Source organism: Phalangium opilio, unplaced genomic scaffold (genome assembly GCF_054372755.1).
Source record: "Phalangium opilio isolate 3A_F unplaced genomic scaffold, DU_Popi_V2 ptg000022l_1, whole genome shotgun sequence".
Lineage (NCBI taxonomy): Eukaryota > Metazoa > Arthropoda > Arachnida > Opiliones > Phalangiidae > Phalangium > Phalangium opilio.
In genome coordinates this window covers 3678686-3750774 of record NW_028324154.1, presented here as the reverse complement: position 1 = coordinate 3750774, position 72089 = coordinate 3678686, and the positions used below count along the sequence as shown (strand labels likewise).

At 36.0% G+C, this 72089-nt stretch overlaps 2 protein-coding genes and 1 long non-coding RNA gene across 4 annotated transcripts; 2 read left to right on the top strand and 1 right to left on the bottom strand.

Moving 5' to 3' along the window:
• The first annotated feature begins 32817 nt into the window (after positions 1-32817).
• On the top strand, positions 32818-36056 carry LOC149695163 (uncharacterized). Its single transcript, XM_089867486.1, has 6 exons — positions 32818-33430; positions 33517-33735; positions 33798-34623; positions 34705-35459; positions 35522-35746; positions 35805-36056. Exons 1-6 carry the CDS (start codon positions 33104-33106, stop codon positions 36054-36056), a joined length of 2604 nt encoding a protein of 867 aa, XP_089723612.1. The 5' UTR covers positions 32818-33103.
• Positions 36057-36574: 518 nt separating this feature from the next.
• Positions 36575-38861, bottom strand: LOC149695162 (uncharacterized). The gene is made up of 3 exons (XM_089867485.1): positions 38254-38861; positions 37839-38180; positions 36575-37774 (listed from the first exon to the last, which is right to left on the bottom strand). The coding sequence occupies exons 1-3, from the start codon at positions 38692-38694 to the stop codon at positions 36575-36577; spliced, it is 1983 nt and encodes a 660-aa protein (XP_089723611.1). The 5' UTR covers positions 38695-38861.
• A 6094-nt stretch (positions 38862-44955) lies between these two features.
• Positions 44956-46101, top strand: LOC149695161 (uncharacterized). 2 transcript variants are annotated; one of them, XR_016382527.1, is made up of 3 exons: positions 44956-45169; positions 45303-45388; positions 45627-46101. It is a non-coding gene; the product is annotated as an uncharacterized LOC149695161 (long non-coding RNA). The 2 variants fall into 2 exon arrangements; XR_016382526.1 differs by lacking the exon at positions 44956-45169 and having other exon boundaries at positions 45268-45388.
• Positions 46102-72089: the final 25988 nt, after the last annotated feature.

Genomic DNA, 72089 nt, shown 5'->3' with positions numbered 1-72089 from the left:
CTTTTATAACGTGACCATACCGACTAGCGGGAAGGAGTTGGTAATCAATTGGCAAAAGTGGGTTACATGTTTAGGACGGTAGGCAAGCCTACTTCAAACCACCACAGTTCCAACAGCCGGATAAATGTCGGTTACTAAACGGCCTAAGAATAGCTTTGCTTTTAATTTTACTCGTCTTAAACGTCACAATAACGACTAGCGCGATGGAGTTGGTAATCAATTGGCAAAAAATGTGTTGGAATTCTTTAGAGGGTAGGCAAGCCTACTTTAAACCATCTCAGTTCCAACTGTCGGATAAATGTCGGTTACTAAACGGCCTAAGCATAACTTTGCTTTTAATTTTACTCTTCTTAAACGTCACAATACCGACTAGCGCGAGAGAGTCGGTAATCAATTGGCAAAAAATAAGTTGAAATTTTCTAGACGGTAGGCAAGCCTACTTTAAACCATCTCTGTTCCAACTGTCAGATAGATGTCGGCATTGCCAACTAAAAGAAGTAGTCGGCTTCATGAGTCGGAAAAGTATCGAAATAAGTATAGTACAGCTGACTGGACCGTAAACCGACTATTCGACCCTTAACCGACTGTTATGTGGAAGGCTTGTGCTACTGGGGAAGTAAAACTAAAAAAAAATACCAAAACTAATTGTCTAAAACAATAAAACGCGCCTCACCCTTCTTTATGAAAGGGATAGTTTAATATTAGTTCGAAACTTCGAAAACTGGGGAGAATTGGTTTTTCCCAGGACCCTTTTAACCGGTTTTAATCGTGGTTAAAACCGGCCCTAGGGAAAATCTGCCAACCCTGGCTGCAAGTGGATGTAAAAGTCAATATAACAGAACTTGGCATTTTACCCAAAAACAGGCAGAAGCTAACCTTTTTAAAATTTTAACTGATGTATTGACTTTTTCAGGTATGGATTTTTATCAATATGTTTCTTATTTTGTTCAATTTAAAACTTTTGTTCGCGATTTGCAAACGATTGGTGCCCCGATTGGTTTCTTTAAGTGACTGTGATTTATTTGTTAACAAATACGATAGTGCCCAAAAAATTCTGTGGGTCACCTACCTCTTCGGTTGTTTCCTTTTGGTTGAAGCCGTCAAGGTCAGCATGTCGACCAAATTGACGGTGTAGGTGGATCGAAACATAAATCACATGAACGATATCTTCAAATACCCTAAAACGCGCATGGTTTTTTAACACAACAATGCATTAGTTGACTTTCTTAAGGTAAATAGTTGTTTCAAGTTTAGTGAGTTTCAATTCCTCGGTTTGAAAAAAAAATAACTTATCATAACCCTAAAACTGGAAAGTCCGTAACCTAGGTAGAATGTAGTGACTTTTGTCTTCGTTAATTACTCACACCGTCGTACAGATCTGGCGATGCGGGTTAAGACACATTTGCTCTTGTCCGAACATAGCAAAGACCGATCCGAATAAAAACCCTAACTTAAAGTTCATTTTGTCATTGTTGTCTATTAAGCTCAAACTAAATTCCCTCTTCTACAGGCCAACCGTCAAGATATTTTTCAAGAGTTCCAGAGAAGATTGAAGACTTTCCCGAGGAAGACGGGAGAAGACGAGGATTTCGTCTTCAACAACGGAAACGCAGTCTTTGGTAGTCTTAGTCATTTGGAGTTTTTCGGTCATTATGGTTACACCCAGAAAAAGTCATTACATTACGGAAAAGATCCTTTCTTATCGACTTATACGATTTATGAAATGTCAAATAAGGCATCGACTATTATCCAAAACGTCATAAACATGAGGTAACTTATTCCAGAAATTGTGCACTTTAGTCTCTTTGAGCACAAATTTCCCCAAAAATGTTTCAACTTCTCAAGCCGAGATAAAAATTTACAAACCTTGCGAACAATTTGCATGGTCTTGAAGATAATTCCCAGCTGCCTCACGTTTTAAAGCAGCCATCCTAGTCACCCTTGGATTGCTATTTCAGCTTAATGCCTAGTCCCCGAGGCAGGCGATTGAGACGAAAGGGGGAAGATGTTGCCATCAGTGCTTGGGACGGTGTAGGGTAGCTATACTATAGACAAATCATGAAAATAGACTGTTACGACTGTATACATACGCTATAGATGATATAAATATGAAATGGTGTTTCTATGTGTATTTCACTTTCGTATAGTAAAAACTTCAATTCACCCCAACTGAATAATTAGGAGAGGCTTTAGGTAAATATAAGGGAGCGCTTTTAAGAAATTTTAGGAGGGGCTTCAGAGAATTTTCAGGGGGCTCAAGCGAATCCAAAAAACCCCTGGCGACGCCACTGCGAGGCATTCTGGATCTAAATTAATCAAAGGTCTGTCTTTCTTGAAGTTCAATTTTGTTTTATATTTATAGAATTCAACACTTCTGGGAAACTGGATATCGTATCCGAGCGAACAAGATATCCTGCACGAAATATCTAATGGGACAGAAAAGTACGGAATTTTCGAAGATGACCTTTCAAGACATTAGCGTCGTATTTATAGTATTCGCGGCGTCAAAAATACTGTTCATCTTCTCTTTAATCAGCAATATCTGGTATGTTAAGAAGAACACAAGGGTTTGGCCACCTGTCAGAAGAATTAGACTTGATAATTTTTTCGAATAAATGAAGGTAAATTACCGATTAAAATTTTTGAAATTTAGATTACAGTTTTTTCCGGAAAATAATGGTAATTTATTTATTCACCTGTTTGCAGTCAATTAAACCACGTACAGTTTTGTGCAACTAATAATAATTGTCTTTCTAATAATAATTATTGTCTTTCTAATAATAACTATTGTCTTTCTAATAATAATTATTGTCTTTCTAATATTAATTATTGTCTTTCTAATAATAATTATTGTCTTTCTAATAATAATTATTGTCTTTCTAATAATAATTATTGTCTTTCTAATAATAATTATTGTCTTTCTAATAATAATTATTGTCTTTCTAATAATAATTATTGTCTTTCTAATAATAATTATTGCATTACCAATAATATTTGTCTTTCTAATAATAATTTTGGTCTTTGTAATAATAATTTTGGTCTTTGTTATAATAATTTTTGTCTTTGTAAAAATAATTTTTGTCTTTTTATTAATAATTTTTGTCTTTCAAATAATTTTTCCTTTCAATTTTAATTAAAGTATATTGTCTCTAATAATCTTTGAAGTATATTGTCTCTCTAATAATCATTGAAGTATATTGTCTCTCTAATAATCATTAAAGTATATTGTCTCTCTAATAATCATTAAAGTTATTTTCTCTCTAATAATAATTAAGTTTTATAACTATCCCATTGTCTACTAACCGTGATATAGAACACCTATCTGAAACAAAAAGTACGATAAATTTCGAAAAATTAGGCGCTGATGTGCAACTAGAAAAATGGACTGACGTACTACTTGAAAATAACTGTAATCGTGCATCTGAAAATTTCCTTACAACCTTACAAAAGTATCTTAAAGCTGCCACAACAGAATATCGAGTACGCCATTCTCACAAAAACCAAAAATTAAAGCCTTGGATTACAACATCGCTAATAGTTTCAATAAGGAAAAGAGACGCTTTGGCCAAACGAGTAAAGAGTGAGCCATTTAATGGGAATCTCAAGAATTTTGCTAAATTATACAGAAATAAGCTACATTCAATAATTAGAACGGCGAAATATAGTTATTTCAAAAATAAGGTGTCTGAAGCTGCTAGCGATCCAAAGTCTATTTGGCGAATAATAAATGAAACAACTAAAAAGACAAAAAAACTAGACCTGATCAAGGAAATAATACACGACGATGAAATTTTAACTCTAAAAAATAACTCTAAAGAAATGGTGAATGTGTTTAATAAGTTTTTTGCTTCGGTAGGCCCAAATCTGGCCAGAAATATACTGACTAATTCTGACAGAACACTTAGCGACAATACACCAAACAATGATAAAAGCCTGTTTTTTTCCCCAATCTCACCGAATGACGTCGAAGTTGTAATTAGCGAATTAAAAAACTTGAGCTCGAGTGGACACGATAAAATCAGCGTAAAAACTTTAAAGATACTTCGAAAAGACATTTCCTTGCCATTAGCACATATAATTAACCAATCACTATCCACAGGAACTTTTCCCACTATCTTTAAAAGATCTATAATCATACCTATCTATAAATCCGGAGATAAAAAAAACCCAGGAAATTATAGACCTATATCACTTTTAAGTAATATTTCCAAAATAATTGAGAAAATAGTAAAAACTCAATTGGTAGGGTTTTTAGAGAAATGTAATTTCTTTTCACCAAATCAGTACGGCTTTAGAATGGCAATGAGTACAAATGATGCCATATTGGAATTAACGAAAGAATTATATACTACTCTTAATAAAAACAAAAGGGCTTTGGCGGTCTTCTTAGATCTTAAAAAGGCATTTGACACAGTATCACATGAAAAATTAACTATTAAACTAGAAAGAGCGGGAGTTAGAGGAACACCACTTAATTGGTTCAAAAGCTATTTAATGGATCGATACACCCTCGTTAAAATCAATAATATATATAGTGACCCAGAGATGATAACGTTTGGTATCCCCCAAGGTACTGTACTCGGACCAGTGTTGTTCCTAATTTACATCAATGAATTATGTGAATTGGATATAAATGGTAAAGTGGTGTCGTTTGCTGATGACACTACTTTACTTTTTTGTGGAAACACTTGGGAAGAAACTTACAGGACAGCGCAGGATAGTCTGACGAGGGTGTGTGAAACATTGAATAGTAATCTTCTGACGCTAAACGTATCAAAAACAAAATATTTGTGCTTCTCGGATAGAGATACGCCTGAGATTAATTTTAACTTAATAATCCATAAAAACTGGAGATTGTCGGAATTGTAATACAAAATGTATAGCACTTGAAAGAGTACATGAAATTAAGTATTTAGGGATTATTGTGGATGATAAACTTAAATGGAATAACCATCTACAGAGCTTAGTAAAAAAATTAAGAATATGTCTCCCTTGATTTTATGAACTAAGAAATATTTTAATAACACGGTGGTTGAGGAATGTATATTTTGCCATTGTGCAATCTGTGATTACTTACGGCATAATAGGATGGGGTGGAACCTATAATACGTACATTAATAAATTGGAAATAATGCTAAGAAACATTTTAAGAATTTGCCTTAAAAGAGACCGTATGAAGTCACGGATTGTACCAAATAAGGATTTTAAAGTATTTTCAGTAACGCAAATATATGCAAAAGCAATTCTATTATATACATATTCAATAAAAAGTTCTATCCTACCCCCAAATACAATTTATAATACCAGACACGTTGAAAAACTCGAATGCATTAGGAGACAGAGCACTGAAAACCATAGGCCAAAAGCATGCCACATACTTAGGACCAAAACTATTAAATAAAATAGACATTAATATTAAAAAATCCACAACATATAAAATGTTCAAGCAAATAATAACTAAGTGGTTAATTAATACTGAACTAGAAACTTTGCGAAATTTAATGTAAAAAAAACACTAATTATAATTATAACTTAACACATAAACAGCATTTATAAAAAATATATCTATATACTTGTATGTATATTGATTAATAAAAGCAAATTGAAAAACTCCCAGCCACGCACGAGCAGCATTGCTCATGTGGCTTTTATGGGAGGGTGATTAATTTTGTGTAAAAATTGTTGTAAAAGTTTTTAAAAGCAATTTTCATCCGACAGGAAATTTAAAGGGAGTATTAAACCTCCAATTTAAATTAAGGCAATACCATAATCCTCTCTCTCTCGCTTTAAATATAAGGAGCAAACGTAAACCACAATTCACAAAGCTTAACCTTACCTGTACAATTAAAAGCAATGCTTAAATTTACTATTATAATCCCCATCCTTTTAAAATACACGAACGAAAAATATCACCTCACCACAATTCTCTCACGTTCACTCTCCCTCCCTTCAATGACGAACGAAAGATTTTATACTGCCAAAGGCGTAAAATGACCATTTCTTCGGTTAGCTCTGACCATATTCCAAATCACGAAAAACCACCACAACCATCACACCCACTCCCACCACAGGCTCGCGGGACAAACTAATAGCCTCCTCGTATATATACGATGTGGCTAAAAAATGGAGCTTTCAGATAATTTCTAAGGTAAACGACTGGCATAGTCAAAGGCATGGCTTATAGCAGGGGTAAATAACGAAAGGAGTTAGAGACGCTAGCTTTCGTAGTGTAGAATACAGTGGGACCTTGAAACGTCATAGAATTTGTAACTAACGTAGTGCCATCTTTGGAACTGTATTGTAAATAAGACCAGAACCTTAAAAGTTTTGCCTTAAAATCTCGCGCCGCAAGGTATTCTGGGTAAAGTAAAATGGCGGGTGTCGATGTTGTGAAGTCGTCTCATAAATCAACCCAATATATTTATTATATTCAATCGGGAGTAATCAGCGATTTAAAGAAGAAAGATAAGTCAACAATTTACAATTTGAAGCCGGGGAAATCCACAAAATGTGTTCAACCTTGTTTTGCCGTAAGTGCGCGGTTACAGAGTCGGCCCAGTGAGCCAAGGCTTAGTGATTTTTCCGAGTCAGTGCCAGTGGGATCATTGACTGTATCTGTGACTAAAGAAATTAAAACAAGTTAAACTGTATTGAAGGATGCAAAAACGACATTTAATTCCATTTCATTATCGAATAAGGAATTTACCAACTTTAAAGCTGCATGTTTCAAATTCAAGTGCACAATAATGAAAAACTTTACTCTAAGCCTAATTGTCACTCAGTCGTAAGCAGACGAACACTAGCAGGCGAACACTGGCAGGCGAACACTAGCAGACAGGAGAAAACCGATATCCCAGCATGCCTTTCGAAACTTTGCTGCCACGCTATTGGTTGGAAAATATCATACTTATTTTGAATTATAGACGGCGCGACCGAGGCGTTTTCTCTTTTCTGTGTCTACGTTTGAAAGTCCCACTGTGTTCTACACTACGGAAGCTAGCGTCTCTAACTCCTTTCGTTATTTACCCCTGCTTATAGCAACTCCTGGTTGAAATAACAGTGCATAAATGCGTGCAATTAAACAGGACCAGACAATTTTTCTCTCATGTTCTCAGAAAAAAGGACTATAGCTTTGACCATCTTGTTTTAATTAAGCCACCCTCTGAAATGTTACGGTTAATAACTTTTTCGCTCGGGCCCATATCTTCTACTTCCATTGAAAGGACCGTGAGAAAAGCGACGCGCAAAACTTATTAATATTTTCAGCCTCGTGTTATAATATTTTTACATCACTTTTGGGAAATTAAAATATCGACCGATTAATAATTAAACCCTAAATAATAAGGCTATACTATTAAAAGAAGAGCTATTTAGAGTTATTTTTCCGCGTAAATGTCTAAGCAGAGGGGCCTTTACTTCGTCCCTTACGATATATTTCCATAAGGAAGTAGATAAATAATCGGTGCATCATGTCAGAAATGGTTCACAATTTGACTGCATTAACTCTCAAGGTATGAACTTTGCTCCTTTTTAGAAAATTAATGAAAAAAATTTATATATCAAAATGAAAACATAAAAATCAATGGTAAAATTATGTTTAAACAGGTAGCTTAATCCTGGTAATTTAACGATGTATTACAACTGTTAACTGCCAATCAGTTTCGTCGTTTATCTTACTATTTTTGGCATTCAGAATACTATTTAATGCAGCTGTTACTGTATTTAATTACTAATTATTATTGAGAAAAAACCGATTTTTTTCTTTTGCAATAATTGAAATGGTAAGAATAAGGGCAACGGCCCATAGGATTTTGGGCGAGCTAATGTTAAAAAACTTTTGTTCGCTGCTGCTGTGTTTCTACATGCGTATTCTACGTGGCTTGGATCTCCATCGTTTTGTTGAAAAAAGAGGCAATAAATCTCAAGAATCTACGAGTTGAGGTCATTTTATGTTTCGCTCCATAATGCTAAAGATAGGCAAAATAGGCCGATTAAACCTCGGAGTAGACTGTCTTCCCCCACCTGAAATGACTTGAAAGTCGGAACATATCTAAACTCTAAATCAATAATAATTCTGGGAAAGTTTCGTATTGTTACTGCAAAGGGACAACGAGAAAAACGTCCCAGAAATCTGGCCTAATTCCAGCTCTTTTAGACCAAACGTCTGTAGAAATGTTTAACACGCACGGCACCAATGTATTGCGGATGAAGCGAAACCAAGGGGCTGCCCAAAGAACATATATATAGCTATATAGGCTGGGTTGTATAGTCTTTGTTTTCCCCCAATTAATAGTAGGTAAAAAATAACTAAGAGTAATAATACTAACGATGTTCCCAGAAGTGATATTTAACACGTAGGCAATATTATCATTAGACTTTTTATCATGACAATACTAAATATTGTGTCCACTATAAGCATTGAATTTATATTATTTACAAGTTTAGGAATGAGTAAAATCCTTTTATTTATATATATTAAACCATATTAGGTAAGAGTTCCAAGTCAGTGGCGTTTATCTCAGATTAAGCGTGGCATTTCCACCATGACTTGGTTTTGTCAGCAACTAAGAGAAGAGCACTTGGATGTTTGTTGGAAAGCGGTACTATAAATTAACTACTACACGGGTATATACATAACATCTTGATGAATTATATATTTTAACATCACAACAAGTTGGGAAAACCAAAATATTACCTCTCCGTGTCAAGAGGTCTACTACTACAAACGTATTTACCTAGATATGGAATTATTTCACTTTTTTGAAGTAAAAATTTACGAAATATTGAAGCAGTATTCCAAACATAGCGAATGTACAGTAAAGCAGACGACATTTTACATCCAATAAGGATAAATCTTGGACACATGGAAATCAGTCAATGGGGAAAAGAACAGGAAATGAAGTCTACGCTTCAGCTGTTTACCCGATATCCTGAAAGCTACATTCACAACAGGTTTGCAGTGTAAACACTATCGTCTCGTCTCACCTCAACAATATTCTTAGTTTGCCAACATGAATGTTAACCTTAAATAACACCAAAGCTAAATTGCAGCTAGACGCACTAATAGTCAATGCGCACCATAAAGAGAATAATAAGTCTGTAGTTACTACCCGTTTACCATTAGCCCTTTTATTAACCTTATTATTATTATTTAAGAGTGTATTTAACTTTCGGCTCACTCTGAACCGTTGATGTCTGTTCATTTCAAACACGAAAATCAAAGCCAAAAGTTTACTTCACCTCAGGCCTCAATTATTTACTCTTTGTTTCACTAAGCCTATTGCGGATAATACTTATTATACGCGCCGGAGTCTAGGTCTTAGTTTTCTTCATGAAATCACTAAACCTAGGATTATTCTATATACAGATGTAGTATAGCTTAAGCAATATATAAACAGCCATTTCAAATAACAATATTTAAAAAAATCTTTGGGTCCCGTGATATTTTGCTCCCGTGACTTTTTGGTCCCGTGATTTTTGGTCTCGTGAAGTTACGGTCTCCGTACTATTATGTCTCCCGATTTTATGGTCTCGGTACTATTAGACGTCTCGTGATTTTACGATCTCGGTACTATTTGGGATCGTGATAATTTGGTCTCGGAACCGTTTGGTCTCGTGATTATTTGGTTACCTAATTAGTTGCCACCTTTTTCAAAACAAGGGTCTCAATAATTCGTTGCCACCTTTTTCAAAACAAGGGTCTCAATAATTCGTTGCCACCTTTTTCAAAACAAGGGTCTCAATAATTCGTTGCCACCTTTTCCAAACCAATAGTCCAAATAATTCGTTGCCACCTTTTTCAAACCAATGGTCCCAATAATTCGTTGCCATTATTTTAAAAATATCCTCCTATTAATTAGCTGCCATCTTTTCCAAAATATTCTCCTATTAATTAGCTGCCATCTTTTCCAAAATATTTTCCTATTAATTAGCTGCCATCTTTTCCAAAATATTCTCCTATTATTTAGCTGCCACCTTTTCCAAAATATTCTCCTATTAATTAGCTGCCATCTTTTCCAAAAATTTCTCCTATTAATTAGCTGCCATCTTTTCCAAAAATTTCTCCTATTAATTGGCTGCCACCTTTTCCAAAATATTCTCCTTGTAAATAGCTGCCATCTTTTTCAAAATATTCTCCTATTAATTAGCTGCCATCTTTTCCAAAAAATTCTCCTATTAATTGGCTGCCACCTTTTCCAAAATATTCTCCCATTAATTAGCTGCCACCTTTTCCAAAATATTCTCCTATTAATTAGCTGCCACCTTTTCCAAAATATTCTCCAAATAATTAGCTGCCACCTTTTCCAAAATATTCTCCTATTAATTAGCTGCCACCTTTTCCAAAATATCCTCCTATTAATTAGCTGCCACCTTTTCCAAAATATTCTCCTATTAATTAGCTGCCACCTTTTCCAAAATATTCTCCTATTAATTAGCTTCCATCTTTTCCAAAAAATTCTCCTATTAATTGGCTGCCACCTTTTCCAAAATATTCTCCCAGTAAATAGCTGCCATCTTTTCCAAAATATTCTCCTATTAATTAGCTGCCATCTTTTCCAAAATATTCTCCTATTAATTAGCTGCCATCTTTTCCAAAAAATTCTCCTATTAATTGGCTGCCACCTTTTCCAAAATATTCTCCCATTAATTAGCTGCCACCTTTTCCAAAATATTCTCCTATTAATTACCTGCCACCTTTTCCAAAAAAATTTCCTATTAGTTAGCTGCCACCATTTCCAAAATATTCTCCTATTAATTAGCTGCCACCTTTTTCAAAATATTTCATTAATTAGCAGCCAACTTTTCAAAAATATTTTCCTATTAATTATCTGCCACCTTTTCGAAAATATATCTATTATTGCTAATAAATTGTTCGTGCTAAGAGGCGGGCTTTTAATAGTCATATAAATGACCTTCTTACCTCCAAACAAGGTTTGGTTTGGTTCGGTTAAATTTGGCTGAAGGGGTGATATTTTTTTTAAAATGAGACTTTCGTGTCCAGAGACCAATTTGTCCCGAGCCCCAATTGTTTCGGTACGAATTTGTCCCGAGACCCAATTGTACCGGGACCAATTTGTCTCGAGACCAAAGTGTCCCGAGAACCATTTGCTCCAAGACCCAATTTTCCCGAGAACCAATTGTTCTGAGACCCATTTGTCCCAAGACCAAATCGGCGAGACCAAATTAACGCGTACTGCGGGATGTAGCAATCGTCGAGGGAATGTCCTTCTTTCCCGCGATTTTTACAGTACGAGGCATATGAGTTGCAAAAGTTGTTCGATCGCTCAAGATTAGATGACGAATTACTTGTATTAAATATAATTTTTGCTTCTTTCGGCGCTTCGAATTAGGATGGTCTTCGTCCTTCGGCCATCTAAGCAGTGAAGAATTAGTAAACTTATACATGTCTTTTAAGGGCTAGAGAGATAAATTCCCAAGGGCCTATTGAGATTGGCTCTCGGGTAAAAGAGAAATGCTCCCTGGTTAAATTGGTTATTTTGTGTTTCTGGAGGTAAACCTGAATCTTTTATTATCTGCTGGTCGATAATAAATGTCTAAGTCAGGGCCGTCTGGTCTAGCCGTTGCCCGTTCGCATACTTCTCTTCGCCATCCCAATCGGTATGGTTCTAAATAATCAACGGGATTGGATAGCCCCATTTAATCGTGGAGTTCTCATGGACTCCGATAACGTGGTCGATGAACTCTCGGGCGCACGAATCGATTGAGAATCAGGCGCAGGTTGAATCACTTCTTCTGAGGAACTAGAATTTGACAAATTTGGCTTGTTTTCCGCGACGGTTGTTCAGGATGAGACGGGGAAGCCTCCCCTGCCGCAGAAGGCAGACTGCCACTAGAAGAACTAGTGAGCTGGAAAGCTCGCACATCGTAATTGGTATGGAGGAGGATAGGAGGCTCTTCGAGTAGGGCCATGTCCGGTTCACTATCCGAGTCAATAGGTTGCTGGAAGCTGCAGGAATGATCGGTTTATCGTTGGCCTGGTTGTCCAACGTTGTTGAAGTTGAGGTATCAGACAATGAGGTTGAGTAAGTCTCCGCAGATTGGTGTTTTCGACCATCTTCCGTTGAAGGCCTTGGCTCAGGATCGTCTGCAATTTCTGACAGGGAAATGGGTGTATTGTCGAAGACAGCTACATTTGTCTAGTAAAGTTTTAGATGTTCCAAGTTGACTTTTCTCACATTCTTGCTTTGAGTTAGCATTCTCTAACTCAGACTACCGGAGAATGTTTTTCAACAATTCGAAAAGAACCTTCCAATTTAGGGCTGAGTTTTCTCATGATTTGTCATGACGTACTAGACAGAGGATCGCTTTCTATCCATACTAATGTTCCTATTTCAAATTCTTGAGGGTCATGGCGGAGGTCACAGTATTTCTTTTGATGAGCCCTAGCTAATTTAGCTAATTCATTACTGAATTCTAATTGCTCCTTAAGAACTTTTAAAGCTTTAGTACGACCGGGGTCATCAGGGTCCTGAATGGGTTCTTCAATTTCTAAATCTCAAGGGAGACGTGGCTCCCATCCTAAATTCAAAAAGAAAGGGGATCTGCCCTTAGTTTCATGGAGTGCAGAATTTATAGCAAACTGAAGAAGGTCTAGGGATTCATCCCATCTGTCATGGTGATTCCCTACATAGAATGATATATGCTCGCCTATTACTCTTTACTCGTTCGGTGAGATTTCCCTTAGGTGTGTAGGGGGTAGTAAACTTCGGTTTAATTTTTAAAGCTCTGTACGTCTGCAGCCAAAGTTTTGAGGTAAATTGAGCCCCTCTATCACTGAGGATGGCTATAGGAGCTCCCCACCTAGTAACAATGGACTTAAAAGCTTATACACAATTTTTTGTGGTAATAGTCTTTAGTGGAATCATCTCCACGAATTTTGTCATATAATCGACAAAGACTGCTATATATTTATAGTGGCGTCTACTTTGAGGAAAAGGTCCCATTATGTCGACACAGTACTACTGGTAGTGTAAGAACTTGAAGTACTACTGGTAGTGTAAGGACTTGAAGTACTACTAGTTGGATCCGGAATACTAGTAGACTGAGAAAGGGAGGAGCTAAGGTTTATACTCAAGACGTTTATCGGGGCCAACAATAAAGCGTCAGCTACCATTTTCTCCACTCCTTTCTAGCACTTCATTTTGAAATCAAAAGTTTGTAGGTACATTGCCCATTTTACGAAACGAAAATTTGGTTCCCTGGTATTAAATAGCAACTGTAAAGCTTGATAGTCGGTAAGGACAGTAAATTTTTGACCTTCTAGAAAAAGCCTAAAATTCTTAATTGCCCAAACATATGGCTAAACATTCCTTCTCGATAGTGGAGTACCTAGTTTCGGCATCTTTGAGTCCTGGGCTAGCATAAGCTATAGCGACTTCCATGTTGTCTTGAATTTGGGATAAAAGGGCAACTAACCCTGCATCACTAGCATCAGTAGTTAAAATGCACGAGCAATCCCTTCTAAAGGAAACTAAAGGCGGAGCCTTGGAGATTTCTTCCTTAATTTTTTCGAACGCCATCTGTTGTTCGTTACCCCATAAAAATTTTTAATTCTTTCGTTTTAGTTTATTAATAGGAGCTACAATTTGGGAGTAGTGAATTATAAACCTATTATGCCATCCCTAAAAATCTCTGTACTTCCTTATTATTTTTGGATGGAGTTAATTTCTTTAACAATGTGACCAAAAATGGCAGCTTTTCTCCGAGGGAAACGACATTTCATCAACTAAAGTGCGAGACCCGATTCTTTTAATCTATTTAGGACATTTTTCAAACACGTTAAGTCTTGATCCCAATCCTCACTAAGAGAGTTTTAATCGTCTCTCTTGTTTAAATAATTTTAAGAAATCACCCTTATTTGTTTCGGGAAGATCTCTTTTAAACGGTATCGGTTTGAGAAGTTCTCTTTATAGACGTTCTAGAATCAGCAGTTCCTAAATGGCAGTACTCGAAACAGCAGTTTACTGTTTTGCAGTTTTTTGTTCTTCATCTTACTGCTTTGCAGTTTTCTGTTTACTGTTTTTCAGCTCCTTTGCTAAACGGGTTAAGATTGATCATGATATGATCAAGGTAGACGGTTATGCTATGATAATTTCAGTTATGACTAGGTTAGGTTCGATTGGTTATGATGAAGAGGCTTCGCTATAACCTCCATTCCCAAGGTTGGTTTCGGAACGAAAGCTCCGTATTGGAAATAATTCGGGATGAAACACATGATAATTTTGTTTGGACGTATGGTCTATAGAGTACTGTCAATCTGAATTGTTGTAATTCATTTCGGCGGCAGTATTTATCATCTTGTTTTTAAGTCATACTTTAGCGCCATCTTCCGTTCAAATATTTTAAAAACAACCTCTAAACAAAAATAACCCCGTCGTCATTATAGTTACCCCTCTTTGGTCGCATTCTATTTTATCATTCCAAATATGATGAGTAGTCGGTGCAGAAAAACTTACGTATTGTCCGAAAAAAGACGTGCGGAATGACTTAAGATGCTTAGGCTTAGCTTCTGTTAAATATCCATGCCTGTGTTCAAATCAGTAACTAACATGGTCACCGTGGCGAAAATTGCGGGCGATATTCTCAGTTTTCTTGTAGAGATGGCGCTGCAACCGTGGCAAAATATACGTCGCCGTAATGTGACGTATTAGCAATTCAAAACCAAGGCTATTCAAAGCACTCTCTCTCTCTCTCGCTCTATTGAAAATTAGCACTGGGATTTTTTTATTCAACAAACAGTTTTACACAAAACCTTATGCTTTAACCCAATTTAATGTTATTTCACACATTTTTTTAAGAATAGGCCTAACAAGAAAGATTTTTGTATATTGTTATTTCATGGTTTTTTCAAATCTTACGCGTGAATCCTTCCCGAATTAGTTAACATTGACTAAATGTGGAATCTGGGACAAACTTGAACCGCTCTAAAAAACCTGCACTTTTTAATTGCTATGATTGCTTCTTACAGGGTAGGCCTAAACCCTATTGGTACAAAATGTCCTTAGATTGTCCTTTTTTCAACTTTTAGGTTCAGCTCAATTTTTGTTTTTAAATTTATCAGGCATTCATTTAAATTTATTATAAAGAATAATTTACTTATTTATCAATTAACACTAATACGGAGATAGCATGACTAAGTTTAAAAATGATTGATAGCTGAAATATAGAACACTTTCGCAGGAAAAACCCTGGCTGGAACCGTACGATTCAACTGACCGAATGAACTTCTACGTATTTGAAAACAATAAACAACTGAAGTAAGAAAAATGAAGAATATGTTTAAAGGCTTACTGCACTAAATTCTACTAATTATTAATACGAAGATATTGGAGAAAATAACTTAATTTTTTTAGCAACTTTCATATTATTACGTCAGGAACCCAAAAAACCTCGAACTTCTGGGTGTTTTTTTTGACTAATGTTAGTAAAAAAATCAATTGAGAAGTTTTTTTCTTCTCAAAAAGTGATGGCAATAAATCTGTCTCGCGTATGCGAGCGCTCTTGAAATTTATGATGTAGTCAGTGGGTTAATTTTATTGGATGAGACACCAGCGTAACGCCGAACACGACCAAAAAATAGAATACAACTTACGCCCGGCCGAACGGTAATTCCGTCGTGCTTGGCGTAAAGATTTTTCGGTCGAACCCCTTTCTGCCGGATTTCCATCGTGTTTTCCGTCGAGTAGGAATCTAGCTTAACGAGAAATTGCAGAAAAAATTCTACTATTGTTCCTATTCATGATTCAAGGCTATGCTTTCTTTCCCGTTTGGCTATTGCGGCCGATTTCCTAAGGTTAGCCGGGCACTACAAGTCGGAGCGTAGAATTGCAGCGTCGTTCTAAATATGAGAACGTTTAGCTACATGAACCTTGGACGGAATTGGTTTGACAACCTTGTGCCCCATCGCACCCAGCTTGCAGGTCTCTTCTAACCCATCGCAGCCCTACACTGTATAAAATATTGATTTGACACGAAAGGCCTACTGAGTAGGTCATTTTTGTCAAAAACGAAAACCCTGAAATATTTTTCAAAAACCGTTAGAAGTATTTTATGTGGTTTGATTTTAAACAAATCAATGTAATTAAAACCTAACTTTTGTGTAGAATGCTTGGAGCAATGCAGTATTCCATCTGAACCATGAAGTACATTAAGTAATATACGTTGGTACAAGTGCGCGTAAACATGCCAAAAACCAAAGAGTCTGAAGACCACTGACAAGTATCTCCACCCATACTGAAATCTACTTACAGCCATATTGCAACTCACTCACAGCTAATAACTGAAGCCCAATTGCAGCCCCCGTTATAGTTGTCCTATTCCTTTCAGGACCCTGTTGTAAAGGAAAAGACAATAATCACAAATTAGTAACTTTATAATGATTATCGTAGATGAAAACACTTTATGTAATTTAAATAATTTTTGGCCCTATACAGATCAGCTTAATTGGCTGACAGATAGCCCGTACAAAAATCTAGCACTGCCAATAAGCTTCATAAAGTCTGTTTTTAAGATACAGCACCTTATTTTAACGGCTACATAATGATGCATTCGTAGTCCTATTCCAGTCAATAAGATTTGCAACTCCATCCATGAAAGAGCCATAAAACATACTTGCTGTATAAGTAGCTTGAGTGCAGCTATATTATGGCTAGGACTGTTCACAAGCAAAGCTAAGCGAGTTTTTTTAAAAGCTCGGCTCGGTTAGCATATATATGTTTAAAAAATGCTAATACCAAAGTAAGACTTGAGAACGACTAGAAATGCTATCCAGTGCTTGGAAATGTAGTGGTTTAGTAAAACCTGCTCGGTAAAAAGTGAAGAAATCGTTATATGCTCACAGTTAGAGGCGAGAGAAAGCAAATTTTCCCACGCTTTTTTTCATGCAAAAATACAACAGAACGCATGAAGATGGACTAAAAGGAAAGCAATATTTCCGTGACTAAACTCGCGAGCCGGCTCGCGAGTCGTAGTGGCTCGATGCTTATCGGCTCGGCTTGTCATGAGCCCGAACTGACTCGAACTCGTGAACAGCCCTAATTATGGCATCTCACATTGGCTGCCATTACAGTTTGTTTCCAGTCATATTGTAGGTTGATCAATTTGACTTATATGCGACGATTTTTCAGCCATCTAACAGCGAAAACTCTAAAATGGCTAAACAAAAACATTCTATTTAAAGCATTTCAATATGTGCAGCTACATGACTACTTTTTCAAATAGATTACTCAGTTTTAGAGATAATCACCTGAATAAGATGTTGGAATGCCGCTCTTTAACAGCTTTAGCAGTCAAATTGCACATCGATTTTTAGCTAAATAATTTGCGAATGAGCCTGCAGTCAAGTGAAGTCAAGGCTCTGTCAAGTATCAGCAAAGTATCCTAAAAACAGCAAGTTTGCACCTTATTAGCAGCCCTAAATTTTATACGGGTTTTTGCCAGTATATTCAGTTATGCCGAGTGAGGAGTTGGATTATCTCCAACCTTCTTGTAGTCATCACATTCCTGCTAATAATCGTAGAGAAAAATCTGGGAACCAGATTTTAGTAACTAGCTAAATCGGTCCATATTCCGTTTAAAATTGTGGTTTATCCTTCTTTGTGTAATTTGACAAGTAGTGAAAGTCCCTCTAACACTCAGTGCTGAGGTAAAACTCGGAAATATTTCACGCACTGAGAGAAATAAGCACGAATAGAAATCGCATCATATTTACCATATTTCTTTTTACAGATTCATCCACCAACCTCTCGATATGGAGAATTTGAAATACGTAATTATTTACTTAAAACACAAAATTATTCCAAAATGAGTGCAATTACAAAGAAATGATAATGTACCCCTTTTAAAAAATTCCGATATTTTTCAAACTACACCCGGTTTTCGGAACATTAAATGGTTTGAGCCTTAGCATTAGCAAATATTACTCGCTCTATTAAAAAGAGACGGTTTTTTAACCAAATCGCTGGTATATCATCCCTTTCGGGTCGGATTTCACTCACTATCTCACATCCAATGCTATATTGATTTGAACAAACAAGAATCCTATATTCTCTTGCAACCCTGTCCTACATGTTCTTCTGGGGACGCTACGTAGATGTCGTCATTTCAGAGTGGTCTCTAAAAACCACTTTTCTACAAGTATAATATTGTCTACCCATTTATTTTGGCTCATACTGGAAGACAAAACTATGGCGGTCTAATTGAGGTTATGTTCCTAGGGTTGAACAATGAAAATATTCAGTTCATTGTGAAATTTACTTTCATCTAACAGTACACCAAACCCTTGAAGCCTCTTTTAGAGGACATACGTGAAAGTCCTATAGTTTTATGGTAAACTTTGAGATACAAACTTTAATTATGACCTTAGTTAAATTACTTTCATTACTGAAACGCAATTAGTCAAGATGCAGTTAATACATAGATCAATCGGTGTATAGGAGATTGATTTTGAAGTAATAATATCGGCTTTTTATACTAACTGTAAATAATCGAGGGAAACGATTAAAGTTTGCCGGATTTTTTAATAGAAAGAAGACACTTTTCCCTCCTCAATTAGTCTAACGCTTCCGTAAGAAATTGAAACGTATTGGTACAACGACTCATTGAACTAACATATCATCGACTGACAACATATCCTATGAGAAAACTCGACAACTTTTAAATACAATATATAAATATGAAATTGTGTCACGCGGGTCTATGACATTTGGGTGGATTTTTCACTGCAGGACGTTTCGGTGTTTTGGTCACTTCGTTGTCAACGATTGAGAGGAAAAAAGTAATTCAATAGTGTTTAAAATGCTACTGCAGGATAAAATTCTATTACTGGGTCGTATGAACAATAAAAGGAATGGATAGACTAAAATCTTAACCCATTGAGTCCTAACTAAGCAATATGGAGATTTATACATATAAAAGTTTAATTACTGTACTGCGTTCTTTTCGTTGTGTAAAAACCGAAAAAAAATTACTATAATGGTCCACTAACCGAAACATCTAGTCTTCTGTATCATGGGATTATTATTGAAATATCGCGAAGAGTTTTTCCGACTGCAATTAGAACAATTGGGAAGAAACCATAAAGCTCGCTTAAGGTTTTTATGAGAATTGTTTTTAGAAGTGACAGGACAGGCACAGACAAACAAACCCAACTAATACCCCGATCTAATACCTTTTTTATTTGCATATTAGGCTACGTTCATTTTTCGAGACTAGTCAAGTTACTCTTTGGCACCGTTACGTGGAAAGATTTTGGGGACTCGAAGTGGAAGCGCGCCATGCGACAATTGACACTAGTGTTCATCCACTTAAAATGGAAAGAATCGAAATGGCGTTCACACTATGGGCCTTTCTACTATCTCTCGCTTGTGCTGTACTTCTATTCGAGATGGCCTCTATGATTACTTGGAATATCAAATACAACTCTCTGAAAGAGAGGAAAAAGAAAATACTAAGAAGGCTTTGAGTTCTTGATGTTTGGCATATATTTGACCAAGAAAGTCAAACATTTGTTCATAAAAATAGATTGGCTGAAATTTTTGAAGTATTTATACTCAGTTTGGGTTTTTGTGTCCCAAAACCGTCACAACAAGATTCATAAGCGTCAAAACAATTGATTTCAAAAGGTTGGGAAAGAGAAATTGTTTTTCGATATTCTTAAAGGGAACACCAATCGCGCATTCGAGATTTCTAAACTCGCCCACGTAGCCATGAAACTCTTACCTAATACTAAAATTAAACTACTCTCGTACCTTAGTTTCATTCATACTTGTTAGAATAACTAAGTAATAATTAAATATCGACTTGTATTTATTACAAATTAAAGAACTTAAGGGTTTAAACATAATTACTAATAATGATGATGAAGTCCAATATCAGGGTCAAAGACCTTCGCTCGAGCGAACTACTACATCTCAGAAGTGGATAGTGACTTACTTATAATGATTAGCAGTCGACCCTTATATGTTTAGGGAATGGTGAAAGGTAACACAGGGTGTTAATCCTCTATTTAAACTTACTCCCCTGGAGTAGAAACTCGGAGGTCCCTAAACTATTACGGAAGGTTACATCCCCCCAGACGACAAGATTGGACTTCATCGCCAGAAAATTGAAATACAAAAATCATTCTAAATAACTTTAAATAATATAACAGATAATTAAAAGACTCCTGTTAACTATCGTACTTCTGACAATTAAATATCACTAACTCTGATCACACTAAAGCTTAGCATAGCCAAGCATGGATTTATATAAATACTACGTATTATGGATTTCCAACTTGGCCAAAAAGGGACCACCAAATATGTGCGACACCGGCGGATGTGACGCGCTGGAGCTAGGCCAAATTGAGTCCAGAGAACTTAGGTCACGTGGGGAAAAGGAAGTAGTGGTACATGCGGCGTCTGCTCCAAAACGTAGTCCGCGCCAAAGGGACGGCCACTAAAATCCATACGGTTTGCACAGATAATAATAAAATGCGTAATAATAATGCAATATTTTATTACATACGGTTGACCAATTTCAAACGGTTTGAAAGCAACCAAAGTACTACACTAAAGCAAACTAGGAAGTATCAAAACGCTAAATGCTAACTATTAAGCGAGATAAAAAGGAAAATTAATCATTTTGACACTTTGACAGACTACAAACAAGAGAGTAGCACATATTGTTTATAATAAAACTTAATAATTTCGAAGCTATTCACCTTTAATTAGCAGTGTAAACTTAGAAAAACTTGCACCATCCTACTTTTAACTGTGAAACTTGTCAATATAAATTGGTGAAAATTCAGGATATATATTTCGAAATTTTCAAATCTATATATTTGGTATTTTTAATATTGCAATCCTACTATTTCTACCAAAAAATTGCTATTTCTTATTCGCACAGCCCTATTCCTGTGCACTCTGGCACACAGATGAACGGACTCATCCGACTATATTTTAAGGTCACGGTTTTAGACTACTGATGGTATTCTAGGAGAGCGGTAGCTCTCTTAGATAAGACTTCATACTGCCTTTAATGTATAAGGATGGTTTTTTCATTGGCTGTAACTTTTTCGAATTATGTTTACGGTTTTGAAAATAGGCCACTTAACTAAAATCCTGGCCCTTAACGTGTGGTTAAATCTTCAAAAAGATATTTGTAATAGTTAATTTTATAAAAAATAAAGTTCCATAATATTTATCACAGATTTTGACGAAAAACTGGAAAATCTCCATAGAAATAACATGGGAAATTTTCCAAACTGGCCCATTTGTCCATACCCTTACAAAAATAGCTATACGTTTGATAGATTTGAAAACGGTCTTACATGAAAGCCCTATTATCATAATTGCTGCCTATTTTTTCATTAAGAAAAATTTTGATGAAGTATTGTTTCTCGTAGTTTTAATTACATGCCCTGACTTACGTTGTTTTGGGTATTGGAGTTACTACGTTTTATCAATGTTAGAGACACGCAATTTACGCCTAATTTATTGTGTGGGACTTACGGAATTTTTGTAGTTAATCACCATTTCACGCCGTTTCCGTTAGAGGGATTTAAGGAATTAAAACATGGCGTTCGAGCACCCGGTTAAATCGAAAATGTTTTAATTGGAATTGAAATGGAGGATAATTAGGTCTGATATTTATTATTTTCGTAACAAAAACGTCATTAAAATTTACTACAATTATTTTAATCATTAAAATCACCAGAATATTTTATTATTAAAATCACCAGAATAATTTATTATTAAGCAACTTTTGCTAAGCCTCGGTCAAAATAGCGTTATGCTAATGTTATAGGCAACTTCAACTTCCGTTATTTGGGATAAAAGCCAGACATTACGAATACTGTCGGTAGGTTCAAATAAATTATAAACAAATTAATTATTAATCTTACTGGTAGATCAGTCAATTACTACCTTGTTATGTGTGACAGCTGGGACACATTAATAAGATGTATAGGTAAATTATACACCTTAATGATGAAAACTCAGCTGAGTCGCTGACTAAACGCTGGCGATAACTTTTCAAGGGAAATAATGACAAACAGAACTGTATAGATTCTTTCATTTAATAAAATTTTACATTTGCATTATTTAAACTCAAATTCTATATTAAAAGTAAGAACCATTGCTGCTCATTGGATCTCTAACACTTTTTCTTAATTTTGACCTACCAACGTAGCTCTTTCAATTTGCGGCTGTTTTTTTAAGTCTTTGTGGGTTATAACACAATGTTTTATTAAATGATATTTTTATGTTAAATATGTAACACACTGCTCAGCGGTTCTGCTACTAAGCCTTCTCAATGAAGTCAAAGTTTCTGAAATTATTGGGAATAAATGTTTCGTAGACGCAAGTGTGCTTTACCAAATACTTTCCAAACTTTCGCTTGTGGGTCGTGGTTTTGGTTATAAAGAGGATCCCATTCTCTGGCTTTTTATTTTACAACAATTTATTGTTAATTTAATTAAAATCAATTCTGGTTAAATGATTTACTCCCATTTAACCCAAACCGTTTCTCCCAATTCCCATATCTCCCAATCCCATTTGACCCAACACTATGTCTTTTCCCCCAATTTCTTTTGTCCCAATTCAGCATAAAACATATGTTAATATGTTCAAAGAGAATTTTTTTGTTTTATTAACAATGATATGTTTTACATATTCAGTAGGAGAATGTTTAGGAAAAGGTGGCAGCTAACTATTAGGAGAATAGTTTGGAAAAGGTGGCAACTAATTAATAGGAGAATATTTTGGTAAAGGTGGCAACTAATTAATAGGAGAATATTTTGGAAAAGGTGGCAACTAATTAATAGGAGAATATTTTGGAAAAGGTGGCAACTAATTAATAGGAGAATATTTTGGAAAAGGTGGCAACGAATTAAAGGAACCATTGTTTTGGAAAAGGTGGCAGCTAACTATTAGGAAAATATTTTGGAAAAGGTGGCAGCTAATTAGTAGGAGAATTTATTTATTTATTTATTTATTTATTGGAGGGATAGGGTTGCTAAGCCAAATCATGACTTATGTGCAACCCCCCCAAAAGCATTAAGGTACATCAAATGAACCGAAAAATATTAAATTCAGGCGTTGTTGAATGTTTTGAAAAAGGTGGCAACTAATTAATAGGAGAATATTTAGGAAAAGGCGGCAACTATTTAATAGGAGAATATTTTGGAAAAGGTGGCAACTAATTAATAGGAGAATATTTTGGAAAAGGTGGCAACTAATTAATAGGAGAATATTTTGGAAAAGGTGGCAACTAATTAACAGGAGAATATTTTGGAAAAGGTGGCAACTAATTAATAGGAGAATATTTTGGAAAAGGTGGCAACTAATGATTAGGAGAATATTTTGGAAAAGGTGGCAACTAATGATTAGGAGAATATTTTGGAAGAGGTGGCAACTAATGATTAGGAGAATATTTTGGAAGAGGTGGCAACTAATTAATAGGAGAATATTTTGGAAAAGGTGGCAACTAATTAATAGGAGAATATTTTGGAAAAGGTGGCAACTAGTTAATAGGAGAATATTTTGGAAAAGGTGGCAACTAATTAATAGGAGAATATTTTGGAAAAGGTGGCAACTAATTAATAGGAGAATATTTTGGAAAAGGTGGCAACTAATTAATAGGAGAATATTTTGGAAAAGGTGGCAACTAATTAACAGGAGAATATTTTGGAAAAGGTGGCAACTAATTAATAGGAGAATATTTTGGAAAAGGTGGCAACTAATTAATAGGAGAATATTTTGGAAAAGGTGGCAACTAATGATTAGGAGAATATTTTGGAAAAGGTGGCAACTAATGATTAGGAGAATATTTTGGAAGAGGTGGCAACTAATTAATAGGAGAATATTTTGGAAAAGTTGGCAACTAATTAATAGGAGAATATTTTGGAAAAGGTGGCAACTAATTAATAGGAGAATATTTTGGAAAAGGTGGCAACTAATTAATTGGAGAATATTTTGGAAAAGGTGGCAACTAATTAATAGGAGAATATTTTGGAAAAGGTGGCAACTAATTAACAGGAGAATATTTTGGAAAAGGTGGCAACTAATTAATAGGAGAATATTTTGGAAAAGGTGGCAACTAATTAATAGGAGAATATTTTGGAAAAGGTGGCAACTAATGATTAGGAGAATATTTTGGAAAAGGTGGCAACTAATGATTAGGAGAATATTTTGGAAGAGGTGGCAACTAATTAATAGGAGAATATTTTGGAAAAGTTGGCAACTAATTAATAGGAGAATATTTTGGAAAAGGTGGCAACTAATTAATAGGAGAATATTTTTTAAAAGGTGGCAACTAATTAATAGGAGAATATTTTGGAAAAGGTAGCAGCTAACTATTAGGAGAATATTTTGGAAAAGGTAGCAGCTAACTATTAGGAGAATATTTTGGAAAAGGTAGCAGTTAATTAGTAGGAGAATGTTTTGGAAAAGGTGGCAGCTAATTAATAGGATAATAACCTAACCTCACCTAACGTTTTGAAAGCAACCATTTGCAGCATAAAATATTAGGCGAAACCATTCGATTGGGAGAAATGAGAATTGAATAGTTTGGGATAAAAATTCCGATTGGGAAATATAAGATTGGGAGAACTGGGAATCGGAAAGTTTGGGATAAAAATGTATTTTGGGAAACACAAAATTGGGAGAAATGGGACCATACCGGTTAAATACCTAACAATATTTTTTATTTAATTTCTGAAATTATCAGAGCTAAATATCAAAGACATATTTAATTGCTCTCATTTCGACACAACTAAAACCGTTTAGATTCATTCATTTAATAACATTTCTCATTTCTAATTATTTAGCTTCAAAGGGCTGTATTAACCTCTAAAGGTGAAAACAAGCTAACTTTTCAGCTTAGAAGTAAACAAATCCCGGGCTGCCAGGCTGTCTCTTACACAACAAAATTGGCCATTTTCGCCTATGAGAAATGTATCCTTGTCACATGCATCTATGGCTGTCATTGTCTGGCCTTCAGGAGCTCCAGGACTTCGAACCGAAGTGAAGATTTCTTTTGTCTGGAGCTATAGCGCGAGTCTGGGTGGGAAAGAAGGATTTTTTTAAACTGGACATTAGGCCAGCGACCTTCCTGGCCTGGAGTAAATTAACTAGTCCGTGGCCAATGACCAGAGCACGTAGTGTAATAAACTAAAGAAGTGGATAATTAAAATATTAGAATTTTATTGTTTGGACTCTGGTTACACTTGTATGTTCTTAGTAGTCTCGTGGACTACTGACCTCCCTCCGATTTTATTTTTGAACAGGACAAGGCAATTTTTATACCGGTCATTTGTCCTGTGTCACCGCCTTATTTCCCACGCTGACGCGAGTTGCTTTGCGCAGTGCCATCTTAAGGCATGGGCTATATGGGCCATAGCCCAGGGCCCCGCATGAATTAGGGCCCCCAATGTTCTTCTTCAAGAAGTAGGAAATAAATAACTATGACCGTTACGATTCGAGGAAAAATTAAATTGTGAAAAACTTTCTAACCAAAATCTATGCGAACCCCCATTTCAAATGAGGCTCATAGCCTACACTAGGTACCATGGCTAAATCCACCCTTCTCCGATAGACACATGTGTACAGAGAGAAACATATGCCTAGCTCAAGCTGCAGCCATGTCATCGTTCTTTTCTCTTACTACGTTGATTTTAATTTGGGAGATATGAAGTTTTTAAGTGTTCCGACCGACTGAAAAATCAAAACCATAGTTCCCGTTCGTAACTTCAAAGAATGACTCTTATTAGTAACAAGTCACCCAATTTTGCTTTAGCCGAATTCAAACGGTTTATTAAATCCAAAAAACTCAATGTCTTATAATCCTAACTGTCTTTTGACTTCACTTTACCTAATCTGTTAATTTATACGTTGCCTAGGTTAATCAAGGCCTGTGCACGGTGCCGATTTTTATGTTTCGTTTGGGGCAATTGAAGTTGCCGAATTCTCTAACCCGAGAGCGCTGTTAGCTGGACTTAAGAAATTAGAAAATTTCATTTTAGCACGCTTGCAATTTGAAATGTTCATTTTAGCACGCTTGGAATTTGAAATGTTAATTTTTGCACGCTTGGAATTTGAAATGTTCATTTTCGGGCATGTTTTAGTCCAGTTCTTTATGCCATCTCACGGAAAATGGAAACATCTGGGTTTTGAAACTTTTTGGGATTTACACTTGGAAGTTGAAAACAATATTGTAGGGTTTGAAACAACTAGCATTTGAAACCAATTTGGGGTGGACATATTTGAGATAGTGTGATTTGAACAGTTTTTTTTTGAGATTGCAAATAAATGCAATTTAATCTAGTGTTTGGATTTGGAATTATCCTGGATTCAAAATTGCTTTTACAAAATGGAAATACCTGGGATTAGGAACCGGGGTACACACATGCCGAAGCAATCAGGACTTAAAAATTGTCAAACGTGATTTATGGCAACTCTCTGGCGTCCAGGTTTCGAAGCGCGCATTTTGGGGTAAAATCATGTTCAGTAGAGGTACCAGCACTTTTTGTTTAAAAAAAAGGTGCTTCTCTGTCGGGCCGCCTTAGTTGCGGTCCACGTTAAGAGAGAATGAACTACAATATTTGCGTGTAGTTGATGAGAGCCACAAAGGTAATTGAATAAATAAACTGTTTCATTTGAACGCGAAGAACGTTGGAACTAAAACTGTTATTATACTATGATGTGATAAACAGCTATAATATATTATTAGCAACTAGATATAAAGAATTCTCTTTTCCTGAAACAGATAAATTTTCGACCTGACAAAAATATACTTCCTAACACTGTAAAAAATAACCGTACTGTCTAGAACTTTTAAAGGTATTTTTCGATGCATCCCGAGTTGTACCTATAAAGGTACTACAAAATACCGTTGTGTAAAGGTACTCTGAAATACCTCCTAAAGAAGGTAGTTTTGAGGACTTCAAGGTATTTTGTGATCCCGTAATGGGTATCATTTAAACCTCAACAAAGATAAGGATTAAAACTTTAAAATTTAGAAATTACCGAGAGGGGTACCTGTTAACACTCAAAAAGGTTCGAAAATAAAGGTATTTTGTGCTACCGAATACGGTGTCAAATAAACCCCACAAATTAACAGGTCTAAATTATACTTTCGCGCCATCAAAAATATTCGCGGCACATTTGAAACTGGTAAGCTTTGACTTCATTACCCCGGCCTTGAATCATTTTCAGGCAAGGTAAGCAATAGACGACTTCATGTAAAAAAGAACGAAAAAACACGAGAGCAAAATTTTGCCTTCCATCCCGCCTTTTTAGTGTCTGCACCGTAGGCTTGCGGGATCGTGAGAGTTCGCATAGTAAGCAAGGGATTAACCACTCTAGATTTTGCTTCCCCTTGTTAAGGAAGGTGTGATACTGTTATAGTTTAAAGGTAATTCAGGGTCACATATACATGGATATTTTCTGAATAGCGACTGAAGGCGTAAGCTCGGATTCAAACCTTTACATTAATTATGTATGCCTTATATCATAATTGTATTGACTTTAAATGATGTAACGTAAGCTAGTGTACATAACTGTCAAAGAAAATAATTAATATTAATTATATGGAATTAAATATTTAAGAAAAACCACTAGCTAGGAAACTTGAGATTGAAATTTGAATCTCGGGTAGAAAACCACCACCCAATTCTAACCTACCGAACCTATTCCTTATGTTTATCTATAATATTCCAATAGAGATTTCTTCTACGCTGCCATTACTAGTGCTAATGGTGAAATAAACAGTCAGTGTTAGAGAATTTGGGCTAGAAGTATTATAACATGTATTTTACTTTAGTAGTCTTAGTTATAATCAGCACGCCGGAGCTAAAAAATCCCTCTAAAGGAGTCTGTTAAGTCCTTTTTGTACTTCCAGGGATCGATAACATAACACCAGAAGCGCTAAAACTCTAAAAGGTTTCATTATATAACTTATATTTCCAAAATACCTTTTTCGAAATCATTTAATACCCGCACTATGAGACAACTAATAGAATACCTTCATGGGTACTAAAAACGTTGCGGAGGTATTTTGTAGTAGCTTCAAAATACCTATATTTTTAACAGTGTAGTCATAGTCTTGGCTTCTTTTGGTCGCGTTATTATAGCCTCTGTATCCTTTTTACTTTTTTCTTGTTCCTTCAATGTTTGTCTGCCATACTCTGCTAGTAAAATCTTCTTAATGGTTTCAGGTTTAAACCTGTTGGCGTTATCATAGATAAGCGATGGTGCTGTACAGCTGTAGAGCAATAATAGGTCAACTAATGTTTATTGTAGTTTTTTACTAATGTATATGCGTTAACTCTGTATTTTAAAGTTCCACTTGTGAATAAACTGTTGCCATGTTAAGTTAGTCTCGTTGCTTCATTCTATTCTACAGGGCCGGTAGGCCCTTGTAGATATGACTTGATACCCTCCCGTAATGTTAAAGGAAAATTCACAGTTTTTAGGGTTAGCGTCCCATAGAAAAAGCATTAAAAAATTTCGGTTTTTTAAGGCAATTGAAGCCGGCCATACGGAAAAACTATAGCGAAGTTAGTTTTCGGAATACTTGTAAATTAACAAGCATTTATTAAATGAGAAACTTACCTGTTTCAATTTTTAATTAATGAAGTCTTAAGTTTAGAACTTCAACTAATTAACAGAGTACGTCAAAAAATTACTTTTGGGTCAGAAGTCAGCCTAGCCTTTTAGCGCGCTTAAACCTATTTCTTCATTTCGTTCTCTTTGAAAACTAGAAGGGCCTAGGTTTGTGGGTGCTAACAAGTTACATTGATACATTTCAAACGTTTGCTTTTAGGTGGAAAATTCCTAATTTCATAGCAGACGACAGTAAGGCAACTAGAATTAATTACTTTGGTATTTTGTCCGAGCTTGAACACCTTTGATTGGATTTGCTAATTATCTATAACACTCTTAAGAACAAATACTTTGATATCAGGTCGATTTTTCGTCTAAAAAATTAATTCAGGTAAATAATTACAGTTAATAGAGGTTTTTATATCTTTTGAAGTAAGTTTTTCGACGTTATTTACGGCCAAGGCTTAAGTTGTATAGACTAATGTCACCCCATGTTATTTCCCCATAGAGCTTAATACAGTCGAAGGCAGAGGGCTGCCATTACCCTATCCAGTCGTATAGTCTTTCCTCTTTAAACATTATTAAAAAGGCTGATTTCCAGCTCTCATTGGTTTTGGAATCCTGTATATAGTCTGCTCAATTTTATGCTAGAAACATAGCCTAACTGGGTTAACCCTAGGTTTTTTATTGCTGTATTTACCATGTACGCTTCCAATTTGATGTAAAAAATGGCATACCTATTCAAATTATTAACGTGTTGAAATAAAGATAATGCTTTTCACCCTGTGAAAAGATCGAAAACTTCAAAATACTACTGGTAAGATGACAAAAAGTTTAATATGTTTTCCCTACTGCAGAGTCGTGATGTTTACGTTAGCGCAGCTTAACTATTTGTTACCAACAGTGGATTTTGTTAATTCATAAATATAAGTAACAGTGGTGCTGATTAATCCAGGAGGTCAGTGTCGTTATGTAATTTAATTAGTCAAATAATTTCCATGTTTACATCAGCGCAGATTTTTCCAACGTAACCACGTCAGCAACGGAGGGTTACGTTGTTGGCTATCTCCACAGTTCACATTTATTTGTCTAAATTGCTATGAATTGTTTAGGTATTTAATTTAATTATGGTTATTGAAGCCAAAGTTGCTAAACTATAGAATCACATCACTCATTAACATATGTTATAGATGATCTTTATGTTACCGCAAATTTAGCACGTGGTATGATAAAAATTTAACACATTGTGTTGGCAAGAATGAAAAACTCTTCTAAAATTTACAATTAAGGTGATTTGAAACTCATTTTATAAGCTAAATCAACACTGCCAAACCTCAATCCTTCATTAGTTTTAACTTAATTAAATTAATTAACGTGAATTTAAACATGAAATATACATATTTGGATGAGAACTAGGGATGCACAGATATGGGTACAGACGATATATCGGCCCATAAAAAATAGTATTTCTCCATGAATATCGTTTCCAAGAGTAGAATCAACGTTTTTTAGGACCACACTGTAAAAAAGTGAGATTCATCTTTGAATGCTTAGACGTGCATAGCCCCAACACTGTGGTGGTACGCTTTAACGTTCAAATTTGAATAGTTTCTTTGCGTTCAAATTTGAATAGATCACTATTGTTCAAAATTAAACGCTCACGCATTCAAATTTGAACGGTGCGTAAAAGGTTTGTATATCGTGTAAATTTAAGCACGAAATCGTTCAAATTTAAATTGAAAATTAAACGTTTAATATTGTATGTTTTTGCAATCATTATTGAGCTACATCGGAGAGTTTCATCGAGCATTCATATTCAATTGCTTACGTTCAAAATTGAGCAGTTCACCATTTAATAATACATTGTGGACAAGTGTTTGATGAAGCATCGAAAATTATCAGTTGTAGCGTTCAATTTTGACTAGAGAAGTTCGATTTCAAATTTCATTATTGAATTCCTTATGGTAGGCCAAACTATATTAAATGTAGGCACTGATAAGGAAGAAATCTAATGTGTTTAAAGCTAGTACATCTTCTCAGGGCGGGTGGACTTGAAACACATATACATTAATCGTTGTGTTGAATAACAATTCAATTATATGAAGAGAGACTCCACTTTTAAGGGACGTGTTCATTATCAAGTTCACCTCAATTATAAACGAGTATGTTTTACGTTATCAACCGATTTGAAGGCATATGTAAATATAAGGGATTAGTGAAATACACCATAATCCGTAACCTTTACTTTGATATTATTATATAATGAATGATGTATATACAGACAAATATATATTTAATTCAGGGTAAATAAGCAAGTCACAGTAAATTGTTGAGATATTATTGGATTATTTGTTTTAATACCCAAGATCTTGGATGATACTGCACACTTTTCCTGATTGAACGCCTGACATTTCCAAACTGTTCAATAATGAACAATCGCGCTCACTTTTGAATAGGACTGTTCACGAGCCGAGCTGAGCGAGCTTTTTAAAAGCTCGGCTCGCCTTGAGTCAAAAAACCGGCGGCTCGGCTCGACTCGAGTCGAGCTGGGTCTTGGCTCGGCTCTAGCTCGGCTCGGCTAGAAAATGATCGAGCCGAGCCAAGCTGGCTCGATTAATATATACATTTTTAAAAAAATTGCTACTACCAACGTCAAACTTGAGAACGACTATAAATGCCATCTCATGTTTAGGAATGTAGAGGTTCAGTAAAACCCGCTCGGTAAAATATGCTCAAGGTTAGCGACGAAAGATTTTTCCCATGCTATATTTCGCGTAAAAATACATCGGAAAGCTATTGGTGGAGAGAATAAAGACTAAAAGGAAAGCACTATATCAATGACTAAGCTCGCGAGCCGGCTCGCGAGTCGCAGTGGCTCGATGCCTGTCGGCTCGGCTCGACCATTAAAAAGCTCGCTCGTTAAATAAACGAGCCGCCAAAGTGGCGGCTCGGCTCGGCCCGAAATCGGCTCGCTATTCACGAGCTAGAGCTGGCTCGAGCTCCTGAACAATCCTACTTTTGAATACCCACTGAACGCTGTTTTTCTTATAGTGTTTTTTTCTAGCCAAAAACACTCGTTTAAACACCAAAAACGCTCTCGTTTGAACACCAAAAACGCTCTCGTTTGAACACCAAAAACGCTCTCGTTTGAACGCCAATATCACACTCGTTTGAACGCACATAACGCTCTCTTTTGAGCGTCAAAAACAATCTCGTTGGAACGCCATAAACATCCTCGTCTGAATGCGCAAAAATTTGTTATTTGAACGTCTAAAACGCTCTTCTTTTAATACTTATATGTATAACCTATAGAACGCCATAACTACCATAACTGAACGCTTCATTAGCGCAAGGTGGTTATTCAAAATTGAATGGGATAAAGATTAATTTTTGAATGGTAATACATAAGTTATTCAAAAATGAATGCTATAGTTAAGTTCTAATCAATATGACGGTAGTTTGTTCAAAAACGAATGCTTATGGTTAGTTTTGAACGCGTAAAACACTCCTCTTTCAAAATTGAATATCTCTGGTTAAATCTGACTGCGTCAATAGAGGCTTGTTCAAAATTGAACGGTCGCTACCATTTTTGAATGCCAAAAGCACGCTCATTTTTTACAGTGCATTTACGTTTTTACTTTGTTTTATTAAGAGACATGTGTCACATTTCGTTTAATGTGGTACCGCTACATATTTTAGCCTTAACCCCCTTCCTTAAAAAGTGGTGTGGTCTACTTTGGTTTTTAGTAAAAATACAGCTCCATTCTTTGTTCAAAAAGAAGTAGCGTTATAAGCAAAATTTTGGACCACAAGTGAAAAGTTCAAAGTGTACATTAGTGACACCAAACGCATTAGAGAGCGTCAGTGTCGACTTCGATTGTTTGTTGGAATTATGGGAAACTAGGGAAATTACTTTCTCATAGTCGTGAACAACGGAATAAAACTGAGATAGTGGAAAACCTTGCATTTTTAAAGGGAAATGTTAAATTGTGGGTATAAATTTAAGTGATGTGTTTAAATTAGTATTCATTGAGTGCCTTATAACTTGTCAAGTTTTTCCCGAAAATATCGGTTTACATGAAGTCGATATTGGCCGATACCGATATGAAAAAGATAGGCCGATATATCGGCCGATTTATCGGTAACCGATATATCGGTGCATCCCTACTACCTAATCACATAATATCATAAGTAACATAATAAACATAAGTATGACTCTTCCCATTGTAATAATGCAAATTTCCAAATGAAACCTATAATCAACACTGACACTCTCACTTACATCAGGCCAGGACTTGCAACCCCGTCGAGTACTTCATGCTGGTCTTTGGCGAATGACATAATTGTACAATTTTAGCCAATCACAATAAACCATCTCCTTGAACGCATTTGTGTCGGAAATAGTCGTCTGCTATTTATTGTACGAGCTCGTTCGCGTTGTCGCGGTGTTTCTATGTTTGAGTTTAAGATTGCCCTAAGTCGGATTTTCAGCACCAAAAATGATAAGCCTTTTGAAATCTAAATATTCCGTTACTAAATCTACCCAGTGCAATTTTCAACTTCGTAATGTGGTCGCGCTAAAGTCGGTAAAAAGTCAGACTGAGAAATGTAAGGGATTGATGTGCTTGCAAAGGCTTAAGCCTTATGAACAGCTTGAAGCAGTTTGTACTGTTTCTTCGGGAGTCTTAGGGAAAACAGGAGAGTTAAATGTAAACGAATTAACACCAACATCATCAGTGAAGCCCTTGCAAGTCGATAATGTATTAAACGTGCTTCAAGAGAGCAAAGAACTTGGGGGAATCGATCTTCCAATTTCTTTAATGAAGGTCAGTAAATGTTTAGCCTTACACTTGTTGCGAAACGCTTTAAAAACTCATTAATACCATAAGTAATGTTATAACCTGATGTACAGGATGCGCAAAACGAGGTCATTTGTTCAAAAACAAGTGAAATTGCCGAAAAGACCAGGAATTGCGAAATCTCCCCATATCAGAGTCATGAGAAGTTGAGTTGCTCCCTTCATGCTTTAGGGGCGAAAACGTTCCCTCTGAAATTAAGTGTTGAATTTAAACAGATAGTGGCGAAGTTTAGCGCACTTGATTTAACAGAAAAAGTCTCAACAAATAATCAGGTTGGCACAGTGAACAATCGAACATTTTAAAATAATCATTTGTTTAATAACACTTTCTGTAGTTGATTTTGGAGGTTACTAAGAGAGGCTCTTATGAAGAGAAATACAATGCAGAGCCATTGAAATATGTTTTAAACTGTTCTGGCACATTAAGACTTGTGGTTTTGTTCAAAGGAGTGGTGAAAGAAGTAGAAATTTTCAAAGATGCTGTGCTTTTGGAGGATGTAGTAGTTTCACTGTTAAAGGACCTTTCAGATCCCGATAAGCGTTTTTGTAGTGGTCTAGCTAGTGACGCCATAGAAATTATTTCGCAGCTACCTTTAATTCCAAAAACATTAAAAATCATAGATTTTCCTGTAAAGCATTTTATGTCCCTTAAATGCCCGGTAATTTTTACAAAACCGAAAAATATTGTGGCGGCAGACTCAAATGTTTGCAAGGAGTGCAAGTACTTAATGCGATATTTGCGTGCATCTTTGAAACGTAGAATCAAGGCTAACGCAAGTCCAACATCACGTAAGAGGAAATGCCAGCCATCGTCGACCTGCCCTACTTCATTTTTGTCACCAGGAAGCCTTGCGCTGAAGAAAAAACTGGCTTCTCAGCGGTATCACATCGCGAAGCAGAAAATTGTTAAATTGAATAAAAAGTTGACGAAATTCAAAATGATACTAAATGACAAGCAACACCAAGAAATGAAATCAGTCACAGCCAAAATACAGGAGAACTTTCCATCGGTTCTGGAAGAGGTATTAGCCATTGATACGAATGAAAGTAGTGAGTCAGCTATTGCAAAAAGAAAGCGATTGCGTGAGGTTTGGGACGAAGATTGTGCTGCTAATTTAGCTCAAGAGAAAGAGGACTTTATGAATGATCAAAAGAAAAATGGTGTGTACTTCAATTAATTTTGAGTTTCCTTATATTTAGAAAAAATTTTAGATTGTCAAGTTTTGGTGTTTTTATGTTTAGTGACTGGAAAACGAGGAAATAGGTGGAGCGCCATCACTTATCGTTTGGCTTTGGCAGTTGCGTGTCGAAGCCACGCTGCGTATGATGCCCTTTCTTCTTTCAAAGTATTAAACTTGCCATCATGGAGAAGTCTTCAGAGAAAAACCAAGAAAAACCTGGATGAACCAGGAGTAAATCACGAGAAGCTCCGGGAAGAAAAGGAAACATACAATTTGTTTAAACACGATCAAATCGCCAATGGACTAGCTGAACCTAAAGGTGACGGGGTGTTAATATTTGACGAGGTGAAGGTGGCTGGCAAAATAATGTGGAACTCCAAAAATCACAAACTGTATGGAGCAGCAATGCCTTATGAAGAATATGCTTACTTGGACGATTTATATGAAGAAGTATGCGACGACAAGGACATAACTAAAGCCAATTACATGCTTCAGTTTTTATGGAGGGACTTGACTGCAAATTACGATGTTATTGGCCCTTATTTTTCCCTACCATCAACCGCTGATGCTCATGTGACAATGAGTTGTCTTCTCCAAGTGATAAAGGCTTTCGAATACCAACATTTTCACATTTCTGCCATTGTCTGTGATGGAGCCAGCGCGAATTTGTCAGTTATCAAGATGATGGTGGGCCTCGATGTAACATTTCCTTATCAGAAAAAGAATGGCGAAATAAATTTTAACATCCCTACTTCCTTCCCGAATCCACTCCGGATGGAGAGAAACATTCATTTTGTAATTTGTCCTTCTCATGAGGTAACATAATTGTGGACGTTAAACATTTCTAAGGTTTAATTGTTGTTTTCTAAACTTTGTAGTTGAAAAACTTAATAAATCAGCTATTTGCTTCGGATCCTGAAAGAGCAAAGGAATTTGACTATTTTGGAATTACTTTTGGGTGGAAACACATTGTCGACCTTAAAAAGAGGGATGACGCTTTGAGAGACTGCGGCATTCCACGAAAAATTCCTAAATTGTATCAGAGCTACGTAGACAGAGATGCTTGGACCAAGCTCAATGTTAAGCCGGCTCGAATATTGCAGGTAAGGTTCAAAAACAATTTGTCAACACTATAAATGACTCTTAAACTTTCGATTTTAGCAAAATGACGTACTGTCGGCTATATATGAATACGCCCATCCACCACCGACTGATGGATTGCCACAGCCCCAGCCAGAAGATTATGAGAGTGTCATGGGCACTTACCATTATTTAAAAGCGTGTCATAACCTTTTTGAAATGGGGACACTGAAAAAAGGTGCAATTGACGATTTAAATTGTGACATTATCAGAAACATTGATGCAGGAATGCAATATTTTTCTAATTGGTTCAAGTATATACTAGGTGAGTAACTTCAAAATAAAATAACCAATTAAAATAAAACTGAATTTCCTTACACAAAATGATTCCACATTTAACCTTAGCAATCCAAGACAGAAAAAATTCATTTCTTGGCAGGTATTGTATATTTCACAGTTATAAACACAATTGAAATATTGTAAACAAAATTACATCTCATTTAAAGACATGGGCGTTGCTGAGAATCATGGTTTATGGATTTAAAGGCCTTGCAGAAGAATTTCTAAGGGAGAATCCCGGTTATTATTTGTGCCCAATTCGCGTGAACGGCAGTGCGGTTGAAACTTTGTTTTCCCAATACAAACATGGAGCAGGAGGGAAGCTAACTGGAATTAATTTTGCCACAGTCCGTAAAACCTCCCGAACTATTAGAGATATGAAAGGTCATCACAGCGGAGCTGGTTACCGAAATGAAAAACTTTATGTAATGAAATCATTTACAAAAAAATATTTTAACGCCACTTGATACAAATTTAATAACCAATTAAATTTGACATTTGTGGACGTACAATTAATAATTTAAAGAATACATGGCATAGCGACTAGGAACTTTTCTCTCTCTTTTGGACCTATTACGACTGATTTCAAATTGGTCACTTTTCTGGTCTTGAAGTTTAGAGATGGATTTAGGATTTTTGGCAACCTTTTTAACATTGCTTGGTTTTGTAACATTTTTTATATGTTTTGAAATAGGGCTTCTGATAGGATTTACGTGTGCTAATGAGTCTTCCCCTTTTGTAATTGTAATTGCTGTGCGAGCTTTTTGTTGTGTCAATGTCAATTGTTTTACAGGACTTAACGAATCCCTTGAGTTTCCGTTACCATCTTGTACGTTTGAAGAACTAGATGATTGGCTTTTAATCATTTGTTTATTTGACACGTGGCAAACTGAATTTTTTGTACTTTCTACTATGACGTTTCCATTGATCGGGGGAGGGCTTGAAGCTACCTGATTGTCAGACATTTCAATATCACTAACCAGGGAAAGAGTTTTGATTACTTTATTCTTTGAAGTTGCTTGAGGACTTGTTATGCCTGTGGCATAATTTTCTAGAGGGCGAATACCCACTATACTTGCAACCGTCTTCTCTGAGGGAAAATAATTGACTAGCCTCTTTTTCTTTAACTTGCCCCTGCATTTCCTCAGTGGTGATTCTTCGGTGGCAATTGATTGTACTTGTTTGTTTATGTCAGCGGACGTTGAAGGGCCGGCCAATGGTGATTTTGTTGCAATTTGGTTTGCCTTGTTATGTTCAGTAGATAATTGGACATTTGGGTTATCACTTTTGTTGTTCATATCACTTTTGCTGTTTATATCACTATTGTTGTTTATATCACAAGGTTTAACATGATTTCTTTGAATTTGAGATACCCCTTTACACTTTGAGGGTCCTTTAAGATGAATATCTTTCTTGAGGGATCGCTTTTTCTTTGGCTGAATGACTTTAATACTGTTATTTCCTTTTAATTTCTTTGAAACTATGTATAATTCATCCCGTAGCCCGTTAGCTCCTTTTGATTGCTGCTTTTGTTGTTCTTTGTTTTTTTCATCCCACCCTGTTATAAATTCGTTACTTAGAGCATGAACAAACTTCCTTTGAATTTCTTGCATGAAAATTTTAGCTCCTTCTTCCTCAACTAGGCCTTCCGTTCCTTCGAGAAATACTTGCGTAAGACTTGGTTCATTTTCCTTCACAACATCCATCACTGCCTATCCATGGAAAAACTCACATTGAAATCACAGGAATAGCCGTCGAAAAACTTAAAATGCATACCTGTAGAATATTTTGGCCATGTTTCTTGATTCCAGCATCACACAGAACCAATCGAATAACTTTATTTAACATCGCGAGATATTCCAGTAGGTGTTCTTTTGGGATGAAAAGACCTCCTCTATCTCTCACTTTTATTCCTGAGAATATTATTTGTGTTTTTTCCTCGGCAGTTTGTCGCAACTTCAAGACTGCATCATAAAGTGTTTTTGCCTCTTTTATTTGCCCGGGGCTTAGCTTTTTACTAAAAAATGCCCTTCGTTTACTTTTCCTCCACACCTCGCCCATGCAGCCACCTCCTATGGTTAGAAGGCTCCTGTTATATGCATCTTCCAAACTATCATTCTGTAAACATACTTTCATCTTACCACATCTTTCCTATATAAATAACGGAAGTTGAAACAATTAAAAAGCTTACCATTTTCTTTGATACTTCACCACCAATGGAAGACGAACTACATATTCTACGCTTCTGACACCAGAATTTAAACACCTCTTCAGCATAGACGTGTAGAAGTAGAAGAAGGTTGTTTCTATCAAATGGTGATACAGCAGCAATAATATCTTCAAAAGTCTTCATTTCTCTCAATACCCATATATGAAACTTAAATACAGTAGAGCAGCTTTGAAGTTTTGTGTCAACTAACTCTCCTTTCCTATTTGTCTTTGGCAAATTTTCTTTATAGATGGAAATATACCCATTGTTTATGCGTTTCATGATTTGACTAGCGAATCCACCTTCTACTACTTTGTAGTGAAGTTGTAGCACAGGACTAGAGTCACCAAATATATTTGGTACTTCCATATTTATTGTATTTAATACTTCTAAACTCTCTTCACTAGTTAAATTGTCTTCCATGCTGCTTTTTTCAATACAATTACAAATCAACTATCAACCCAAGGCTTAGCAAAGTGACTCAAATCTCAATGGCGTCTCTTTTAACCTCTGAACCGGATTTCCGGTATGGGGCGGAAGTCGCTTCATTTTCCACCGCTAGGGGTCTCTGTGCTGGGCGCGAACTTATGATGACGTAAAAGGCTCGAAAATAGGTTTCTAGTTAGTTTTGGCTAATTGTCATACTTATGTTTATTATGTTACTGTGATAATATTAAGAACATATGACTAAGTCATTTAAATCATCAAAGTTAACAAAATCATTTAAATCATCAAAGTTAACATAATCATTTAAATCATCAAAATTAACAAAATCATTCGAATCATCATAATTAACAAAATCATTCGAATCATCATAATTAACCAAATCATTCGAATCAACTAAATCATTCAAATCAACTAAATCATACAAATCAACTAAATCAAACAAATCAACTAAATCAAACTAATCAACTAAATCAAACTAATCAACTAAATCAAACTAATCAACTAAATCAAACAAATTAACTAAATCATAAAAATCAACCAAATCAAACAAATTATCCAAATCCCTACCAAATCAAACAAATTATCCAAATCCCTACCAAATCCATGAAATCGATTTCAAATCATGCAAATCAACTAAATCTTTCAAATCTCTACCAAATCAACTAAATCATTCAAATCTCTACCAAATCAACTAAATCATTCAAATCTCTACCAAATCAACTAAATCATTCAAATTTCTACCAAATCAACCAAATCATCCAAATCTCTACCAAATCAACTAAATCATTCAAATCTCTACCAAATCATCCAAATCTCTACCAAATCAACCAAATCATCCAAATCTCTACCAAATCATCCAAATCTCTACCAAATCAACCAAATCATCCAAATCATCCAAATCAACCAAATCATTCAAATCGTTACTAAATCAGCCAAATCTATTTCAAGTCAGCCAAATCAACCAAATCAACCAAATCATAAGATTTCAAATCTTGTACGCTTTAAAGTGAAGCGACGGCCCCCTCGAAATTTTCTCTCAATCCAAATGGACGTCACTTCCTCTTAAGCAACGTGGTACTTTTTGACGCCCACTTTTTCTTTATTGGACAATTTTATTTGGCGCGCTTTCAAATTGAAGGGATGGAAACTTTGGTTTTTCCCAAGGAGAGGAAATTTTGGGAAATGGTCTTTGTATTGGGAACACATTCAATACGAAGCAAATTTTCTCTTTTTCGATTTCTTTTCTTAAGATAGAAACAAGTGCTTTTTTTCCTTTTTTGTTTATTTATTTATTTATTTATTTATTTATTTTGATAGAAAATTATTTTTTCTTAAACTGCTTCATAATATTCTTTTAAAATGGATAGTAAAGAACACGCTAAACAACAGTTAATATACGTCTAATTTTGAATGAAACTTAGCGCAAGTTTTAGTAGGGTTAAATATGAGGCAATGAGAACCTAGAATAACAACGTTAATTAATCGCAAATTATAATCCAATTGTGTGGATCTCGTGAGATTATGATAAATTCATTAATGTAGATCATTAGCCCTCTATCAATGGTTACACACCTACCAAAATTTAATAATTTAAATAGAAGCTAAACGAAATAACCAAATTTTATCGAGCAATTATTAATAATTGATGCAAATGGTCAAATATAGGTGGCTCTAACTTACAAGCCCCGGTAGAAAAAATATTAAAATAAACAATTAAATCTGTGTTAAGTAATTGGATCTCGCGAAATGAAACCTTAAATGTAGGATAAATTCAACGAAGTTTTATTTCCTTTAAATCTACAGGTAAAGCCGTCGATCTACCTTGTAGATTTCGCCATGGCCCGCCAAAGCTTAAAGCCATTTCCCGCTTTAACCTAAAATTTTGCCCACGCTTGATTTAAGTCTTGAAAAACCCTTTGAACTCGTAAATCGCGACGGGCAATGCGATTACCAAGTTCAAATCGCAAGCGATGAAGCTTGCGTTGAAAAAACAAAGCAGCCATACTAAATAAAAATATGAACCGCAGACAAGGTGCCAGCAAAAAGGTTCGGGGGAAAATACTAGAAAACTCCGGCGAAAGTTCCGCGAATCTAAGATAGATGGAGGGAAGAGAGGCGGTAAAAACTCCGAATGCCCGATTCGGCCGTCTCTTACGGCCGCCGAATGATTAGGATAAGGTGCTTACAGAATACGTTTTATTTTCATTCGGAGAAATTGACTCCGAATGAAAAGATTCGGATCGAAATTCCTCCAAAAGGAACCTAGAGAATAGGGTCCCTGACACCTTTTCCAAAACATTTCTATTATTGCTAATAAATTGTTCGTGGTAAGAGGCGGGCTTTTAATGCTCATATAAATAATCTTCTTAAGTTCTTCCCTCCAAACAAGGTTGAGTTGGGTTCGGTTCGGTTAGGTATGGTTCGGTTAGGTAAGTTTTGGTTAGGTTAGGTTCGATAAGGTTTGGTTAGGTTCGATAAGGTTTGCTAGGTTAGGTAAGGTTTCGTTTGGTTCGGTTAAATTTGGGTGTTTTAAATAATTCTGAAGGTGTGATATTTTTTTTAGAAACGAGACTATCATGTCTAGAGACCAATTTGTCCCGAGACCCAATTGTTCCGGGAAAAATTTGTCCCGAGACTCAATTGTTCCGGGACCAATTTTTCCCGAGACCCAATTGTACCGGGACCAATTTGTCTCAAGGCCAAAGTGTTCCGGGACTAATTTGTCCCGAGACCCAATTGTACCGGGACAAATTTGTCTCAAGAACAATGTGTCCCGAGACCCAATTGTTCCGGGACCAATTTGACTCGAGACCAAAGTGTCCCGAGACCCAATTGTCCCGAGACCAATTTTTCCCTAGACCAATTTCTCCCTAGTCCAATTTCTCCCAAGACCAAATAGGCGAGACCATAACGGTGAGACCAAATTGTCGCGTACCGCATTCCTTTCCATTCTCATCTTCAATAGTACTTGATTTATTCTAAATGAACTTCTATCTTTAAAATAAAGTTAGTATTAACTATCATTAAATTAAGTCTAAGATATTAAGCTATTTTTTAATTTAAAATGCTATAACATATATATTTGAGATGTTTGGTTTTAAAATTAAATGTAATTACCATCTCAGCTGATCGTTTACCTATATGTCTTTGTTTTTTCTTCGTTGAAATAGATAGGTTTGTTTTGCTGGTTTAGTGTATTTTCCATGGACATCAACGCTCAATTGTATGTTTTTCGTTCGGCAAGCGGCTTTTGTAGAGTCTCCCGTGCTGACAAAGTTCCTTTATATTATAGACTTTATACATTGTCAGGTAGAGAATAAAACCTTACATTTCTTAAAGATATTCGATCGATTGTCTCATGTGGCCAATCGTAAAAACTGGCCTCTCTCTCGTTCGCAGTCTATGGTAACTGAGAAACGTCCTGAAGCGGTTATAGTATCTACCCGTTATACACCTCAAGGCTAGGCTTTATATCCAGCGAAGAAAATGTTTCCTTTAAGGTCGAGCTAAAGCCAACTTGGGAAGGGGGGAGGGGTTGTTCATATACCTTTAGTTTCTGCTCATTTCCAAGCAAGGGACCGTCCATAAACTACGTCACACTCTTATGGGGGGAGGGGGTTTCTAAATTTGTGACGGTCCGTGACAAGGGTGAGGGAGGGGTTCTTCGATGCGTGACGTCACATTTAGCATTGATTTTGTAAAGAAGTCAGTAAGAGGCCGATTGGCTCTCTTATGTTATAGAAGAAGAAAGACATCATTCCATAGTCCACGTTACAATAATTTACCAAAATTTTTATTCCATCATCACTTAAATAGTAGATAATTTAAGCAACTATCTACTATTTACACCTTTATATAGCCAATTTAAATAGCGCAAATAAAATAAACAGCGTAAACTCTCTTGTGTCTCTGTTTATTCGCCCCTATTATTTGTGAGGATGAATCAAATCCCCCTGCCGATTGAAATTTTTTCGATTCTTTGCAAATTTTCTAAATCGCAAGCTCGATTAGTCTGTTTTCCGTGACAGTGTCGAAACCTAAAATTGTGCCCCTTTAACTAAGCTTTATGGAACTTTTTTGAAGCTTATAAAAAGCACATCCGGACATTAAAATTCTAAAGGTTAATCAGAAAAAGCTTAAAAGGGAAGAGAACTTGAATTTTCAGCCGAGCAAAATATTTCTGAGAGGGCGGCATATCACTCAAGAAATTAATCAAATTAAATTTGTAAAGTAGACAAATCATAGTGCGGAGGGGGGGGGTTAAAGAAATGTGACGTGGTTTTTAGGGAGGGGTCTGAGAAAAGCGTGATGAAGCGTGATCTGGGGGGATGGGGGGTCAGAAAATGCTTTTTTTCGCGTGACGTAGTTTATGGACGGTCCGCAAGTGTTTCAATTAAAAAATTTCAAGACTTTACAAACCGAAAGACAACATTTCAAAGATTACGACAAAATTGTGAAAAACGTTTATTTTTGAAATTTCATTAAGTTAAATGACGTTAAATTTAAAGTTACTAATTCCAATATATCTTGTCTTTCCGTCGTTTAAATTGCATAAAATTTTGCATACACGCGCATAAGGTCTGAGTCATACCATATCAGTAACTTGGTTTTAATTGTCGCCTTGATCGGAATCACTATTGCTCTTGTTTTCGTTAGCTGGATTATCACTTATTTCTTGGTCCGACTCGAAATGCCTTAATTCAAAAATTAATGATAAATATGAACGAAATTATGTGATATATATTTAAAATAACTTACAAATAAGTCAACGCTTCCATGGCTGCACGAAAATGGTGTTGTGCATTTCCTGTTATATCATGGTGTTCTTCATTTCCTGTATTATCATGGTGTTCTTCATTTCCTGTATTATCATGGTGTTCTTCATTTCCTGTATTATCATGGTGATGATTGTTTCCAGTCTTTGATCCACACTCATTAGCTTATTCTTGAAAACGTATAGGCCGACCTGCATCATATCGACATTCCGAGCTTTCCGACTCCGAACTAGTTTCTTTTGAAACTTTTGCTTTATTATTTTTTGTATACCGTGCTCGAGATCGCTTTGGAATAACCTTTTTGTCCGTCCATAAATATTCAAGGTATCTTTTACTCATAATTAGGCATATAAACGTATAATTTAATAATACTTTGCGCTTAATTTTAGAGTAATCAAAAATGACTGAACCGTTTTCTTAATATAGCAAGTTCAGTTACTAGTGGGAAACGCTACGCGCAAACAAAATAGCAAGTTGCAAAAATTTCCATGAAAACCTTCTTAATTGAATGACAATTTATCCTTCCATTTCTTGAAGAGAGAGAATAAAACATCTCCCGCGAGTTTCTGTTTTTTATGTTATTTGTATAGCAAACAGATATTGGTACTAGCAGGCAAAGATGACTATGGGGTAGTGAGATGCGGATTAAGGGATTACTATTGAAAGGAAGAAAAAAAACAGGTATCGAGGGTTCGGCGATTTGTATCGGAGTTTTGAACGGGTTAGGCTGAAGCTCAAATAGCAACGAGGTCACTCACTGTACGGGCGCCTTAGATCAGTGTATTTTTCTAGAGTAATCTTGGCCTTAGATTTCATATATTAGAAATTGTAAAATTTAGAACAATAGGCTTACATCGCTATGTCAAAGGCATCAGGACTTTATGTGCTCATAGAATGGGTCACGGAAGAAATAACTACATTGGACGTGTACTCCATTAAAACAATTGCGGATAAAGATTTAGCATGTAAAATTGCATCATCTCGAGATTTATCACCATATATTCTGAGAGAGCGATTGCTCTCTTAGATAAGACTTCATACTGCTCTTAATGTATAAGGAGGGTTTTTTGTTTGGATGTAGTTTTTTTTTGTATTGTATTAATTGTTTTGAAAAAAATCCACTGAACTAGAATTCGGACCCTTAATATGTGGTTAAAATTTCAAAGAGATCCCTGCATTAGTTTTTTTTATAGAAAATAATGTTGCTAAGGGTGGTTTTCATTTCCATAAAAAATTAAGACATTTTGGCAAAAAAAGGGAAATTTTCCCATAGGAATAACATGGGAAATGTTTGCTGTGATGGCCAAATTGACTCGAGCATTTTTTGAAGACTATTTATTCGATAGGTCTGAAAATGGTTTTAAATGAAAGGTTGAACATAAAACTGGTGCCTTTCGAAGTTTTATTGAAAACAATTAATATTAAGTATTACTTTTTGTACTTTTAAGCACATGCTTAAGCTTACGACCTTTTATTCTGTTGGACTTACGTGTTTTAGTCCTGGCTAAAATCATAGAGAAACGTACTGTTGGACTTACGCTGTTTTACCTCTAATAGAAAGACTGAGCGAAGATTTTTGTTTAGACAACGCGTGTGGCTGTGTCGAGCTTAAGGCGAATTTTTTAACTTTTCACATAAAAGAAGGGGTTAATTCGTCCTCATTTTATTTTAATTTCGTAAGTTAAACCTTATTATAATTTAATACAAAAGAATTTAAATTTAGGATTTAGCCGATAATTTTTAAATTTACTGATTTCACTAAGCCTTGGTCAAAATTTAAATACAGCCGATTAGCCTGATTGTATGTAGAGAGAGACTAGAGACCAATTGGCCGTGTTACGTGCGTTTTAAGATGTTTCACCTGGTGCCATCGGCCAACGATAGCCGCTAATTAGGTAATTTGTTTAAATTAAATCATTTATGCTATGATTTTATGCTTTGTTTATCTTGTCAACATGGGTAAGAGTAGCGCTAGTTAATTCAGGATACCGTTATCTAATTTGCTCAAATCAGGGTAGAAAACAATGTGCTCTTTAGTACACATGTGCTTTTAGCCGTTACCGCTATTTCCATATCTCCATTGAATTATTAAAAAATGGCATTTCTACCCAAATAATTGAAATATTTAATTAGGTAATGCTTTATGGAAGACCACGCTTACTACAGAACCACCAACGTAACATCTTTGTTTACATTGTAAATTATTAAACACAAGAAATAGCACTGCCGTTAACGGTGATTTTCCAATGAAATAATTAATGACTGCACACCTTATTTGACAGCTGGTACACATTAATAAACTGTAGAGGTAAATTTTACACCTTAACTTAATGATGAAACCTGTGGCTCCGCTAACTAAACGTTGGCGATAACTTTTCAAAGGAAATAATGACAAACAGAACTGTATAGATTCTTTCATTTAATAAGATTTTACATTCGCATTACTTAAATTCAAATTCTACATTAAAGGTAAAAACCATTGCTGTTAATTGAATCTCTAACATATGTTTTCTAAATTTCAACATACCAACGTAGCTCTGGCAATATGAGGTTGAGTTTTTTAAAGTCGTTTATAACGCGATGTTTAATTAAATGATATTAATTTTGGTTTATGTTAAATGTGTAAACAACTGTTCAGTGGTTACATTTCTCATTTCTAATTATTTAAATTCAAAGGGCTGTATTAACTTTTAAAGGTGAAAACAATTGCGGTTCCGATATACGAACATAGCTCTGCTTGTTTGAGGTTGCATTTTTTTAAAGACGTTTATAATACTATTTTGTTTAATCAAATGGTATTAATTTTGGTTTATGTTAAATATGTAACACACTTTAAGTCGCATAGAAGAAGTAATAAACATTTGACAGCTGACTTGGCCAGTCAGATACCGGGCTGCCAGGCTGTCTCTTACAAAACAAAGTTGGCCATTCTCGCTTATGAGAAATGTTTCCTTGTCATATGCATCTATGTTTGGCCTGTTAGGAGTCCCAGGACTCCCGACTGAAGTGAAGATTTCTTTTTCCCGGAGCATAGCCTACTCGATCACGCACAACACGTCGCAGGCTGCTTGCGCTATAGCGCGAGTCAGGGTGGGAAATAAAGGATTTTTTTTGAGCTGGACATTAGGCCAGCGACCCTCCTGACTTGGAATAAATAAACTGGTCCGTGACCATTGACTAGAGCATGTCGTCTGCTAAAGAACGCAAGCTGCATCCGCTATAGCGCGAGTTGCCTTGCGTTGTCGAGTGCGTGATGGGGTGGGCTATGCCCGGAGTCCCAATCCACGAGATTTCAAATACCCACTAGCATAGCCCACTCGATCACGCTCTCTTTTTTTTTCTCCGTTTTATTATTGACGAGCTAGGGCTATAAATAGCCATACAGCTCCAAGTGGACAAGATTACAAGTTACATAGAAGAAAAACAATGTACATGAAATAGCTGAATAATCCGCAAATCTCTTTTCCCCTGCTAAATATTTTGAAGAGGGCACTTTTTAGGCGTATTAACAATCTTGGATCATCTTTGTGGACGTTTAGGGTAGACCTGATTATTGTGTTTAAGAAGGTTTTAAGCTTAATATCAAACAGACGTTAGTTAATGTTACAAAAAAGTTTGAAATTGACAATCTCGGATCGCCTTTGTAAAGTTTTAAGGATATCTGAATTTCATATTGGGCTTATGACAATTTTGAGCTAAAGATCAAACGGACATAAAGCAGAATTTTTAAAAATTGTGTAAAATTGTCAATTTTGTCCTATTTGTGGAATTTTTAATGGGGTAAAAAATTGTATTACGTTAATTATAATAACAATGCAAACTTTTTATGATTTAGGTTTTTTTGGAAGTATCATTATAAATAAATGTCTGATTGAGCTAAAGTTATGGTCCCCTTTATATATGTTTCTGCTTATGTGCAGAATTTGAAAATGTAAAACAGTTTCTTAACAATCTTAATTAAAATGAAGACTGAAGGAGCAGATATTAATCAAAAATGTCTTGATTAGAATCAAGACCTAAAAAGTATCGATAAGACTGAGGTTATCACTTGACTGAAGGATCAGATATTAATTTTTCTTTTTTATTGAAACTTAAAGGCATGCTTAAGAAAATACAACGTTTCATTACCGTTTTCTGTAGAAATAACTTATTTTACTGGTAATCAATTTCAAAAATGTACTTATCTCGGGTTTTCGGGCACAATTCCATTCCCCCAAAACATTTTATCATTACATTAATTACTTTTGAGAGTTAACATGTCAAAATAAGCTTTAAAACAATAGAAAACTAAAATAGCGGTCTGTTTAGCCATGACCAAAACCTTTGAAAGTTTCAAAAGTTACAACAAGCACCCTTCCGAGACATGTCCTGAACAAAATAGTGCTTAACCCGCTAATAGTACGACCAGGAAGAATTGATGTAAGCTGTAGTTGAAATATCATCATGTGCGACCTGCGGCACTGAATATTCTCTAACCATTGTTAGAAACTAGAGAGAGAAATAGGGGAGTAGCATAACCACGAGTAAAAATCTTACTGTACCTACTGAATTTTCCGCCATTGTTTTAAAATGTTCCACTGCGAAGCATGCCGGGCACAAAAGGGGGGAACCTTTTAAAACTCAATGTCATACACGTACTATCTCAAAAGAAATTAATGTAATGATAAAATATTTTGGGGGAATGGAATTGTGCCCGAAAACCCGAGATAAGTACATTTTTGAAATTGATTACCAGTAAAATAAGTTATTTCTACAGAAAACGGTAATGGAACGTTGTATTTTCTTAAGCATGCCTTTAAGTTTCAATAAAAAAGAAAAATTAATTGGACTTGAAACAAACGTTTTCTGGAAAAAGAAGACCTATCCTTCTAAACTTCTGGCCTTTGGTAAATATTTTCAGTTATCAATTGCTTGAAATTGTTTAAAGAGTAGAGGAGTAGCCCAAGGGGCTAGTCACTCAGCGTAATATGTGTGTTCAGGCTGCACCTTTGTCTGTACTAAAGACATTACGCCTAATATTTGAAACGTTGTACAGGAAATCTGTGAGTCATTATCCCCTCGGCTGTTGCAATGTATTAAAGGGAACGTAAAAACCCATCAAGTCTTGGCGACATGCAGATTAAAAAGACAATATACTCGGTTTAGTCGAAATTAAGTGGCACTATTTTCTATTTTATGGCATTTATTATATATATTAATATATTTTAAAACAATCCTTCAGGTAATGCGGACGAAGTGGAGATGAAAAGAAAAGAAGTTGCCGCACAAGTGGCTGTGACCAAAATTACGCCAGCAAAGAAAAGCCGAGATCCAGCCATTAACAAAGTAGTTTCCGATAATATTTTTAACTACCCCTTTAATGAATGAATTATGTCATACCTTGTGAAAAGATATACTACATGAATTTACATTTAAAGCAAAACCAAACTTTACTGGACGAAATCAATGATATTGAAGCCTCTCGCGGTGTCTCTGTCATTGGAGAAGAAACGGAATGTGCCACTACTGATAGCCAGCTTGAAGCTATAGAGCCAACAAAAAGAGAACAAAAACTCTAGAAAAGAATTGAAAAACTGAAAAGGAAAAATCAAGCCTTAAAAGAAGAAAATGAAAAATTACAGAAACTAGCAGGTATGGACAAATATGATTGATTTTTGGGCTAACCAGCTGAGCTTTCCGAGGGGCCAGTCACTCAGCGTATTATATGTACACGATGTACCTTTGGCTGTATTGGCTGTACTAAAGGGATTACGTGAAACCATTCAAACCCGTGCCCTTGATTGTGCTAAAATGATTACGCGTAATTCGTAATCGGTGTTACATACAAAGAAGCTGAGAGAGTAATTAGCCAGCCCATCGCAACTTTCATAAACACGTGGCCTCCTCTCATAAAACAATCTTATTGTTTGAAACTTTCTAATAATGTTTTAAGCCGGGCCACTACAATAAATCTTGGAATAATCAAAAACATTTGTTATATATAGAATTAGGGTCTTTGGTGACGAAAATGAAAAAAATTGTAAAAAAAAGCAAAGATGGTCAAAGTTGTCAGACAGAGAAAGAAATAGAAGCGGAAGAAATGGTAAGAAAATTTTGTTAATTCCCTATGTTCATCATATAAGGCAGAGACTATAATGGATCATAATTAGGTTGACATAGGAAATAATGTGATGATCAAGCGGTCAGACTTGACCACCGCGAAATTTTCGTCAAGTGGAAACCCGAAAGTTTTCGCCAGGAATCTTTTACTATGCCTGTTCTTGGAACACGAATTAATTAACAGCTCCATCAGTGGAAAGCAGTCAAACGCCTACAAACATATCGCCGCGAAGAAAAGGCTTGATCCAGTCAAGATCAACTCGATTCTAAGTACGATTATTTTTGTAAATTTAGGAATGCGTGAGTAAATAAGACAATACGATGCCAAATATTCAAATCTATATCTATATAAATCAAAGTCCTGACTGACTGACTGACTGACTGACTGACAGACTGACAGATAATCAACGCCCAGCCCAAACCGCTTGCCCTAGAAGGCTGAAAATTTGCAGGAACGTTACTCATAAGTAGTAGGCGCGTACTAAGAAAGATTTTTGCAATCCGCCGCCATCTTAAAAAATGGCGCCCAGAAAAGTAAAAACTCTTCTCTATGCAACAAAGTCCGCGCGTTTCAACCGATTTCACAGATATTTAGTACACGGGTTTCGTTTAACCTATAGACAGACTGAATGCTCTTTTGGGTTCGATTTGTTGCCATCTTTTTAAATAGCGGCCAAAAACTAAAAAACCCTTCTTTATAGAATAATGTCCGCGTGGAAAGTAATAAAAAATGTCCCGACGGGCTGACGGGCAACGCCGAGTGCCTTCGCTCCTAGGATGCTACAAAAATATTAGTCGTCAGTAAAATCTACCCATTCTTTGTATCATTTTGATGGTAGTTCTTATTACACGCGAGCGACGCCGCGGGTAACAGCTAGTTATTCATATTAATTTTGAATTAAATCGGCAAAATTGAAAATTTCTTTGCATGAATAATTTTGATAATCAACCTCTTGAAAGGTAATTTATTTGCAGTGTGATGTGTATTATATACTCTTTTGTAGATTTCGCCAAGTGCAAATACACTGGCATCTCTGTGGACAAAATTAAGAGATCCATCCAGGATAAAATAAAAGAACCCGTACAAAAATTTACGGCTGCATTTTGCTGTTAAGTAGATTATTTCGAATCTGCAATAAATTGCAATTAAACTGGAATATTCTGGAATAATACTGGAATAAACCTAAAAAAGGTTCAGCTTCAGACAAAATTAAGTTGCATTCCAGAGAGCAATGCAGAACATTTTAGACGTTTTGCAGAAAAAATATCTTCCTTTGGAAAACTCAGTACAGCAGTATACAAAATTTAGCTACTCTAGAGTCATAAAATAGCTACCTTACAGCTAGAAAACAGAGGGGAAATAGTAACTTCCGTAAGAAATCAGGATGTTTGTAGGCTCATTACAAGTACTGTACCTTCCAAATATATTGTATGCATGTTACAGTCAGAAATTGCTAAGTTTGTAGGATAATGGCAGGCGGGTTTCGGATACTTTTTACGATAATTGCAGACGCGTTTCATATACTTTTCAGGACCATCACAGGCGCGTTTCAGATACTTTTCGGGATCATTGCAGACGCGTTTCATATACTTTTAAGGACCATTACAGGCGCGTTTCAGATACTTTTCAGGACCATCACAGGCGCGTTTCAGATACTTTTCAGGATCATTGCAGGCGCGTTTCAGATACTTTGTAGGAAAATTGCAGGCGCGTTTCAGATACTTTTTAGGATAAGGGCAGGTGCTTTTCAGATAATTTTTAGGATCATTGCAGGCGCTTTTCATATACTTTGTAGGATAATTACAGGCTCGTTTCAGATACTTTGTAGGATAATTGCAGGCGCTTTTCATATACTTTGTAGGATAATTATAGGCTCGTTTCAGATACTTTGTAGGATAATTGCAGGTGCTTTTCAGATATTATTAGGATAATTGGAGGCTCGTATCAGATACTTTGCAGGACCATGGCAGGCGCGTTTCAGATACTTTGCAGGCGCGTTTCAGATACTTTGCAGGGTCATTGCAGGCGCGTTTCAGATACTTTGCAGGGTCATTGCAGGCGCGTCTCAGATACTTTGCAGGGTCATTGCAAGCGCGTTTCAGATACTTTGCAGGGTCATTGCAGGCGCGTTTCAGATACTTTGCAGGGTCATTGCAGGCGCGTTTCAGATACTTTGCAGGGTCATTGCAGGCGCGTTTCAGATACTTTGCAGGGTCATTGCAGGCGCGTTTCAGATACTTTGCAGGGTCATTGCAGGCGCGTTTCAGATACTTTGCAGGGTCATTGCAGGCGCGTTTCAGATACTTTGCAGGGTCATTGCAGGCGCGTTTCAGATACTTTGCAGTGCTGAAATTTTGGATTTTCAATTTGTAAATGTACGTGTCTTTTTGTGTGCCTGTCACCGCGTTCGCAGTTGACAAATCGGAGCAAGCGTGTTCTTAGAGAGATACATTGGATTCTACTCCACTATCGTCGTTAGGGTTGAGGTGTATGCGACGATCGCCTAAGGCTACGAGAAACGATAGCTTCCAAATGGCAAGGCTTGCACCAAAGATTCACGCAATTGCGTGTTTTCTAATTTATTATTGTTAATCAGTCGCCTTATATACCAACTTTCCAAAAATTGCTAAAGAGGCCTACGCTTGAGTTCAAACATCAACAATAGCTATGTTTAAAATGATTTTAAGTATAAAGTTTCTTAAAACGATTTAACTAGAATTGAGGTAAATTAATGACGATTAAATTAATAAATATCAATTACATTTATTTAAATATTTAAAAATAGCCTCTAAATTGCGTCTCGACTTGGAGAGGTTTATTTTGGATTCCCAACTTGTACTCATCCCTTACAAAAATATTAAGCTGTAATTCATCTGCATACACGCTTTTTTATCGCTACCACGCTGTAATATGTATACATTAAGGCTACATTTTCTGCAGCTCAAAAAACGGGAAAAATTCACAGCATTTCTAGAACTGCAAATTGACTGCCGTTTTTACATTTTCTGTTTGTTAACTGTTAACTGTCTAGCCTGGCAGAAATATGTAGCGCAATTCTGCAAACGCTATGCAAAAGTAGAAATACCAGCTGCTAGTTTAAAACTGTAATTGGTCCGTTTTTATAGACATGTTACAGGTCTGCAAAAGTGATAGAAAAGTAGAAATCCCGCTGCTAATTTAAAACTGAAATTTGACCACATTTATAGACATGTTACAGGCTTGAAAAAGTTATGGAAAAGTAGAAATGCAACTGCTAAATTAGAACTGTAATTTGACCATTTTTATAGACATGTTACAGGTCTGCAAAAGTGATAGAAAAGTAGAAATCCAGCTGTTAATTTAAAACTGTAATTTGACCATATTTAGGGCCATATTGCAGGTATTCAAAAGTAGGACATTTTACTTGAATTGAATACCTGCAATATGTCTATAAATGTGGAATAGCTACAGTTTTAAATTTTAAGCTAGATTTCAACTTTTTCACCACTTTTGCAGACCTGTAACATGTCTATAAAAATGGTCAAATTACAGTTTTAAATTGGCAGCTGGATTTCTACTTTTCCATCACCTTTTCAGACTTGTAACATGTCTATAAATATGGTCAAATTACAGTTTTAAATTGGCAGCTGGAATTCTACTTTTCCATAAGTTTTGCAGACCTGTAACATGTCTATAAATGTGGTCAAGTTGCAGTTTTAAACTAGCAGCTGGTATTTCCACTTTTTCATCACTTTTGCAGACCTGTAACATGTCTATAACTGTGGTCAAATTACAGTTTTAAGCTAGCAGCTGATATTTCTACTTTTGCATCGCGTTTGCAGAATCGCGCTGCATATTTCTGCCAGTACAGACAATTAACAGTTAATAAACAGAAAATGTAGATACGGCAGACAATTTGCAGTTCTGGAATTGCTGTGAAATTTTCGCGTTTTTCGACGTGCAGAAAATGTAGCCTTAATGTATACATATTACAGCATGGTAGCGATAAAAAAGCGCGTATGCAGATGAATTACAGCTTAAAATTTTTGTACGGGAAGTTTTTCTGGCATATCTTTTAAAATAAATTGAAGAGGTAATGGAAGCTTGTCCTTCGCAACTAAACACCCAGCTGACGTTTTTTGAATACCGTACTGTTTTTCCGCTAGTGTGTTATAACAGTGGTAGTATTGATGTCTCGAAGCCATAGTTTTTGTAATATTTTTGTAGTTATTCGACGTAAGAGCTATTTTCTTAAAGAAATTGTGCTTACTTTCGAATCGAATACAAGAAATATTTCTCAATGGCCCGTATTTAAAAAAAGCTTTGGGGCAGTGTATTAAATAATGATATTTTGGTGTCATTACGTCTCCTCCAAAGACCTGAGTAAAAGAGTTTAAAAATGACTCAATCAATATTTGCAGTTTCGGAATGAAAGATTCGTGTAAGTGGTGCGCGTATATATAATCAACCACTTCTCGTAATTTTAAATAGCACAACCACTTTTGGTCACTCTCGTCCGGAAGCAAAGGGTAACATATAAATGGCAATAATCTGAACAAGCAAAATATTTCGCTTGCCGATCCCTTAAAGTTCCCATTTCCTAAAATGGCGTTACTATTTTGAGCTTCTGGATGGTTAGGTTCCATTTTTCCATATTTAAAAGACGATATTTTTTCATTAAATGTTTCCAGGGATAAAATATTGCTCGTGATCATATGTTTGATTACTTCTTTCAAAACTGAAGGAATAACTCCTTCTTTCAAGTCGTGCATCGGGTCAGGCGGTAGCTGTTTAGTTATATCAAAATGTTTAAGTTTCATGAGGGGGCTTTCGTTTCGCACACCATATAATGTCCGCATACTTTTGTCTATGACAATTCCGTCTAAGTGATATTTGTGTAGATCGAGAGTTCTTTCCTTTAATTGACTCTCTTTGGTGTAAACGGGTATATCATCTTTTATGATCATGCAGAATCGACATATCCGTTCTTTACTAAAATTAGCATTAAAGCCACCAAGCTTGTGAAGACCGAGATTGTCACCGGAAAATAGAGAAGCATTTACTTTGAGGTTTTAAGCTTTTTCTTGAAGAAAAATGCCTTTCGACAGAAGTTTTAAGTCGTGAAACAACGGCTGCAAAACTGAGACCTATATTTTCCTTCGAGGTTTAGAACTGAAAAATAGCATCCCATAATTTTTGACCCTAAGGGATTTACTGGCTCAAACTAATCTAGATAAATTTGAAGATGAATTGTTTCGCTTGAATAATCCAAATTTTCCTGTAGAATTCTCTTGGCCACAGTGCCTTGTAAAAAGTGTCCAATACAGTCTTTTGGAATTTTCCTTAAATCAACAGTTTTAGTATACATTTCGTCAGAAGAATAGAGTTTTTCAAGAACTCTGATTATTGGAACGTAATGAAATACTTTTATATCTCTTGAATCTATTGACTGGGCAAAAGTATACTGAATAGGTTCAATCATATTGTACTGATTTTTACAGGCCAATTTTACTTTATAAATAGAGTCTAAGCTTTCAAATGCTGCCCTGACCTCAATGTTATGTTATTTTGACTTTAAAACGTTGAGAATATCTTCGTTATTTTTTGTAAGCAAGTGCTCGCAAAACTCAAGAATGTCATTGGTCAAGGACTGCACAACTCCTTGAGGTAAATGGTGTAGCTCCCTGTATTTTAGTATAATTTTAATTAGGATGTCTCTAATTTCCGGGGTTTTTAAGGTGTCATCTCGTCTCTCGGTTTCGACTCCTTCTTCAAAAACCATTTCATTTTCTCCAACTTGATTTAAGCCTTCATTTGAATTACTTGGAGCAGCTTCACCTACGTCATTACTCAAGAAACCTTTGTGTTTATATCTAACGTGACGTCTATATGCTGACATTTTATCAAAAGATCTCCCACAACCCTCTAATCCGCAAACGATGTTGAAATTAGGGTCATGTCCATGGGCGTTTTCCATATGAGTTAAAAGAAATCCAAATTTTTTGGTGAAAAAGGTACATTTCACGCAACTATACAATTGAGCACTCATATTTAAAAATGTGTATATGTTTAAACGCACTCCCGCAGAACAGAACCGTTGCCAAAAGCAGGCAAAACAACTCGTTTAATAGAAATGCTATTCTATTTGCGAGGTTAAGCAAACCCGTTGGATGTTGAGGGTTGACTCAAGCCGTGGTCGTCACTTCGCGGTTGAGGTTCAAGGTGTTTACTGAGTATTCTTAAAAAAGGAAAATGCTTGTGGGTTAAGGGAGCATAAACGACCAAAGGGGGGAGGTAAATGACAAATAGAGAAAGTAAGAGTCAAATCTGCCCATAGCAACAAAATAGGCGCCAAAACTAGAGATAAGAAGCGCGAAGTTTAGGTTTTCGGAAGCTGTGGTTAAAATTTGGCGCGAATTTTTCAAAGAAAACTTGGACGCGAAACGGAACTATTCTATCGTTAAGTGGAGAAAAATTATGACTTCATCATCAACGGTTTCGCTACTACTGTGTCACGATGAAAATAAAAAAAAGATTGAACTAAAACATCCGTCATATTCATCGTTCATACAACACCTAAAAAGTGACGAAAAGTACAAGGAATATTATGGACCCAATACATTTTATCAGGTATGTTAAAGTTAAATTGTAGCGTTTTTGAAATTTAGGCTTATTTATAAACCTATTATTAAATGATTACGTTGATTATGAAAGTTGCCATTATAAAGCGATAAAGGTAATTGCGTAAGTTATTTCGGGTGGTAGCGCATATTTTTGGATGGAAACACTTTCTAAATAAAACAAAAAAAGGAATGATTTGACATTTAACTGTCATATATTTTAGAAGTATTTTTAAGTAATCTTGGGCAACATCTTGACGAAAACGAGCCGTTATAGCGTCGCCCTGTTACTAGAATTAACGCGCCCGACACAGCACGCTTTAAGGAGCAATGCTATAACGATCGATTTCATTAGTTTAATCCTTATGAAGTTAAAAGAAACAAGACGGCCCAAGGTCTCGCAATAGTAGCCACATCGTACGAGTGAATATCCCCTCTATAACCTACCCTAATGAGTGGATAACCCCTCTATACCTTACCCTAATGAGTGAATAGCGCTATCTTTTACAATGCTTAAATAATTTACCGTGCATAAAATCAGAGTGAAAAGCCCCTCGATGCCCTACCCTAAACGGTCATAGAATTATAACCCGTATAAATTTACTTATGCCGTAATTGTAATATTCCGGCGAATCGAAGAACAGATAGTTTTGGTGATTATCCCCTCGATGAGTTTACAACATAGACTTATGCCGATGCACACTTATTGCTTCTTATAAATTTCTAACATGAACTTATGGTCAGAAGAGTTTGAAAGAGAAAGAATTCGGTAAAACACCCAATAATTGTAATATCCCGGTGCCTTAAGACCATTCTAAAAAGAACGTCAGTAAATACTTGCTTTTGCTTTCAAAATTTCCCTCGATTTCTTTGTATGTTAAAATAGGGGAGCGTGAAACTCTTATTGTCGACGGGTAATTGGAATTTTAAGGGAGGGTATATGGCTTAACCTAACTATCATAATTTCCTTCCTTTTAAAATACACGAACGAAAAATATCACCTCACTACAATTCTCTCCCATTCACTCTCCCTTCAATGACGATCGAAAAAGTTTATACTGTCTAAGGCAGTTCTCTTTCACGACGATAGTCTGACGTCACACAGCCCCTTTCTGGTTGGATTTTTCGCGCGTAAAATACTGTCTCCAACCGTTAGGGGGGATGAAAATCCAGTAAGAGATAGAAGGGTGTGACGTTTCAGGGTCAGAACTGTTAGCTCCCTTTAAAGATCTAAGGCGATACAGTGGCTCACATAAACTATTAAGTTACGAAAGGTGCCACATAAACTTGAGAAATGCCTGCCCAATTCAATACACGCGAAATACAGTGACTACGACACTGTAAGGTGCCATATCTAACTTAGCATACATTTTTCTCTAATCCGTAAATCGTAGAAAATCAACACAATGAGAAATAAACCCTTGCCGTAACCAGTTTCAGAATTCTGTTTGTCAAAAAAGAACTAAATCCATCAACTTACTGAGGTCAATTGAAGGCTTTTCCGATGTCTATGTAATTTCGAAAACAACCCCACCGTATCGAATCGCCTCCCAGTGATGGAAGGCTTTCAGTACATGTATATGTACACGAAAACTGGTTCTGGAACTTCTGGTGTGGGACTGTTGAAAGTCAGGGACAATATACTTATACGGGACTATATAAATAAAGCTTAATTATTCATTTCTATTCAGAGTTTAAAAATGATTCTACACTTCTACAAACTATAATAAGATACGTTTAGTAACTCCTTTTAGAACTCGAGCTTTATACTGAACTCTTGCCTCGATTTTTGAATTATCAAAGCGGTGAGTTTTACTAGTCCCCTTTACAAATGTAATATCCATGGAATCGCGTGCACTGCCTTATCGCATGCATTATACTAGATAAAAAACCAAGTAACTGGGTATCAGCCCATTACTCCTTTGGTTATTATACACGGAGTTAAAATTTAAAATGTTTTAGATCCAAATATTTTCTCTAAACTCCGGTTTTGGGGTTAGACAGGGCGGATGGGGAAAGCGGCTACAGCACTGTAAAAAAGGATGGGCTTCGTGTTGTTTAATCTATACACAGTGATAATAAGTTACCTATTGCCACGATATATTTTCTCAAACGGTTCTTCGAAGAACTTTCTTTTTCATGTTTCTTTTCTCCACATGTAGATAAACGCAACTATCCCTTTAAAGGATTAAAATATGTTTTACCGCGAAATAACGTTAACCATGCATAGGCTCGAAGCTTTCTAAAGGTACCACGCGCTCCAAAAGAATTGTATCTGGGCACAGAAGGTTTACGCCTTGGTTATACGCTAACCTTATAACATTTTCAGTTAACAATTAAAGAATGAGAGCTTTTAAGTTTCTGTATACATTGATGTTTTAGTTTTACTTCTGCTCTTATGCCAATTACTTTTAAACAAATCAATCCATTTTTTAGGTTTTTGATGAACAGTTTCAAACACACATTGATATCGATGAAACAACGGAATTTCATAATTTTATGAAAATCGTGGTTGTCAATAAAGTAAGAACCTAACGCGCCTTTAAGGAATCGCCCTATTTTGTAATAGAGATGTATTTGTAATAGAGTAAAAAAAACCACGAAGAAGTGCTGCATAAGGAGAAAAGAATTGGACTAGAACATGATGGGCATTTTGCTTCAAATAAACTTGAGGTTTTTTCTGTTTTTGTTTTGAGAGAGCTGATTTTGTAAGGCCTAATAAAATTTATTGAATTTTGCTTAGAATTTGGACATTGCAAATGTTGAAATGATAGACGAAGAAAATGAAAATGAACCAAACACGGTTTCTTGGTAAAATATAATAAAAAAGTAAAATAATATCAGAAGAATTTAATCAGCGATTACACTTTATAGGCTGGTGCAAGACCAAAAACAAGGGGTTGGATGCGGATCAAGGACAGAGTTCAGTTTGAATTATACTTTGCCTGATTTACCTGAGGTTTATAAAAATCCAGATAGATATAATAGTCTTAGTGAAGATAGTAGGATAAAACTAAATAAAGAGCTTGTTAACACATTGTTCAATGATATTTTGAGAAGATATTCCTTGTAAGTTTAAAAGTATCTTGAGAAGATAGTATGGGTTCTGACTTTTAACAATTCAAATATTAGGTATCCTGCATCTCATATGTACGTAGCCAAAAAGTTGGTGTTAACATATCAACACCTAAGACAACTTCCAGGAGAAGGTTATGTAAGTTGGGATGCTTTTCTTTATAGTAAGGAAACGTTTTCTTGGACAGTTGTAGAGTTTTTCCCTGCTTCAGTTCTTAGATGTTTGAGAATTTTTCCTTAAAATTAAAAATATTGCGTAAAAGTCTAATCTCTGATTGAAAGGAATTAGTTTCCCTTGGGGAAATGATGTTAGTTTTTGCTGGACAAATATTGTGTTCATTTGGTTAAAAAAAAGTGGGAAAACCAATAGTTTTACAACATTGAGGTAAAACGGAAATGAAACAATTAAATTTTAACTGAATGTGTCCAATAATTTACGAGTAGTCAAATAGGTCTTATAAAAAATAAAACCCAAACAGTTAATTTAAGCAAATTAGTGTTTATAATAGACTGGATTCTAGAAAAGCGAACCTTTTTTCACCCCTTAGACTAAAGAAGTTGGTTCATGAGTATTCTATATTATTTCAAGCTAGCTATTGCCCTGCTTTGTTTTGAGCATTAAACCGTAAACACTGCAAAATCAAATGTTTTATATTTTGATTTAAAGGAGAAATGGTACAAACAGCTACGTGCTAAATTTAAAAATTTTCGTTTAACTCTGAAAGAAGTAGACATGGTAAAAAATGCCAAAGCTAAATATGGAAAATCAACATACAAGAAAAGTAATCATGTTTGTGATACGCTTGTTTAACTAATACAAGAGCCGAAACCTTGAAAAACTCAGCAAATTTGATTTATTTTAGACACTTCTGAAGCTATTGCTGAAAAGCAAGTTGAGGGCGATGATTCTGAACTGGCGACAGTTTTGGACCTGGATTCCGTTATAGAAACACCATCTTTCTTTGAGCAACCAACCACCTTGTCGAAAAATAGATCCCCTACAATAGAATCAACAACCTTGTCAGAAAATAGATCCCCTACAATAGAATCAACCACCTTGTCAGAAAATAGATCCCCTACAATAGAATCAACCACCTTTTCAGAAAATAGATCCCCTACAATAGAATCAACCAATTTGTCAGAAAATAGATCCCCCACAATAGAATCAACCACCTTGTCAGAAACTAGATATCCTATGATAGAATCAACCACCTCGCCTGAAACTAGATCCCATATGAAAGAATCATCCACCTCGCCTGAACCTAGATCCGCCACCTTGCCAGAAAATAAATCCCTCATGATAGAATCATCCACCTTGACAGAAGATAAATCCCCCATGATAGAATCATCTACCTTACATCCTCTTTAGTCAAAACAGTGACGTTGTCAGAAAACAGATCCCCTTTGGTAGAAACACCCATTGGGGCACGACTTAGAGCTCCATTGATAGAATCAAAGAATAGGTCACAAACCTTGATTTTGAGGAAACGAGCGAACAAATCGCCATTGAGGACTTCCAAATCCCATATTACAAAATGCAGTAAACAACTTGTAATTTCAAAAACCTATTTCGTATATTATATATATTATGGTCTAAGATTAAGTTAACTCAAATTAAGGTAAAATCAATGGATTTCGAGGATAAAGAAAGCATTGCTGCTATTAAAAAATCCATGAAAGTAGAAATGGCGAAAACAAATATTGATTGGCAGGTAATAGATGTCAAGATGGACAGAACTTTCCAAGATCGAAGGAATTATATTTTAAAGGAGAAAAAACCTGTTGATCAAGTTTTGACTAAATATCCAGCGTTGCGTGATCTTAGACAGGTGAATCAAATTATGAAACCATCTAAAAAAATCTTATAGATGGAAATTTTTAAATAACGACAAATTCTCAATTTAGATTTTTGTGAAGTTTGAACGTATAACGGAAATAAATATAAAAGAAAAGTTAGATTTTTCTCTGAAATTCCAGATATTAGAAGCCACCAACTGCAGGAGATCAGATCCCAGATATTAGAAGCCTCCAACAACGGGTCCTCATATCCAAGATATAAGAAGCCACCAACGGCAGGTGATCAAATCCCAGATATTAGAAGCCACCAACGGCAGGTGATCAAATCCCAGATATTAGAAGCCACCAACTGCAGGAGATGAGGTCCCAGATATTAGAAGCCCCCAACAACGGGTCATCATATCCAAGATATAAGAAGCCACCAACTGCAGGAGATCAGATCCCAGATATAAGAAGCCCCCAACAACGGATCATTATATCCAAGATGTAAGAAGCCACCAACGGCAGGTCATCAGATCCCAGATATTAGAAGCCCCCAACAACGGGTCATTATATCCAAGATATTAGAAGCCACCAACTGCAGGAGATCAGATCCCAGATATTAGAAGCCCCCAACAACGGGTCATCATATCCAAGATATAAGAAGCCACCAACTGCAGGAGATCAGATCCCAGATATTAGAAGCCCCCAACAACGGGTCATTATATCCAAGATGTAAGAAGCCACCAACGGCAGGTCATCAGATCCCAGATATTAGAAGCCCCCAACAACGGGTCATTATATCCAAGATATTAGAAGCCACCATCTGCAGGAGATCAGATCCCAGATATTAGAAGCCCCCAACAACGGGTCATCATATCCAAGATGTAAGAAGCCAGCAACGGCAGGTCATCAGATCCCAGATATTGGAAGCCCCCAACAACGGGTCATTATATCCAAGATATTAGAAGCCACTAACTGCAGGAGATCAGATCCGAGATATTAGAAGCCCCCAACAACGGGTCATTATATCCAAGATATTAGAAGCCACCAACTGCAGGTCATCAGATCCCAGATATTGGAAGCCCCCAACAACGGGTCATCATATCCAAGATATAAGAAGCCACCAACTGCAGGAGATCAGATCCCAGATATTAGAAGCCCCCAACAACGGGTCATCATATCCAAGATATAAGAAGCCACCAACGGCAGGTCATCAGATCCCAGATATTGGAAGCCCCCAACAACGGGTCATTATATCCAAGATATTAGAAGCCACTAACTGCAGGAGATCAGATCCCAGATATTAGAAGCCCCCAACAACGGGTCATCATATCCAAGATATAAGAAGCCACCAACTGCAGGAGATCAGATCCCAGATATTAAAAGCCCCCAACAACGGGTCATTATATCCAAGATGTAAGAAGCCACCAACGGCAGGTCATCAGATCCCAGATATTAGAAGCCCCCAACAACGGGTCATTATATCCAAGATATTAGAAGCCACCATCTGCAGGAGATCAGATCCCAGATATTAGAAGCCCCCAACAACGGGTCATCATATCCAAGATATAAGAAGCCACCAACGGCAGGTCATCAGATCCCAGATATTGGAAGCCCCCAACAACGGGTCATCATATCCCAGATATTAGAAACCACCAACTGCAGGAGATCAGATCCCAGATATTAGAAGCCCCCAACAACGGGTCATCATATCCAAGATATAAGAAGCCACCAACTGCAGGAGATCAGATCCCAGATATTAGAAGCCCCCAACAACGGGTCATTATATCCAAGATGTAAGAAGCCACCAACGGCAGGTCATCAGATCCCAGATATTGGAAGCCCCCAACAACGGGTCATTATATCCAAGATATTAGAAGCCACTAACTGCAGGAGATCAGATCCGAGATATTAGAAGCCCCCAACAACGGGTCATTATATCCAAGATATTAGAAGCCACCAACTGCAGGAGATCAGATCCCAGATATTAGAAGCCCCCAACAACGGGTCATTATATCCAAGATATTAGAAGCCACCAACTGCAGGAGATCAGATCCCAGATATTAGAAGCCCCCAACAATGGGTCATCATATCCAAGATATAAGAAGCCACCAACTGCAGGAGATCAGATCCCAGATATTAGAAGCCCCCAACAACGGGTCATTATATCCAAGATGTAAGAAGCCACCAACTGCAGGAGATCAGATCCCAGATATTAGAAGCCCCCAACAACGGGTCATCATATCCCAGATATTAGAAACCACCAACTGCAGGAGATCAGATCCCAGATATTAGAAGCCCCCAACAACGGGTCATTATATCCAAGATGTAAGAAGCCACCAACGGCAGGTCATCAGATCCCAGATATTGGAAGCCCCCAACAACGGGTCATTATATCCAAGATATTAGAAGCCACTAACTGCAGGAGATCAGATCCGAGATATTAGAAGCCCCCAACAACGGGTCATTATATCCAAGATATTAGAAGCCACCAACTGCAGGAGATCAGATCCCAGATATAAGAAGCCCCCAACAACGGGTCATTATATCCAAGATATTAGAAGCCACCAACTGCAGGAGATCAGATCCCAGATATTAGAAGCCCCCAACAACGGGTCATCATATCCAAGATATAAGAAGCCACCAACTGCAGGAGATCAGATCCCAGATATTAGAAGCCCCCAACAACGGGTCATTATATCCAAGATGTAAGAAGCCACCAACGGCAGGTGATCAGATCCCAGATATTAGAAGCCCCCAACAACGGGTCATTCTATCCAAGATATTAGAAGCCACCAACTGCAGGTGATCAAATCCCAGATATTAGAAGCCACCAACGGCAGGTGATCCAATCCCAGATATTAGAAGCCACCAACGGCTGGTGATCAAATCCCAGATATTAGAAGCCACCAGCGGCGGGTGAGTAGTGGGAATGTGGGGGTTCAAAATCATTAGGTGGGAAAAGAGGTGGAATTGAGGCGATCCAAATAACTCATTTTAAAATCCCATAGGGTTTAACATGGGTGGGGTTTCAAAATCAACAAGTTGGGAAAACCAAAATATTACCTCTCCGTGTCGGGATGATTATATAAACTTAAGTATCCAATGAAAACGTCGACTTTTTGCCCTCATCCTTTCCCGCGCTTTGCGCTTCCGCATTTCATCCTTAAGCCCCGTTTTCAATCAAGCTTTTTTGATCAAAAACGCAAGCTTTTGCTTGAAAAATCACAGCAAAACGCAAAAGCAAAATATTTAGCCGTTTTCAATCACGCTTGGGCTGAAGCTTTAAGCTTTCATAGGCGCGCTTTTGCTTGAATGTTAGTTCAAGCAGATATCTATCCTCCGTAGATATTTGCGTTAACTTTTTGCTTTGAAGCGCGATGGAGGATGACGTCACAGTTTAGTGTCCAATAGAAATTCTCCATTTTTCATGCCTCTGATTGTGTGTTGACCGTTCGACTCGGAGATTTTTAGTGTTATATTTTACATTGAATAACTTGTAACAATTATACTATTATTGAAAATGGCAGAAAAAAATAAATAATAAAAGAAATGCACCGGATAGAAAGATAGGCAGCTAAAAAAGGTGGCGCTGTTAAAAATTGGTGAGACATAAAGCAAACTTACGGAACCGAGGCTTAGCATACTCCGTCTTTTCGAGGTGACCGCCATATTTGTTTATAGTTTTAGGGCCGAAAATGCTTTGGTACCCGCCCACTATCACGTGATATCGGAAAACGCACGCTTTAAAAGCTTTGCGCGTCCAGTTTGAAAACGGTTAGTAGTTTTGCAGTTTGCTTTTTTCTCACGCGGTAGCGCGCTGATTGAAAATACGCTTTTTTGCCACCTCAATCGTAAGCAAAAAGCGTAAACTTTTTGCTTGATTGAAAACGAGCCTTTACTCTCAACATTATCTTCCTCCATTTTACATACAAAAATCGAATACTCACTAAAAGAAGCGGCAAAAACCTGCTGGCTCTTTACAACCACTTAATTTGACTTAATATCCAACTTCCAAACACAAATATTTCCTGGTAGATAAATTAACAACCTAAAAGCAAAGAAAAATTCTCAAGAATGGCTCCCGCAAATTTAATAGGTCTATTTTCAACTAGGTGGGCGTATCTGATTAGATTTAAAATATATATTTTTGATATTTTTGGTCTGGCTGTTATCTACACCTAGATGGTTTTCAGTGAAACAAACAAGGAGCATAAACACGATAGTGGAAGCTTCAGTCTTATTTAAAACATGTAAAACAATTATCATCTCTGCAAATAGCTTACACATGTCTTTTTTACCAATGCCTAACCGTTTGGATTTTTCTAAAGCAATCTCAGCACCAAAAAATATTTTTTGATAGAAAATAAATGTTTTATATTCTTATTAAGAATAAAACAAGAGGATAAAAAAGGTCTGTCCTCTCGTAATTTTTTAAGCTTTTATCATGATTACTCTATACAACAGTAACAAGGAGTATAAACCCATTAGTGGAAGCAGTATGTTTTTTTCGAAACAATCTCGCTTATGTTTATCCTCTCTAGACTTCGCTAAAAACGTATTACTCCTACGTAACATATTAATAGACAGGCAAGGATTGATACCATTAAAGAAGGAGCGCAATATTAGCCATATTTTCATTTCATATGCAGAGAAAAGAAATTATTATGTTTCTTAGAGGAGCTTCCCATTTTGGTTGTTGTTTTGAAAAGTATATCGCAATGCACGGGCCTTGATAGATATAGGAGGCAATGAATGAAATATATCGCATGCACGGGCCTTGGTAGATATAGGAGGCGATGATAATCTCTCTCTTTGCACGAGAGGTTTATCTTTAATATTTAAATAAATATAATTATTTTTAATTATTCTAATCTTCAATAATTAACATTAATAATAGTTAAATCGTTTAAAATAAAGTTATACCTATTATCATCTCAAACTTTGCTAATATTGACGTTTAAAGATGGTGGTGATTAGAAGCCAGTAAGAACAGACTGGTGTCCGTGTGGGATGGACGAAGACCAAAAGATGGTGGTGATTAGAAGCCAGTAAGAACAGACTGGTGTCCGTGTGGGATGGACAAAGACCAGAAGCTGGTGGTGTGAGAACTCAAGTAGATGAGCCATTTCCGTGACTGTGAAAGCAGTTCGGAAATGGCGAACACGTTTGCTCCGATACGTAAACTGCGAACGCGGTCACGTGGGTGTAACAACAGACAGACAGACACACAGACAGACAGACAGACACACACAGACAGACACGGCCGTTACAGAACCTCTCCTGGACTACGTCACACGGAGAGGTAAAAAGCGGTGGGCTTCAGTTAAAGCCATCACTGGTTGATTTTATCAAGTTTTAAGATATGATAAGGCGATTCTAAAGAAGAAAAATATTCTTTCGAAAGTGTGCTTGAGATAAACAAAGACTCCTTATCATGTTTGTACGTCAAGTACGTATGGTACTATATAATTCAATCACATTTTTAAATTAAATGTATTGTACTTAAACTAATTAATCCAAAAATGACTTGTATTATCGACGGGAATTTTCTTCGAGCCAAGAACGAATACATCATAAAAGATAGGGGTGTTCGAATACCACTTTTTGCGTATCGAACCGGTTATCGAATACTAAAAAATTTTCCTTATCAAATACCGAATCGAACAGTTTATTCCAAATCGAATACCGAATAGTTAGACCTTGGTAAATATTTTCCTAACCGATTAATCGCGAATAGTTAAGCCTAGTATTCGCGAATAGTTACCCCAATATTCGCGAATACTGGGCTTAACTATTCGCGATTAATCGGGTGGTAGCCCTAATATTTGCGAAAAGTTAATACAAAGCAAGGAGAAAAACATTTTGAAGCTCCCAAATTTCAAAATACCTCTCATCATTGGTGGCCAAGTATTTTTTAAACTTTTCCTAGGCACTTGATGGTAGTTTTTGATGGAGGGCAAATAAAATCGGGATGATATTTTTTTAAAATAAGGTGGATCTCTTTAGTGCCAAGGACATAAATTTATGGTAGTCGAACTTTAACCGAATACTCCGAATAGTCAGTTCGGTATTCGATATTCGTATCGAATAGTGAAAATGGGATTATCGAATACCGAATCGAATACTTCGGTTCGGTATTTGATCGAATTATTGGATTGAAACGGTTAACCGCACACCTCTAATAAAAGAGTTAGCCTTTTGTATTATAGAAACTCAGGAAAGTGCTGTTTTTCATTTCAAAGCACCATATGATTATCAAGACCTTAATTACAAGGACAAACGGACAAATACATGGATGGCGTACAATATATGTGGATTACAGTGGAATGAAGGTGACAGAGCCTTCGAGGATCTAGCATGTATAGCTGCATCAATATCTTCTAAGGCAACCAAGTTTTTCTCAAAGGGCTGGGAAAAATGCAGTATTTTCAGTAACTTTTAGGGAAAAAAGTTGAAAACTTGGAACATATGGAGTGTCCTAAGTTTAGCTCCCTTCCAAAATGTGAACTTAAATTAAAGTGTAAATATCATCATGAAAGTGATAACTGCGCCTTGTTACAGTCATATCAATTGACTTCATTTTTCCATTCTAAGTCAATTTAATTTTTGATATAATAAAAGTTGACTTCATTTTAAGTCAATTTAATTTTTGTTATAATAAAAGTTTACATTTTTGATAAATAAAAGTTTAATTCATTCTCGAAACTCTTACAATATTTAAGGTCTGACGTCAATTAACCCTTTTTGTTGTATTAATATCTCCAGTGGATTCGGGGTATTTTAGCTAGGGGAATATAAATCAAGAGGTCATACAATTCAAAATATGTTTATTTTAATCTCAAAAATTGAATTACCCACAGTGAATTAAAATTAAGATGATTTTAAATTGTGTTTACTTTTATCTTGAAAATATTTCATATCATATTGAGAACTAAAAATATATAGATTAAAATTTCAAGTACTTTTCATTTTTCCTATATAAATGTGGCGATATTTTGGGTAGTCACTATTTAACTTAGAAACATACTAAATATTATACTTAAAGAAAAAAATCAATATGGAAAATCAAGTAAAAGACGTTGTTAATATGAACGAAACTGTTCAAGTTTTAAGATTTTCGCTCATAAGTAACCCCATACCAGTGAAACAAAACTCGCCCCAGTTTACCTTCCGTATAATGGAAATCCTTATACGGAAGTATAAAAATTGGTATTGTCGTGAAATCGACGTTCAAGAAGCTAAGGGCTACGTGGATGTACACCTAGCTACGTTTGTCAAGATAGAAAAAATATTTGAGAGAATCGGAGAATTCTCGAAAAACTCTTTTAATGTAAGACATGTTTTTAAATAGTAATTAATATATATAGTAATACAAAAATACCCTGACTCATTACTTTCTAGATTGAAAAAAAAACTTTCAGGAGTAACCGATAAAGAGGAGATATGTGACAACTTCCTAGCTTTTTTCAATCATCTATTTCCAAAGTGAACGGAGGGGGAGGGAAGAGAAGACGTCCAGAAGACAATGACCAAAATTTAAAAAAAAAATTTAAAACTGTTGTAGAGAACAAAGATTTAGAAAATATTATTGCAACAACAATTTTAATAAATGAAATAAATATTTAACAAGTTTCTCTGTAAAATTCCATTCTATCAATTCCAAAAACACTCTTTCTATCACCACCGCCTCACCTATTTATTTTTAACAATTTTCATAAATGAAATAAATACTTAACAAGTTTCTCTGTGAAATTTCCTTCTATCAATTCCAAAAACACGCTTGCTATCACCACCACCTCACTTATTTATTCTTAAAATTTCCTTCTATCAATTCCAAAAACACGCTTGCTATCACCACCACCTCACTTATTTATTCTTAAGATTCTTAAGCAGATAAAATAAACAATCAAAAATATGGGTGCATATAAAAACAGTCGAATCAAAACTTAGAGTAGAATGTGTAAAACTCTTTACTATTGTACTACATTTAAGATTTCGTTAATATACAATGTTTGCGTGTACGATATGTTTCAAAGAGTTCACTCGGGGAGACGCTATGAAACGTCACGTGTTGGCGAAACACAACGGTCAAACGTTTAATTGTGACGTTTGTGGGAAATCTTTTTCTCGTAAAGATAATCTAAAACGACACTCTAAAGTTCACTAAAGTATTGGTAATAATATCAATTCAACCGTAACTACTTCCGATTTGAATAATGTTCAAGCTCCACAGTCAAGTGATCAAACTGTCGCACCACCATCTGTTACTGAATCATCGACAAACCGAGTAAACGATTCTAATGAAGTTAAAGCAATACCTTCAAATAATAATAATACGCATCAATCACCAACATCGTCCAACTCTGAATCATCAAAAAACCCTGAAAGTGACTTCAAAAATTTTGATGAGCTTGATGATATCCACGACGTATCAGAACACATGGATGAAGTGAAAGCTTTAGATGAGGTTGTAATCAGTTCACGTTATACTCCACCTGAAATTGAAACAGATCCTCAACTTCTAATAAACAAAATTAAGTCATCCCTCGTCGAATATTTAGAAAACCGATTACGTATAAACAATGGGATTAAGTGGTATTTCCTTCTTCGCGCTTGCTTTACCCGTGACGTTGCTGAAGGTCAAACAGTGGAGGTGCACCCATATTTTAGAAGTAAAACGTTTACAACTATATCGCCAGAAGAGTTCCCTTATCAAGTGGATACGGGAAAAGAACAGATTATGAAAGCTATAGAAGAATTTGAATGTAATGGAAGTGGTTTCCAATTACAAAATATTGAATTCCTTCAAGTTGACATAATAAAATATATACCCCTAAAAGGCGGCACCTACACCGAACTTCCAAACAGAGTTAAATTTTCCCGAGGTGTAACTAACGTTAGATCATCTGACGGAAAGTGTTTCTTATGGTGTGTTTTAGCTCACCTACATCCAGCTAAAACTAACCCTGACCGAGTTGTTAATTACAAACCCTTTCAAAATGAAATAGACTGTTCGGATATTTCATTTCCGTTTATGTTTAATACCTCGAAACTTAAATCTTTCGAAAAGAAAAACAACTTATCAATAAATATATTCGCGTATGAAGATGATGTTTTCCCGCGTTTTATTAGTGATTTGAAAGTACCAGACGAGAGGAAGATAAATCTCTTGTTTGTTGAGAACGAGGGAAACCAACATTTTTGTTTGATAAACAGTTTAAGTAGACTCTTATCTCGATTCACGCAACGCAAAGCTGAAACTTTCTACTGCCATTACTGTTTACATCGATTTTCTGGAGTTAACGCGCAGATTAATCGTGAATCACACGAAAGTGATTGTATTGTTCATGATCCACAACGTATTAAATTACCTTTGATGAACCGGTTCTGAAGTTTAAGAAAATGGCTTGGAAGCAAAGGGTGCCATTTGTTATCTATGCAGATTTTGAATTAATACTAGATCGAATAAACACATGTTTACCTGATTCAAAACTCTCGTCCACAACAAAATTACAAGAACACGTGGCCTGTGGTTTTAGTTATGTTATTGTTGGACCTGATGGTAAGTTGATTTTAAATATCATAATTCTCATTGTTTAATTTTCCTTTCGTTCAGGACCAAACTCGCCGGTTACATACAGTGGTATAGATGCCGTGGACGTCTTTCTAGAAAGTTTGAAACTGGAAGAAGAGTACATCGAATCCGAGTTGAAGCGCATTGTTCCAATGACTATTCTTCCCGAGGACGAAGAAAAAATAAAAAAACTGTACAAAATGTTATATTTGTGAGGTGGATTTCAAAAAAGATGAAACCCAGGTTCGAGATCATTGTCATTTTTCAGGTAGTGATCTTAGAAAACTCTAGACTCACGTTTATTATGAATATTTACAAATTATATTGGTTTTTCACTCTAGGACAATTTCGTGGAATGGCTCACTTTGAGTGTAATTTACAAATGCAAACTGTTGCATATATACCAGTTTTGATGCAAAATTTGTCAAGGTAAGTTTGCGTGTGATAAAATTAAATACTTTAAACTAAGGTAATTTTAAAAATAGGTATGATGCACATCTTATTATGCAACGCATTGGAAGTCAAAAAGATAGGAGGATTGATTGCATTCCATCTAACACTGAGACGTATATCAGCTTTAGCTGGGAGTCATTAAGATTTTTAGATTCTTTTCGGTTTTTGCCTGATAGTCTACAAACTCTAGTAGATACTGTTGCTAACAAAGGATCCAACCACTTTCGAAACTTGAACAAGTTTTTCCAACCGGAACAAGTGGAACTACTATTACGAAAACAAGCCTATCCCTACGAGTATATGGACAGTTTTGATAGATATATATCTGATGAAAGTTATAATAATGCTCAAGAAGTCTGGAGGAGATTCAACATTGAAACTCTAGGTGACTTTCATGACCTGTATGTGACGGTAGATTCACTACAGTTAGCAGACGTTTTCGAAAATTTTAGAGACATGTTCATGGAGTATTATGGTTTAGACCCTGCTCACGCATTTACTAGCCCCGGGTTCGCGTGGGAAGCTACTCTACACATGACCAAAATCAAAATGGAGTTGTTTCGGACACATTCTAAACTATTTCAGTTTTCAATGACAACTGAACTTTTGCAAAATATTTAAATTTTACATAAAATTAAGAGGATATACAGCTACAGATACATATATTGCACGTCGCACTCAAGAATGGTCAAAGAAGCCTTCGAAAATTTATGCAACTTTGGTTTTGTTCTATCTGAGGTAGTCCCGACTTGAACACAATCTCAGCTATTTCAGTTTTCAATGTGCATTGAACTTTTGGAAAATATTTGAATGTTATATAAATTTAAGACGGTATGCAATATTGCACGTCGCACTCAAAAATGGTCCAAGAAGCCTTCGAAAATGTATGCAACTTTGGTTTTGTTCTGTCAGAGGTGGTCCCAACTCGGACACAATCTCAACTATTTCAGTTTTCAATGTGCATTGAACTTTTGGAAAATATTTGAATGTTATATAAAATTAAGAGGGTATAC

What these genes read in the sequence shown, in the direction of transcription:
- LOC149695163 (XM_089867486.1), top strand. Translation starts at nt 33,104, where the DNA reads ATGATAAGCCTTTTGAAATCTAAATATTCCGTTACTAAATCTACCCAG. An exon ending in GAATGATCAAAAGAAAAATG is followed by an intron (nt 34,624 to 34,704) that starts GTGTGTACTTCA and finishes TTTTATGTTTAG; the next exon opens with TGACTGGAAAACGAGGAAAT. An exon ending in AGCCGGCTCGAATATTGCAG is followed by an intron (nt 35,747 to 35,804) that starts GTAAGGTTCAAA and finishes TTTCGATTTTAG; the next exon opens with CAAAATGACGTACTGTCGGC.
- LOC149695162 (XM_089867485.1), bottom strand. Translation starts at nt 38,694, where the DNA reads ATGGAAGACAATTTAACTAGTGAAGAGAGTTTAGAAGTATTAAATACA. An exon ending in GTGAAGTATCAAAGAAAATG is followed by an intron (nt 38,181 to 38,253) that starts GTAAGCTTTTTA and finishes GTATGTTTACAG; the next exon opens with AATGATAGTTTGGAAGATGC. An exon ending in ATGGCCAAAATATTCTACAG is followed by an intron (nt 37,775 to 37,838) that starts GTATGCATTTTA and finishes TTCCATGGATAG; the next exon opens with GCAGTGATGGATGTTGTGAA.